The following is a 72,089-nucleotide window of genomic DNA, read 5'->3' as shown; positions in this document are numbered from 1 at the left end:
TTGTTGGGTGGATTTACTGATTGCACAGTTATTAAAGGTGATTGTGAATGGATATTTAATTATTTACAGATATCAAAGTGTATTGTAATGTTGTACTTGATGATGGAACAAGAAAGACGAGTAAGCATTGAGGAATTTGCTAGACTTGATAATGTTTTAATCAAAGCATATCGATAAGGCTCAAATTATGCTTGCATTCTTTTCTTTTATTATATCTTGTAGACTTTGTTCTTCGATGCATATAAATGGTCTGAAGCTTTAATATGTTGAAAGCAAATATCTTCTCAGCGTTGATTTTTGAGTATTTTGACGTTGTGCAAATAAGATAAACAACGATTTCAAGTATCAAAATAGGCATACATACATCTCAGGTATTGGTAATGGTTATGGAGGGATAGTTTGACAAATAGTCACTTCACTTACATTTTATTGCACCAAAATAATTAAATTATTATTTGTAATCATTCAATTTAACCTAAGTATCATAGAAAGACATAAACTACATTGTATTACAAAAAATTGCTAAAATTTTGCCTAAGTATCAAAGAAAGTCAATATTTTCCGCCAAAAGTCAACTTTCTGTAAATATCATATAAAATGTCACTTTATTTCCTCTTAATGATTTTATGTGATACTTAGATAAAATTGAGTAACTTTTGGTTACAAAATAAAGTTTGACGACTTTCATGATACATAGGTAAAGTTCATGGCATCAATCCTCGAAGAGTAGTCCTTTGCCAGGAGCCGATTTTATATATCGAGAACGCGGACAACTACATCCCAATGACTATCATAGGGAGAATCCATAAACTGACTTACAACATCACAGAAAAAGAAATGTCAGGTCTAGTCATTGAAAGATAATTCAACTTACCAACCAGCCGCCTATATCTTTCGGGATCACTAAGTGGCTCCCCATGTCCTGGCAGGAGTTTAGAATGCGGATCCATAGGAGTGTCAATGGATAGACATCCAATCATTCATGTCTCCTCAAGAATGTCTAATGTATACTTGCGTTGCGAAATAATAATACGACACGGATTGGACAACCTCAATAAGTAGAAAATATTTCACTCCGCCGAGATCTATAGTCTGGAAATGTTGGACGAGATGTTGCTTTAAATTAGTGCTACCATCTTGATCATTTCTAGTTATAACGATATCGTCAACATAAACGACAAAATAAATACACGGATTTGGAGCAGAATGTAAACACAGAGTGATCTTCTTCACTGCGAGTCCAAACTCCTAAATTACTATGCTGAATTTACCAAACCAAGGTTTGAGGAGAATGTTTCAAACCATAAAGTGACCGATGCCATCGACATACCAGATTAGACTCCCCCTGAGTAACAGAGCCAGGTGGTTGCTCCATATAAACTTCCTCCTCAAGATAACCATGGAAAGCATTCTTAATGTCTAATCGATAAAAAGGCCAATAGCGGACGTCAACCATGGATAGAAAAAAATGGGCATATGCTATTTTAGCCACAAGAGAGAAAGTATCATTGTAATAAAGCCCCAATATCTGCGTATACCCCTTTGCAGCAAAGCGAGCCTTAAGCCGATCAACTTGGCCGTCCGGATCAACTTTGATTGCATAAACCCAACGACAACTAATAATAGATTTACCTGAAGGAAGAGAAACAAGCTCCCAAGTACCACTCGCATGTAAAGCAGACATCTCGGCAATCATTGCTTGTCGCCATCCTAGATGAGAAAGTGCTTTAGCTGTAGACTTAGGGACAGAGATAGTGGACAATGATGATACAAAAGCATAATGGGATGAAGATAAACGATGATAACTTAAAAGGGTATAATGGGGGTTATTAATATGAGTGGACCGTATACCTTTTTGAAGTGCAATCGGTTGATTAGGAGGAGACAAGTCTACAGTAGGGGCAGGGTCCGGTGCAGGACATGAATCATCTGGGCCTGATGCTGGACGTGGATAACGATGATAAGTCAGGAGTGGCGGCACTATGGGTGGAGATGTATAAGTAACAGTAGATTCCTCAAAAATCGATGTGGGTAAGACTGGTGGCACTGTGGATGGAGATATAGAAGTAACAGTAGATTCCTCAAAAGTCGGTATAGGTAAGGCCTCAGATATGTCAAAATGATGAGAAGAAGATGTAATGTAAGGTCGAGACTCAAAAAACGTGACATCAGCTGACATAACGTACCGACGAAGATCAGGTGAGTAGTAATCTCCCTTTTAAACACAAGAATAACCAAGAAAGACATATTTGAGAGCACGAGGGGCTAATTTATCTTTCCCAGGGATTAAGTTATGAACAAAATATGCGCTCCCAAAGAAACGAGGGGGAAGAGAGTATAGAGGTGACTAAGGAACCACTACTGAATAAGGAATTTGATTCTCAATGGAGCAATGTTTGTCAAGAATATGAGTAAGCATATGATTATGTAGAGACACCTAGAAATGTTAGATGATAAAAGACGGTTAATTTTTTTGCTCAGCAGCTCTATGTCCTATTTGAGGGTGTCGCCCTTACTTTACATATCATTCCCAAGTGAACAAAGATCTTGTTCACTAATACTTAAATTAATGGACTTCCACAAACGATAATTACCAATATAAATAAAAATGCTAATCCAACAATATGATACGGGTTGCTAGAAGCTTACTCTTTTTACACTTTTGGGTCGTATATACCATTTAGAGTATTAGTAACGACAAAAGTGAAGGTAGATAATGAGAAGATAAACTTGAGTAGGTCAAATAAATCTGATTTGATTTGGATATTTTTGGCTAATAATGCTTCATACCTAGTCCTAACTCTATCTAGATCCGCACATCTTGAGGCTATAAAACCTCTTTCACCTTTCTTAATATCCATGTCTGAGATGAAGGAGAAAGGTTGGAATCGGTATTGAAGGAAAAGAGGGAAATAGTAGCCGGTTTAACCGTAATTGTCTTGTTGAAGGGTGTAGCGGCAAGGAATAAACTAAAATTTCTACTTAAAAAAAAAAAGAGTTTCTTGCTACAAAGGAATATAAGAATTTAACTACTGAGGAAATAAAGCTTTCTTCATTTGGGGATGAGATGCGAGAAGAAGGGTGACGCCCTATAGAGCTGAATCCTTTATCGAGCTCAAATTAACTCACAAATCACAAAACCAAAAAATCTTCAGCCTTGTCCCTATCGGTCCTACAAACTTGCTATGTATTTAGATTAACTCATTTTTGAGGATAAAATCATTTTTTTTTTCGGGATTATCGACCCCCTTTTTTATGCCTTTACGAAAATGAGCGTTCACGCTCTTTGGACCGAAAAAATTAAAAAAATTACAAGGCAAGGTTAAATGGGCTTCAGCCTTGTCCCTAAATGAGCCCATCTTTGGTCCCTACAAACTTAATTAGTCCAATATACTATAAGTATGAATTTAGGTGATATGGCTAAGTCTAAACGATTTTTGAGGATAAAATTGAGTTACATTTTGGGCCTCTCGCCCCTTAAGAAATCTGGAAATGGAATAAACAAGGATTAAATTAGTTACGGGCCTCGAAGCTCAAATAGTAAACTTTTTTTAAACCAAAATGTGGGCCTCTCAATGTTAAACAAGGATTAAATTAGTTATTTTGGGCCTTGCCCTTTGGGCCCTTTGGGCCTCAGCATTAAATTGGACTAAAATTGGACCTCAAAAAATGACTTGGACACAAGACATATTTGCAGAACTGATATCGGTAACTGGAAAGTAAACATTCAGAATTTTCAAGTAAATTGGACCCGTTTTTTAAATCTGTGTGCACTTGGATAAATTTTTAGAAAGAGAATATTTTTGGGCCGAAAGCCCGACTTAAGGGACAAAAACAAAGGAAGATCCACTTGGACTAAATTGAGATAAGATGGGTTTGGGTATGAATATAAGTTGACTTATTGAGTTTCAATGAATTAAAATAGGGCTTAAATGAAACTTTCATTATATATAAAAGGGAGATATACTCCATATTTTCCTATATATATAATAAAAACCTATAAGTACTAAATTCATTTATTAGGACTAAAATAGTAGTGACTCTACTCGGGATAAATTCCGAGTGTGTCTTAGTCCGGAAATAAAGTGAGCTGAACACTTATACGAATTTTTTTAACCCAAAACCCCTTTTCTAAAGGAGATTTTTTGCCGAAATTTTGAATTTATGATAAATGAATGACTTTGCGAAAATTAAAATGACTTTGCGAAAATTAAACCTTCTTAAGCAAATAAATACATTAATCACACATTGAAGCTCGTAGGTCAACCGTATTCTACGAATTCTTAATAATAGGGTGCTTAAAACCTTCCCCAGGGGATCACCAGAACCCTTACCTCTAACTCTGGTCCAAAAAGGATTTTTCTCTTGCTTGATAAACATTTTTAATCCCAATTTTCATAGTTTTCCTTAAATAAATTAGCTGGCGACTCTAAAATACTAAAATTCAATTAGAGCACCAACAACCTCTTAGTAGCTTTTATGCGCCCGTGTAAAAGTGAATTGTAACACATCTACAAAAATTACAACTAAAGCAAAAAGGAATGATGATAACAAGAAACACAAGAATAGATACCAACCACATTTTTACCAAATCATAGAAAAGAGAAATGCACTTACCGACATGAAAATCTCCCCCATATGAAACTTAATAGAGCAATGTTTGTCAAGAATACGAGTAAGCATACGATTATGTCGAGACGCCTAGAAATGTTCGATGATAAAAGACGGTTAATTTGTTAGTTCAGCAGGTCTATGTCCAATTTGAGGGTGTTGCCCTTACTTTGCATATCATTCCCAAGTGAACAAAAATTTTGTTCACTAATAATTAAATTCCTAATCTCCTAGTAGCTAGATTTTTTTTTTTTCTGGTAGTGGAGCTTTTACTTCATTCCTTGCATTAATGGACTTCCAAACGACAATTACCAATATAAATAAAAATACTAATCCGTGGAACAACGTGATGCGGGTTGCTAGAAGCTTTCTCTCTTTACACTTTTGGGCCGTATATACACCATTTAGAGTAGTAGTAACGGCAAAAGTGAAGGAACATAATGAGAAGATAAACTTGAGTAGGTCGAACAAATCGATTTGGTTTGGATATTTTTGGCTAATAATGCTTCATACCTACTCCTAACTCTATCTAGATCCGCACGTCTTGAGGCTATAAAACCTCCTTCACCTTTCTCAATGTCCATGTACGAGATGAAGGAGAAAGGTTGGAATCGGTATTGAAGGAAAAGAGGGAAATAATGTAAAGAAGATTTGGAGGGAAGAAAAGGATTGAGTATTTATAAGAGCTGAGAATTATGGAGGGAATGGTTAAAAAAGAAAGAGAGGGAACGTGGTGAAGAATGTGGAAATGAGAAAATACGCGGGAGTATTTGAAAAATTTAGAAGGAAATAGGAGAACATTTTTTTTTTCCTGTTGTGTAAACAACATGAGTAATTAATTATTTTGTCTACGGAAAAGGAGCAAAAATAATTACCTGAAATAGCTCATGTTTGTAAAATTACCCGAAATGACCTAATTTGTACCCCACTTCAAAGGCATGTTGTAAATTTGTACTCTCACTATATTTTAGTGTGTCGGCCTTCTTCTGCATTTCATACCCAGGTGAAGAAAGTTTTTTTTCCTCAATAATTAAATTTCTCAGTTCCTTAGTAGCCAGAAATTCCTTTTTCTCGCAATAGAGCTTCTACTTCCTTCTTTGTCGTTATCGCCTTCCAAATGATAATTAAGAATATATAGAATAATAGTAACCCGTGCAAGATTATTATAGTGGCTCCTATCAACTTACTCTCACCACACTTTTGGTTCGTTGAAAACCCTTTAGAGCACTAGAAATGACAAAAGAGAAGGTAGACAATGTGATGATAAATTTGAGGACGTCGCACAAATTCTGATTTGATTTGATCATTTTTGGCTAATAATTTTTCAAACCTAGTTCTAACCCTATCAAGATCGGCATGTGTTGAAGATATAAACTCTCCTTCTCCTTTCTCAACATCCATGTCTGGCTTTTGAACTGGCTGGTCTTGAATGACAACATCCATGTCTGGTTGTGCAATGTGAATGGAAGAAATAAAATTCTCGAAAAAGTGGCCAGAAAAATGTTTATCTGTTTGAAAACAAATCTGAAAGGCACCATCTTAGGGTTCTCCAAGTTTTCAGGGATTTGGTCGCCGGAGTGTTCTCCCAGCAATTATATCTTCAATAATCAGTTGTCACTTTAGAGAATCTTGAACCCTGAGATGATCAAGACAGTACCCAACTTGTAAAGGTTCAAACTTTACATGTGCAAAAGTTACAACTGAAGCAAAAATGAATAATGATTACAAAACACAAGAATAGATACCAACCACATTTTTACTAAATCATAGAAAAGAGAAATGCACTTACCGGCATGAAATCTCCCCCAGATGAAACTCAATGGAGCAATGTTTGTCAAGAATACGAGTAAGCATACGATTATGTAGAGATGCCTAGAAATGTTCGACGATAAAAGACGGTTAATTTTTTCGATGAGCAGCTCTATGTCCGATTTGACGGTGTCGCCCTTACTTTGCATATCATTCCCAAGTGAACAAAGATCTTGTTACTTAAATTAATGGACTTCCAAACGATAATTACCAATATAAATAAAAATACTAATCCGTGGAACAATATGATACGGGTTGCTAGAAGCTTACTCTCTTTACACTTTTGGGCCGTATATATACCATTTAGAGTAGTAGTAACGACAAAAGTGAAGGTAGATAATGAGAAGATAAACTTGAGTAAGTCGAATAAATCTTATTTGATTTGGATATTTTTGGCAAATAATGCTTCATACCTACTCCTAACTCTATCTAGATCCGTACGTCTTGAGGCTATAAAACCTCTTTCACCTTTCTCAATATCCACGTCTCAGATGAAGGAGAAAGGTTGGAATCGGTATTGAAAGAAAAGAGGGAAATATTAGCCGGTTTAACCGTAATTGTCTTGTTGAAGGGCGTAGCGGCAAGGAATAAAATACAATTTCTACTTAAAGAAAAAGAGTTTCTTGCTACTAAGGAATATAAGAATTTAACTATTGAGGAAATAAAGCTTTCTTCATTTGGGGATGAGATGCAGAAGAAGGGCGATGCCCTAAACTGCGATATAGAGCTACTTGGCTAACGAATCGACAATCCTTTATCGTCGCAAGCTGCTCTACATATCTACAAAATCGTATGCATATTCATATTATTTACAAACTGCATCCCAGTGGTTCTTTTCGTCAACAAACTTAAATGCCATCACTTGTGATATCATCATAAAGTGTGTTATAAATTCTGTGATGATCTTAGAATATTTAGTTCTTTCTTCTTCTTTTGTAATTTCATTTCAAGTTGATTTAAAAAGTTCATTTCTCCAATTGTGAAAGCATGGTGTTGTAAAGTTTCAGCCATTATGGGCGTTTGAAACAAGCAGATATTCTTCTTTCTCTGTGTGTTTTTTTTATCTTTCTAATAATATAAACATCTCCTATATATATGAGTTTTAAGGTAATCTGCTGGTTTAATTGTATTCCATAAACTTTCTTGAAATGATGTAGTATTGCAAGCTTTGTTTATCAAATCTACTTACTCATGTTATCTCATCTTGCTAACTTTCTAAAATAAATCCCAAAATATTTAATCTTTAGCTACTTTCAACAAGATCAAAGGCACAATAAAATAAACATAGACAGTTAGACACCAAAACAAAAGCAATAAAAAATGAGAAAAGGGTGCACGAAATCCATTCTTATATTTTTTTGAAAAAAGTTATCCAAAGGAAAACAACAAACATGACTACAACCTTTAATTAGCAAGCAGGGATCAATGATAAGTATCTAGAAAAATCACAAACAAACACAAAGGTTGATTTTGTTTTAAATATAAATGAGAAAAAATAAAACAAGGAGCAGACTTGTATCAAAAAAATGCAACTTAACCCAAAAGTTGAAGGAAAAAAAAACTTAGCTTAATCAAACTAACAGAGACATATTAAACAGGCTCCATATTATGCCTTGAACACGCCATATATGAAATATATGAAAGAAAAACGGACCTTAACAATCAATCTTCTTCAAATAACAACGAATTCCAGCTACAAACAATTTGGCCGGAGGAACTTGTTAATTGAGTAGGGTTTTTAACTAGCTACATATATATATATATACACACACACATATTTTACGTGAGTCCTTTCGCTAGCTTTATATATATATATATATATATATATATATATATATATATATATACACACACAACTCATATTTTACGTTTTTTTAGTCCTTGGAAATCTAGGACAAAATATTTTCCCATTAAAAATGGGCTGTCTTTGGACAGAAAAAGAAATGGGCTTCAGCCTTGTACCTAAATGGGCTCATCTTTGGTCCCTACAAACTCAGTCCAATATACTATATGTATGTAATTTATTTATTATTTTAAAATGCACATACCAATCAAAATGGACAAAGTTGAAAAGTAGAACTATGTTTTGGTATTTTCATAAGAAATAAAAAAAATCAAATAAAGTAAAAGTCCAAGCTAAAAACCCAAAAATAAATAGATAATTTGGACAAAAATTAGGTGTTTACAGGAATCAAAAGTATTCAATTTTATCTAAATATCACAGGAAGTCATTAAGAGGAAACAAAGTGACATTTTAAAAAATACTTACGCAAAGTTGAAAGTGACATTTTAAAAAATACTTACGCAAAGTTGACTTTTGGCGAAAAATATTAATGAATTTCTTTGATACTTAGGCAAAAATTTAGCGATTTGTTGTAACACAATATAGTTTATGTCTTTCTATGATACTTAGGCAAAATTGAATGATTACAAATGATAATTTAATTATCTTAGTGAAATAAATTATAAATTAAATGACTATTTGTTAAACTATCCCTCTGCATAACAATTACCAATACCTGAGATGTCTATATGCCTATTTTGGTTCTAAATAGGTGGTATTTGTGTTGTGCTCGAACATATGCTTGAAAACAGGGGCAGACTTATAGTCAATTTAGTGGTCCTCCAACACCCGTTAAACCCGACGCAGAATGGGTATAGACTGGGTATAGTTATATAGAAAATATATGAAAATTAGGTATAAAAACTCAAAAAGCACCCTAGAAACCAAATACACAGTTGGGTGCTCTGGTTTCCAGGTGGAACTTTAAAGCTTTGAGTGATTGGGGAACTTGGGTTCGAATCTCCACTTAGGATTTTATTTTCATTAATTTTAATGAGGCACCCACGACCCTTAAATCCTAGGTCCACCAGCTCGAAATCGTTGTTTATATTATTTGCACAACTACAAAATACTCAGAAATCAACGCTGAGAAGATATTTGCATACATCATATTAAAGCTTCAGACCATTTACATGCACTGAAGAACAAAGTTCTACAAGATATAATAAGAGAAAAGGATACAAGCATAATTTGAGGTTATTATGCTCCGATAAAAAACACTATCAAATCTAGCAGGTCATTGGCACTTTTGCCCCTATTTTGTGCTGGTCTTTAATTTTAGCCCTTCAATGCAAACAATGTCCTCGAGAGGCATAAGTTTATATTTTCGTATCTCAATATCGTACAAGTTATGCCCCCGCTCTTAAAGAACTTATGCCCCGCTAAGCATAAGTTCGATTGCTAAGGGCAGCCAACCCGTTTGAAAGGCAAAAGTGCAAAACCTTCCCTAGGGGATTAGTCCGGCAATAAAGTGAGCTGAACACTTATACGGATTTTTTGAACCCAAAACCCCTTTTCTAAAGGGGACTTCTTGCCGAAATTTTGAATTTATGATAAATGAATGACTTTGCGAAAAATTAAACCTTCTTAAGCAAAAAAATACATTAATCACACGTTGAAGCTCGTAGGTCAACCGTATTCTACGGATCCTTAATACTAGGTTGCTTAAAACCTTCCCTAGAGGATCACCAAAACCCTTACCTCGAACTCTGGTCCAAAAAGGATTTTTCTCTTGCTTGATAAACCATTTTAAACCCGATTTTTCTAGTTTTACTTAAATAAATTAGGTGGCGACTCTAAAATACTAAAATCCAATTAGAGCTCCAACAACCTCTCAGTAGCTTTTATGCGCCCGCGTAAAAGTGAACCGTAACACATGTGCAAAAATTACAACTGAAGCAAAAATGAATAATGATAACAAGAAACACAAGAATGGATACCAACCACATTTTTACCAAATCATAGAAAAGAAAAATGCACTTACCGGCTTGAAAATCTCCCCCAGATGAAATTTAATGGAGCAATGTTTGTTAAGAATACAATTAAGCATACGATTATGTAGAGATGCCTAGAAATGTTCGATGATAAAAGACGGTTAATTTGTTCGCTCGGCACGATTAATTTGTTCACTCAGCAGCTCTATGTTCGATTTGAGGGTGTCGCCTTTACTTTGCATATCATTCCCAAGTGAACAAAAATCTTGTTCACTAATAATTAAATTCCTAATCTCCTTAGTAGCTAGAATTTTTTTTTTTCTTGTAGTATAGCTTTTACTTCATTCCTTGCATTAATGGACTTCCAAACGACAATTACCAATATAAATAAAAATACTAATCTGTGGAAAAATATGATACGGGTTGCTAGAAGCTCACTCTCTTTACACTTTTGGGCCGTATATATACCATTTACAGTAGTAGTAACGTTGAAGGTAGATAATGAGAAGATATAGTAGGTCGAATAAATCTGATTTGATTTGGATATTTTTGGCTAATAATGCTTCATACCTACTCCTAACTCTATCTAGATCCGCACGTCTTGAGGCTATAAAACCTCCTTCACCTTTCTCAATATCCATGTCTGAGATGAAGGAGAAAGGTTGGAATCGGTATTGAAGGAAAAGAGGGAAATAATGTAAAGAAGATTTGGAGGGAAGAAAAGGATTGAGTATTTATAAGAGTCGAAAGAGAGGGAACGTAAATGGGAAAATACGCGGGAGTATTTGAAAATTTTAGAAGGAAATAGGAGAACTTTTTTTTTTCCTGTTGTGTAAAGAACATGAGTAATTAATTATTTTTTCTATGGAAGAGGACAAAAAATAATTACTCGAAATGATCTAATTTGTACCCCTCACTTCAAAAGCCTGTTGTAATTTGTACCCTCACTACATTTTAGGGTGTCGGCCTTCCTCTGCATTTCATTCCTGAAGAAAAGTTTTTTTTTTCCTCAATAATTAAATTTCCTTAGTAGCCAAAAATTTTTTTCTCAAGATCCTCCGTTCTTTGCCATTATCGCCTTCCAAATGATAATTAAGAATAAGTAGAATAATACTAACTTGTGAAAGATTATGATAGTGGCTCCTAGCAACTTACTCTGACCACACTTTTGGTTCGTTGAAAACCCTTTAGAGCACTAGAAATGGCAAAAGAGAAGGTAGACAATGTGATGATAAATTTGAGGAGGTCGCACAAATTCTAATTTGATTTGATCATTTTTGGCTAATAATTTTTCAAACCTAGTTCTAACCCTATCGAGATCGGCACATTGTCACGCCCCAAAACCCACCCTAGACGTGAGTCCGACGTTATGAACAACATAAGAACCTAAACAACACAATAATAATACTTGAACCCGTCGGTGTTCAACATTCGCCTCCAACAAATTTATAAAATAAATGTAACGAGAATGTATGAATTAAGGTTATAATTTAAATAATTCACCCAAAACATGATAGTGTGAAACGACAACTCTTCTTCTACCCACATTCGAATGTATACTAAGGAGCTTCTGAGAATAAGGAGTAAATATCTAACCCATCGGGACGCAGCCCGGAAACTAAAATAAATAAATGGAATTAAATAAATAGAGTGTCCCACGAATGAATGCGTGGCTCACCAAATCAGGGGCAAAGAACAAGAAGTCCTTCCTAAACGCCCGGAGTATCAAGAACCCGTTCTTTCTCCGTTACCTAACATACCATCAAAAACAACAATAGGATGCTCGAGTACTTCGTACAGACTCGGAGTGCACAATAAGTAATAAGAAAATAAGAGTACATAATAAATAAAGAAATTAGTCTTCCTTGCTAGAGCGATGTAAGAACATGAGTATTCAAATTATGTATTAATAAGTATCAAAACCCATTTATAAAGCCTTTGTCAAGTTATAACTTCAAATATGCCTTTTAAATCAATTAAGATAGTCATCAACAATTCCATAAGAGAATAAGAATGTCACACATGCCAATTTGTAAGAATCAAGGCATATCAAAGATACACCGAACATATAATTCTCGGTGGCTATCCTTCCTTCCGAATAGCTAGGCATAAATCACACCGGACTATGCAAAGACGCGGTGGCTATCCTTTTCTAGGCATAAATCACACCCCGGTAACGAACCAGCGGTGGCCACTCTTCCTCCCGAATGGCTAGGCAATGACACACTAGAATCCATAGTAGCTACCCTTCCTCCCGAGTAGCTAGGCTAAACACAACAATAAAGTTTATAGCATAGAAGCCTATTCACAATTTGTCTCAAAGTAGTCACACCATCAATTAGCATTAAAGTTCATTATTCCATATCGTAAAGATAAACCATTTCAAAGAACGTCTTGAAAACGTTTACACTTTTTAACCAAGATTTCAATGCCATAGTTCAATATGAAAACATCATTCTAACCCTTAGCCATCATTATTGATCATCTCTTTAAAGGAAAACATTTATAACTTATATATGTACGTAGAGCATGATACAATCTAGGTTTAATGTGGGCTTGTCCCCTCACACACATTAACCATGATTAAAGCAAGAAATAGAGTTTCAATTTGTGAAAAGTTAACCTTTTTATTCAATAAGAGCCTTAAAAGAGACATACAAATCACAACCAAAGAGTTCATAAAAACCGCCCGAAAGAGTATGTTCAAAAGAGATTTAATTCCCGCCTTCCACAATCCAAGAATTATTCTACAATATTTTTAGATAGGAGAGGTTAGAATCTAACTATTTCTACCCATAAACCCTTCTTACCAACGAAAAGCTAGGGCTTTCATGACTGAACGTGTTCTTGAACACTTCATGAATCAATCATGGATTCCAATCTCATAGGACAACCTACACTAGTCCAAACCCTTTCAATAACATCACAAAAGTCAAGGATCATACCTTTTTGAAGGAATATTAACTTCTCCCAACGTCTCTTTCTTTTTCTCTTTCTTGGGTTTCAAGAATCTAGGGTTTGTGAAAGATGAATTAGTGTTAATTTGATGTTAGATTGATGTTGAAATGATGGAAATTGATCAAGAACATTTATATGTTTTGGGGATGTTTTAGGTTGTTTTCCTCTGAAGTCAAAACGAAGTGGGAATGAATATAACAAAGTTAGGCCTTTATAGAATTTGGGAAAAATCGTTGCATAAAATGGCACAGTGCGATGTCGCCTGCAGTGGCGCACACAGTATATCCATTTCGACGGCATCAAAATTTTGAGAGTTTTCCGGAAATTTTTGGCGCCGCGCACGCCTAATTTTCACACCGGCAAACCAAAAATAGGCATAACTCCTAGAACGTTCTAAACCTACCGTTGAAAGGTATTTTAAAGATATACAACTTTAAGGAAGTTTTCCCATATTCCCAACTATTTTGTACGAAAATAGCTTAGAATTAAGTCGAAATTTAGATAAAGAACTCGAAATTCACTATTTGGGTTGATTTCAAAACGACTTCTTATCACCCAAGTTCATCCCGAATGGATTAATATAGCTAAAATGTCAACTTAATATTGGTTCTCATACAGTCACACCTAACTCAAATTTACGGGATGTTACATACGTGTCGAAGATAAAAACTCTCCTTCTCCTTTTCTCAACATCCATGTCTGGCTTTTGAACTTGCTGGTCTTGAATGACAACATCCATGTCTGGTTGTGCAACGTGAATGGAAGAAAAAACAAATCTCGAAAAAGTGGCCAGAAAAATGCTTATCTGTTTGAAAACAAATCTGAAAGGCACCATCTTAGGGTTTTGGGGTCCAAGTTTTCAGGGATTTGGTCGCCGGAGTGTTCTCCCAGTAATTATATCTTCAATAATTAGTTGTCACTTCAGAGAATCTTGAACCCTGAGATGATCAAGACAGCACCCAACTTGTAAAGGTTCAAACTTTACATGTGCAAAAGTTACAACTGAAGCAAAAAAGAATAATGATAACAAGAAACACAAGAATAGATACCAACCACATTTTTACTAAATCGTAGAAAAGAGAAATGCACTTACCGGCATGAAAATCTCCCCCAGATGAAACTCAATGGAGTAAGCATACGATTATGTAGAGACGCCTAGAAATGTTTGACCATAAAAGACAGTTAATTTTTTCGCTCAGCAGCTCTATGTCTGATTTGATGGTGTCGCCCTTACTTTGCATATCATTCCCAAGCAAACAAAGATCTTGTTACTTAAATTAATGGACTTCCAAATGATAATTGCCAATATAAATAAAAATACTAATCCGTGGAACAACATGATGCGGATTGCTATAAGCTTTCTCTCTTTACACTTTTGGGCCGTATATATACCATTTAAAGTAGTAGTAACGACAAAAGTAAGGGTAGATAATGAGAAGATAAACTTGAGTAGGTCCTATAAATCTGATTTGATTTGGATATTTTTGGCAAATAATGCTTCATACCTACTCCTAACTCTATCTAGATCCACACGTCTTGAAGCTATAAAACCTCTTTCACCTTTCTCAATATCCATGTCTGAGATGAAGGAGAAAGGTTGGAATCGGTGTTGAAGGAAAAGAGGGAAATAATGTAAAGAAGATTTTGGAGGGAAGAAAAGGATTGAGTATTTATAAGAGCTGAAAATTATGGAGGGAAAGGTTAAAAAAAAGGAAGAGAGAGAGCGTGGTGAAGAATGTGGAAATGAGAAAATACGCGGGAGTATTTGAAAATTTTAAAAGGAAATAGGAGAACATTTTTAAAAAAAAAATTCCTATTTATTTCACTCTCTCTCGAATTTATTACTTCACTTACTAAATTTATCTACAAGAGTTAATAAAAATTGAGACTTTTTAATTGTACAAACCCGAGGATGATAAAAGGGAATTTCTTGGTTTGAAATCATGTCATTCTTGAACTAATCACCTAGATTCCCATGCTAGGCTAAGTAACCAACCCCAAATGCTAATCTTTCCTCTATTTCACAAATGGGGTACAACTAGATTTCTTGAAATTGGGAATTTATAGGAAAGGAATTTTAGTTATGACTTGTGTGATGAAGTTAGCAATAAAACCCGGATTATTGGTCCATGAAAACCTAGGAAATCTAGTTGGGTATAAATTTCAATTTACCCTTACAAACCTGAAATTTTGTATAAAATTTCTAGAATTTTACTTTTGTTCACTTGGACTCGTTGACCTTCCTAGACCCTCCGTCGCGAGGCACGGTTCGGGAAAGAGAAGATGAAGACAAAGGGATGTCCGTGGCACCTGCTCGGCCTCAAGGTAGGTCACGGCTTACTTGAGTAGACTTCGATTAGTATCTCATAAATGTGTAATAGAAAGCGATGGAGAAAGCATGCCTAGGTCTCTAGACATGAAGTTGGGTTGGATAGTTCTAGGTGGGTACTGTTAGGCATGATGTTGTAATCGTTACCTCGTTAGTGGCTTTATTGGTTGTGAGTGTTGTTGTAGTTATGAATTGATTAATGCCTATCCGTTAGACATGTATTAGTGTTGAGCCCTGTTTACCTTTTGGGTTATTCTTCGGTTAGCGAATCATATGTGGAGTTAGTGATTGTCGGAGAAAGCATGTACACCTTCGGGTATGGAGTTTGGGATGGAATACTTAGGTTGGTATTGTTGTTGACTATGTCTTGTCGCCTTGTTGTGTTCTATTGAGTTGTTTCCTTATTGTGATCTATTGTCTTGTCGCCACGTGATTGATTCTAGAGTTGATGCTTAACGATTGCCTTATGATTGAAGAGCATATTTATCATTGTTGAGGTTGTTGGAAAAGAAATGAAAGATATGATATTGTTATTGTGATTGTGGTATGTGTCCATGTGCGGCACAATTGATCCTTATATTCTTGTTGGCATTGTTATCATGCATACACTCATTTGTATATACATTGGGATCGGGTTGGCGCCGCAACACTTACTTGGATCGGGTTGCACGTACCGCAATACTGACTGGGATCGGATTGCACACAACACTGACTATTGGATCGGGCTTTGCGCCACAACAGGTACATGGACTTAGCGGTCCCCCATGGGTCATGACTGTCGAAGCGAGGAGATATTCCGCCGAAGCATGTGTGTATCACTGCATTGCATATGCATTCATACTCATATCTCATATTCTCTTATTGTTGGATTACACTCAGATATTCTCTTATTGTCGGATTATGCTCGGATATTCTCTTATTGTTGGATTGTGCTCGAATATTCTCTTATTGTGGGATTGTGCTCAGATATTCTCTTATTGTTAGATTGAGTTGGTAGTTGTGATTTAGAGGATACTCTCGCTTGGTCTTCTTCAGGAGTGTAAGTAGGTTAGATGGGGATGGTATTGAGGAAATTGTAGATGGAAACGGAATCCTAGTAGCATAAAGCATGAGGGTGTTTAGTTGTGAACTCTTTTATCATTGTGAGTGAGAGTTGGAAGGCTCAGACGATGTTAGTGGAATTATAGATGATGACTGAACCCTATCTTTCTATTTGGTTCTGTCTTGGTTAGTTTGTTGCGTTTGTTGGTGGTAATCGTGGAGCCCTTCTTCAGAAGCGTATGTTGGAGTAAGCTAGTGATTGTATAGGTTGAGTTGAATTGATTCGATTGGTAGAAACCTGTCACGACCCAAATCGGAGGATCGCGACCGACACCCGATGCCCTGCCTGACCGAGTGTCACCATGCTATTTATTCCTTTTCTATTATCCTTATGTGAGCCCATAAACCATTCATTTCATACTTGCTATCAATTTATCATAAACTCAGTAAAACTCTTCGTGTGAAGAATACACGTGAATATGCAGATCTGCATGACTGCTATAGACACTATCGACATCTCGACACACCATACCCAAAACGCTGTCTGCAAAGTCTCTAACATGGACCAAAAAACCATAACATAAGTCGGGACAGGGCCCCGACGTACCCATAATGCATATGACACATATATGTAAACATACGCACTCCGACTCGGCAATACTCCAAATAGAAATGGAGTTCACCAAAATCCACCGATATCCCGGAACCTCCTCTGAGCCAAGAGTCCTCTACTCATTTGTGTACACACATGTGGCATGAAACACAGTGCCCCCAGGCAAAGGGACGTCAGTACTAATAATGTACCGAGTATGTAAGGCAGAAATGGAACATCTCAATACTCAAATGATAAGAAGAATGTAAGAGTCAACTTGTACCTGTGACTGTCGCTACGGACCATGAATATGCATAATGTACTTTTGAAAACATTTATATATGTATATGTACCTTTACCCATTCGCTCCTTCGAGCTTCGCCCCGTCGGGTATCATTTCATATAGGCCCGCCGGGCATCATAATCATCTGATCAGGTGGTTTGCTTATATAACGCCATAGCCTTTCCCCTTCCCCGTAAAATCATGATACATAAGTGTATAAATATGTATATACATATGAATAATGCATGACAAAACTTATAAGACTCGAAACTCCCTTCGGAGTGACTCTCTAGTCATCATAATCATACGCCCCCTTCAGGACTTGGAATCAATCAAGAAATATATGGAAATGTTAAACCTTGTACATGCCCCTTCGGGACTTAGGAACTTGAGGAACAGTATGCTTGGAAGCTCAATCATAAGAATGTCACAGAGTAAAATTCTCTAACATTCGAAGAGTAGAATCATTATGGAGCAACATTCGTTTACGTTTCGTTCTATCATGGGTCATGCCAAAATGAAAGAAAGGATAACCTTAACATACCTAAGGATAACCTTAACATACCTTTTCTTTTTTTACCAAGTCGATGCCCACACGAACCCTTTGCTCTGACGCTCGCCTTTTTACCCAAACCTAAATTGAAAATATCTCCTTAGTCATATTCTATGAACTCAACATATCAACTTATATAAGCCGTATATTGACGAGGGTTTCGGTTTACAAAAATTCGGATAGCATCTCGTCTGTTTCTACTATGTCTCCAAATCAACAACAACAACCATAACAACAACGACAACAACCAATCCAACAATAATAGCACCAATCTTAATTCCGACAATGATTCATCTAATTCACCATAATTAATTTGATATAACTCCTACCTAGCCAAACAGCACCAACAACAACATATACGATTTCCCGCTATTAATTCCGTATTTCTCATCCCACAATTTAGCTATGTTCTGGACGAACATAAATATATCAAGAATTGGAGAATTATTACCTTATATGCCCAGAACTACTCTTCTTTCATCTTACTTTACTTTGAAGAAATCTCCGATCCGCTCAACAGAAGAAAACGTTACTGCTTGCTTTTCTTAAGAGACCATACCTTAGCTATTATTAGAAAGCCTCTCAAGTCGTGGCTTATGCTATTTTGGTAAAGTATATATGATAAGATAAGAAGGTCAAAATAATGTATATAAAAACATCCAGCTACAATTCTTATAGCAAAATACCAAAAGAGTATGAATTGGAATTCAAGGAATAAGCCCTTTCTTTGTACGTGTCATTATGCACTTTAATGTGCATGACTCATGACTTCCATTTGCATATCTTAGTGCCACCTTTTAATTGACTAATGTCACATTAGCATTAATAATTGTGACCATTTTCTTGCTGCATGGACATGCTGTCCCCTAAAATTAATCCAAGCATTCCTTTAATAATATTTGTCTTCCACTACGATCTAACATTTAACTACTTACCCACATTATTAATTTTTTGATCTCAATTCACTTAAATAGCAATCATTTTTAGTACACTTTATATACTCATTGCCATAATCATGTGACATAGCACTAGTCCATAGCCCCTTTTGGTACACACAAAATATTATTTGCAATCATCGTCGTCACACTTTTTCGTCTTAAATCATTTCGGGACTTCATTCCTTGTATACACCGAGTTCTTGATTTTCATGCTTGAATATGACCAAATCCTCCGGGCTCGGATAAATTTGCTAATGTTGGATGGTCCAATTTTTCTAGTCCAAAAATACTGGGTATTATAGCTTGGACCGTATTTCATTCAAATAAATTTCAAACCTCGACGAAACTTATTTTTCTTCGATTTGTTTAACTTTTGATCCTTATGACACATCTATCATCACTCTAACCACCTATAAGCTTGGGGGATAACCTCGTTTTCAATTACTAATGTCATTTAACTCGCACGCTTTTCAATGCATGAAAACACGGGATGTAACAAAACCTCCCCGTTATAAACTGTTGATTGACTAAATATTTGCCTATCATACTTATCTGTTATTCTCTATTGATGTTATGATTTTTGTACTCGTTGTCGGCCTATGATACTTACCAGTACGAGGGTTGTACTGATGCTACTCTTGCTACACCTTTTTTGGGGTGTAGATTGTTTCAGGTTGAGTTCGTGATTAGTAGCATCCGAGGACATGCCGGGGCTATCTTGAAGACTCTGTTATTCTCATTCTAAACAGGGTCGTCATTCATGTATTTGTCTATTTGTATCCGTATCTTAGAAGCTCTTGTACTAGTCTAGATCAGATTCTTGGGAAATGGTTGTAGACGAACTTTTGTATTTCGCTTGATTATATTGTAATGTAAAAACGATTCTATTGTTGTGATGTTCAAGTTGAGATTTAAATGTGTAATTTTGGGAAAGGGTTCTCCTACTAGGTGGAAATAGGTAGGTGCCCGCACAGACCCCAAATTGGGTTCTCCATAATAGCTCTTATTTATTATGAAAATTTGGAGCTAGTTTTGGGGAATTGATTTTGGGATTATTGTAAATGATTAATTGGTTGTGTTGTTTTGTTGTGTGTTTAAAAAAAAAAAAAAAAACACATTTTGGTTCCGTGCCCAAACAAAACTAATTTCCTCCTATGAATGGACTTGCTCAAAAGAAAATGATTGAAAGGGAACTTCACTCTTGAATGGTGATTTGCCAAAATTTTCAAGAGATTATGACATCATTAGACCCTAAATTAACCAAGATTTGAGTCTAAACCAAGCAAAGCCGCGACCACTCTCATACACAGATACAGTCAAAATTAAATGTCAGGATTATGAAGTTGAAAGGCAACATAACAATGGAAATGAACTCTTCCAACACACAGTTCGATTTGATTTTGTCTGTAACATTTCCACCTTATTAGATGCACAAACATGAAAAAAACATTACACTTGTGCTCGCGTTATTATTCAGCCCTTCCAACTATCCTTTCGTTGCCTGATTTCATGCAAGGCTTCAACAGGAGACTTGCATCCGACTTTATCCTGTGTAGCAAGCAAAAAATCCCTGTTAAAGAAGGTTTTGTGGCACATGCAGACAAGGAGATACGCACTCAATATACTGTCCCATTAAGTGACTCTTCTAACTTTTTTTATAACAGTAATGCAAAGGTCAGCTTGCGTGCATTTCGACTATTCCACCAGACATTTTCTATCTCCCACCTGCTACAGGAACCGTTAACTTTGCCCAACAAAGCTTAGGCAGATGGAAATAAACTGCCTAGCACTTTTTGTCATTGCTGGGATTGAGTCTCCCATGATTTTCATCTCAGTTGACCACTAGATCACACCCTTTGGTCACGACTTTATGCTAATTTTAGCAAGAAGTATTTCTTCTTTCTCTAAAATGCAATAAGAGGTATTTTACAGAACTAACATACCTGAACCTCTGGAAGATCAACCCGCATGAATGGGTTACTCTCAAATTCTTCCTGAATGGTTGATGGAATAGTTGGAAGGCCTACTCTTCTCTGATGCTCAGCCCATGCCAACTTTTGTGCAGTTTGGGCATTGTCAGGTTCGACTGTCAAAGCAAACTGCAAATTTTTTACTGTGTACTGCAAATCATTTAACAAGCATTAGAATTTCCTCAGATAATAGAATTGCTGCTAAAACCCAAAATGAAAGTCATGTTAGAGAAATTGCTAACACCACACGAACAAGTACTTCAATATGAAAGGAGAATAGTAATGCATTCAAAATTGTTTGTGGAAAAGAAGTTAATTTGCGTGCTGGATAAAATCATATATGTATGTGCAGGTCACCTTAGCCTGGAGCTACCTTTAGTTCAAGCATATAAAGGAGAGACCACTATCACACTGAATTTTTACTGATTGGAGAGCAGGCGTTGGAGAATATGGGGGAGGGGGTTTAAGTTCTCTGAGGCTCAAACGGTCTCACTTGTGTGTGTGTTCCGGGGGGGGGAGGGGATATAGATACAAAGATGTAAAGTAAGAGAACAATTCTGACGTAGAGTAGCGACCATGGGCATCATGCATATGCAAATACCTAGTAAGTTTTGGAATCAAAACTACTAAAAGTATCTTTTTATCGGAGGTTCATTACAAATGCAGCAGTGTCTTACAGTTGATGACATCTTTTCGCAACAGAAATCATACAATACTTTTGCAGGGAAAATACATGTGATATACTGTATACACATCTAGAGAGAGCTTTTTACATGTGTGCGAGTACATCCAAGGTGGATATTGTTTAAAATTTTCATTTGTCCTTCCATTCAACAAAAGTGCTCATCGTACTGAAGGCACAGAAAACTGTCATAACTGGTACACCAAAGTCTAAAGACGGGGAAAATTAAAAGAGAAATTCTTTTGATCGGTAAAAACGAGAAATTATTTCTATGTACTATAAAGATAAACTAGAACTTAGGAGCTGAAGTGGCTCTAGTTCTTAAAATATGGACAAAGATAGGGCAATCTAAACACGTCTTGCTCATTTTTTCATTCTGTTATCAAGTGTACTAACTTCCTCAGTGGTCCTAATGAAAGTTGTACAAATGTGGCACATTAGAGAGAGTTAACTGTTGATGCACAGAATCCAAAATCTGATCTAAGAACACTATATGATGACACAGAATAATTCTTTCTTTAAAAGTTATCATAACAGCATGCACACATTACCTCATGACCGCAATATACTCGAGTTGGCTTTGGCAAAGAACCTAGTGTCACACACAGTGATTGATACATTTGTTCTGCAGTGCCTTCAGCAAACTTACCACAACCAGAAATAAACTGCAAGCCAAAGAGATGGAAGTGTTAAAAGAAAACTACTTTGACCATCAACAGGATAATAATAAAAATTTTGAAAAAGACTGTCGGTTCACAATAGCTCCTCCTGCTCGCATTGTCACAATCTTCGGGTTTCAAATACTGGTTTGTTGCTTTGTATTCCACATTTAACATAACTTGCATGGAGTGGTTGGAGTTCCCATAATTTTCTCCCAAAATAAACTTTCTCAAATCCATAAACCTACATTCCAAGATCGAGCAAAGCAAACCGGAAGAAGTAGACAGTAAGCCAGAAAAGGTTCAATCCACCACTACCCTTCCAAATCTTGGGCAAAGTTACAGTGAACCACTTAAGGAGTTTGAATCTAAATATTTCTTGTGTTATATACTGTAATACCTCCAAGTTGAGAGAGATATACCAGAAAAGACAGAAGAAGCAGATGGATTTGGCGTTGTGATTGCAACATGGTGATGCCAAAAGATCTACAGCTGTGCATACAAAGAGGATGGATAAACGAGAGAGTGAAATTTGCAAATGAAGCATTGTAGGGATATATGATAAAGGGGAAGTGTTCTCCTCAGCAGCCTAAATAATCCGTCAGCAGATGGAATTGAGGACTTCATCACATTAATCAACAGGTACTCATTTGATTTTGATTTATTATTTCAAAAACATGGAAAATACCTGAGTGCCTTTTAATTGACTCTGTATATGAAGGGTGTTCAAGAAAACTCTCCTTTGTTTTATGCTCCAGAAAAGTTTTCCGCTTTCATTCATTTCATTTTTTATTCAATAAAAGATAAAATTTCATTAACTCGGCTGCAGTAAGTCGGTGCTGCACTGTGTACAACAAAAGCACATAAACATTCCCATTGAATCCTGGAGGAAGCTAATTAAGTATGAGATTATCAGCATTCTCTATATATTCATTTTACACCACAATGAAGTAACCAAAGGCAGTTGAAGTGTTGAACTGTTCTTTCTCATTGGCCCTGCCCTACTCTCAAAGCATCTCAAGTTCCTTTCTCTCCATAACCCGTCTCATTTTTTTCTTAGAACGGAAAAAGGAAGAATGGAGAACTCGTGTCAATTGAACACTATCCATGTCTTTCCTCAATGATTTTCATCAGGAAGGCACACCCTTCCCGAAATTAACAAACTACTAATAAACAAATAGCAGTAACAGAATGATGAGATCAATATAGCTACAAATGAAGAAAGGTGCACCATGAATGCCCTAAAATCTGGAAACAATGAACAAAAAGTGTGTGCAAGTTGAAGTTGCGTAAGGAAATATAATTCCAGTAAACAAATTCTTAAAGTAGAAAAGCTTCACACAACACTAAGCAAGACACACCCTGTGCAGGAACCAACTACTAATTAAGTTCTACTTGCTCATAAAAGATTTATAAGTAGAAACCTCCACTCACCAATGTATCCCCAGTAAAAACAGCAGGATCCTCCCCTTCTTTGTCAGTAACATAGTAGCTTATATGGCCTTTTGTGTGGCTGAGAGGAAAGGAAAAGCAATTAATTTTGTGAGAAATGACCGTGTAGGAGAACGAAATGAGATACAATTCCCTTTATGAATCTATTATGTTTCAACATATCAGAGATTATAATGGTATGATTCATAAGATCCACTGAGTCTACTTCTATGCAAGAGATATTTCCAAAATGACTACAGCTTTTATTCATTAGTATCAAAAGGCAGGGTCATCAAACAAGAGTATCCAAATAAGGAAAGCAGTTGAGTCCTTGACGAAAAAATCAGTATTAAGAACATTGAATTAAGAGTTAGTAACGGAAGGAAGCAATTAAGCAAACTGTAAACACATACCATGGTGTGTGAAGAGATAAGATGCTGATATCAGCACCAAGGGATACCTTGTCACCATTTTCAACTTTGTCTGTACAACCCCTCACATTATCAACTGATCCACCATAAATTCTTATTCCAGGAACGAGCTGTTTTATTTCATCATTCCCTCCAGCATGATCCCTGAAATGTGTTAGCGTTCATCAAGATCAGATAAACAGAACCCACATATGTACCTAAATAGATGAAGGGTAGTCCGGTGCACTAAGCTCCCGCTATGCGTGGGGTCCGGGGAAGAGCCGGACCACAAGGGTCTATTGTATGCAGCCTTATCTTGCATTTCTACAAGAGGTTGTTTCCACGGCTTGAACCCGTGACCTCCTGATCACATGGCTGCAAGTACTTTACCAGTTACGCCAAGGCTCTGTTATTAAATCTGTATTGCAAAGAATACTTTGAGCGCCGTTAGACTAATTCCCGAAACGAGAAAACGAGAATCTCCGGTTCGCAAAATCGTAGAAAACGAAATTAACGAAACGAAAAATAATATGAACAAGATATGGAAAACCAAATCGAGCCCATCGAGTTCACAAAGTGTGTCCTTAAGGAAATTATTCCCCTCAATGTACCCGAGATTTTGGAATCTTTCCTCTGAAAAGGTTTGCAACTTTTCAGAAAAGTTTGCAACCTTATCAATCAGATCATTTGACCAAATCCAAATACAAATCCGAATCCAAAGCCAAAGCCGAGCCGAGCGACGACGACGGCGCGAGGGGAGACCCTCTTCTTGACCTTTTAGCAACAAGAAGGAGTGTTTCTACTTTAAGTAGGAGAACTTTTCTTTCCACCACCTATGAGGGACAAATGCTTATTTCATAAAGCAAGAGGGAACAACTCATTTTTCCCTACACTTCTTTTCCCTTCATTTCCCATTCAACCTATCAATTAAACCCAACAATCCCCACATGAATGGGGAATGGCTATAAGATAAAGGAATGCACGGACAAGTGTGTGATATACAAGCGAAGATTAATTGCATCTGGATAAGTAGGTTTCCCTTTGAACTTTCCGTAGTGAACTTATATCGGATATACTCGATCAATCGGTAGATGTGATATTTTTGAACCGTCGAACTTTGTTGTATAACTAGACAACATAAGTCACACAATTAACCCTCAACCATCTATGGTTCTCACGGTTGTGTTCGTTTCAACCATGAACACCGCCTGGTTTCGTGAATGCATAGAGAATAGGCCTTTACCATCATTCCCCTTGAAGCGGCTTATACTTCACACTCACATAGGTGATTTCTAAACGTGTAGTCCTATAGACACACTATCTGGTCATGTTCTGCCAGACTTAGATAATCATTAAAAAACTTTAATGCTTTATTAACTCATTAAAAAGCCTTAAGGTTTTATCCTTGTTTCTGAACATTGTCATCATCACGAGAATGGGTTGAGTTATTTGACAATGTTAAACCGTCATTCATAACTTTGTTTGATCTCTTTGAACCTAGTTCTTGGGATCTCCAATCTACTAGGTAGAGTTACCGCCATGATGACTTGTCCTAGGCCTTAACCCTATTCCCTTCGATGATCTTTCAACAGCCTCTCTAGATAAGCCTTTTGTTAGCGGATCCGATACATTATCTCTTGACTTTACGTAGTCAATAGTGATAACACCACTAGAGAGTAGTTGTCTAACGGTATTGTGTCGCCATCGAATATGATGCGATTTACCGTTATACATAACGCTCCCCGCCCTACCTATTGTCACTATCACAATGTATACATGTAGGTGCCAAAGGTTTGGGCCAAAATGGAATATCTTCCAAGAAATTTCGAGAGCCATTCGGTTCTTCACTTGTCTAAAGCTATAAATTCGATTCCATTGTAGAGGGGCGACGTTGTCCCGTTTTGATGATTTTCAAGACATCGCTCCTCCACCACGGTGAAAACATATCCACTCGTGGATTTAACTTCGAGATGATCCGGTGATCCGGTTGCATCACTATATCCCTCAATTACGGGATATTTATTATAATGCAAAGCATAGTTTGGGTGTGTTTCAAATACCCCAAGACTCGTTTCATTGCCATCCAATGAGTTTGATTGGGATTACTCGTGAATCGACTCAAATAGCACATGCTATATCCGGTCGTGTACAATTCATAATATACATCAAACTTCCCAAAACTCCGTGCATAGTCCAATTGTGAGTCACTTTCACCTTCATTCTTTTGAAGTGCAAAACTTACATCAATTGGAGTCTTTGCAACATTGAAATTTAAATACTTGAACTTGTCAAGTACCTTTTCAATATAATGTGACTGTGATAATGCTAGAGCTTGTGGAGTTTTATGGATCCTAATTCCTAAGATCAAATCAGCAACCCCTAAGTCTTTCATGTCAAATTTGCTAGCGAGCATACGCTTCGTAGCATTTACATCGGCAATATCTCTACTCATTATCAACATGTCATCAACATATAAACAAATAATGACTTCATGATTTGGAGTATTTTTAATGTAAACACATTTGTAACACTCATTAATCTTAAATCCATTTGCCAACATTGTTTGGTTAAATTTCGCATGCCATTGTTTGGGTGCTTGTTTAAGTCCATAAAGTGACTTAACAAGTTTGCACACTTTCCTTTCTTTACCAGGAACCACAAAACCCTCAGGTTGTTCCATGTAAATTTCTTCCTCCAATTCTCCATTTAAGAAAGCCACATCCATTTGATGGATTTCAAGACCATATACTGTTCAACTAACACCCGAATAGATGTTATCCTTGTTACCGGTGAATATGTGTCAAAGTAATCAAGGCCTTCATGTTGTCTATAACCCTTGACCACAAGTCTTGCCTTATATTTGTCAATAGTGCCATCAGGCTTTCATTTTCCTTTTAAAAATCCATTTTGATCCTAAAGGTTTATTTCAGAGGAAGATCAACCAATTCCCATGTATGGTTGTTCAAAATTGATTCAACTCACTATTGACTGCCTCTTTCCAAAATGCTGAATCAGAAGAAGACATTGCTGCTTTAAATGTTTGAGGCTCATTTTCAAGCAAGAATGTCACAAAATCTGGTCCAAAGGAAGTAGATATCCTTTGACGTTTGCTACGCCTTGGATCCTCTTCACTTGGTTTACTTTCCTTTGGTTCTTCTCGCGGCCGTTTAGATCTTTCACTTGACGACTCACATTCAGTTTTATACGGATAAATGTTTTCAAAGAATTCAGCATTATCTGATTCAATTACCGTATTAACATGAATTTCGGGATTGTCCGATTTGTGAACCAAAAATCGACATGCTTTGCTGCATAGCCAATAAAAACACAATCCACGGTTTTTTGTCCGATTTTTACCCTTTTGGGCAAAGGAACTTGGACCTTTGCTTAATACCCCCACACTTTGAAATATTTCAAGTTGGGTTTTCTTCCTTTCCATAGTTCATATGGAATAGATTGTGTTTTGCTGTGGGGCACCCTGTTGAGTATTCGATTAGCTGTAAGGATAGCTTCCCCCCACAAGTTCTGCGGTAAACCGGAACTTATTAATAAAGCATTCATCGTTTCCTTTAACGTTCGGTTTTTCCTTTCCGCAATTCCATTTGATTGTGGTGTGTAGGGGGCAGTAGTTTGATGAATAATTCCATATTCTAAACATATCTCTGCAAAAGGAGATTCGTATTCTCCACCCCTATCACTTCTAATCATTTTTATCTTTTTATTCAATTGATTTTCCACTTCGTTCTTGTATTGCTTAAATGCATCAATTGCTTTATCCTTACTATTAAGCAAATACACTTAACAATATCGAGTGCAATCGTCAATAAAAGTTATAAAATACTTTTTCCCACCGCGTGATGGTATTGACTTCATATCACATATATCTGTGTAGATTAAGTCTAAAGGATTTGAACTCCTATCAATAGACTTATATGGATGTTTAACAAACTTAGATTCAACACAGATTTCACATTTTGATTTATTACACTCGAATTTAGGCAATACTTCTAAATTAATCAATTTTCGCAAGGTTTTGTAGTTGACATGTCCTAAATGAACATGCCATAAATCATTTGACTCCAATAAGTAAGACGAAGTCAATTCTTATTAATACTGTCAACAACCATTACATTGAGTTTGAAAAGGCCCTCGGTGAGGTAGCCCTTTCCTATGAACATATCATTCTTACTTATTACAATTTTCTCACTAACCAGCACGCACTTAAACCCGTTTTTGACGAGTAGTCCCATGAAACTAAATTCTTCCTAATTGTTGGAACATGCAGAACGTTGTTGAGAGTCAGCACCTTGCCGGAAGTCATCTTCAGAAGTATCTTCCCATATCCTTCAACATTGGCTGTTGCAGTATTTCCCACTCCTTTGGGTTTCCAACCAAATTGCACTCCGATAGCATTGCACACAGATCATCCATGTCATCATTCTTCTCCACCATATTGGCTTGTCCCTTTCCCTTGTCCTTTTTAGACGACAATGGGGCTTTGTGGCCGCCTTTCCCACGGTTATAGCAATTGCCCTTGAATTTTTTCTTTGTTCTGCTCCTTACTCTTTCCAAAAGGTTTCTTCCTTTTCTTATTCTTTGGAGCAGCTTCTTCAACGATGTTTGCTCCCATAATCGTTGAATTTCCACGCGACTTCTTTTTAGCAACTTTATTATCTTCCTCAATCTTCAAGCGAATCACAAGATCTTCCAGCGACATTTCCTTACGATTGTGTTTCAGATAGTTCTTGAAGTCTCTCCATGAAGGAGGCAACTTCTCAATCACAGCAGCCACTTGAAATGCCTCGTTAATCACCATACCTTCAGCAATAAGGTCATGGATAAAGACTTGGAGTTCTTGAACTTGGGTTCCAATAGTTTTACTGTCTGTCATCTTGTAGTCAAGAAACTTGGCAACCACGAATTTTTTCAAGCATGCATCTTCAGTTTTATACTTCTTTTCGAGTGCAAGCCATAATTCTTTTGAAGTTTTGGCAGAACTGTAGACATTATACATATCATTATTTAGTGCACTAAGGATGTATCCTTTGCACAAAAAATCTACATGCTTCCAAGCCTCAGTAATCATAAAGCGCTGGTTTTCAGGCATTCCTTCTTCAGTAGCAAGAGGATTTTCATTTGTGAACTTCGCATGCCTAGAGTAGTCGACGAGAAGAACATTATTTCTTTGCCATCCTTTGAAGTTGATACCGAAAACTTCCCTGGTTTCTCTGTGCCATCGCGTGTGCGCGGTTGGACGGCTTGACGATGCAACATATGTCGGCAACAAATACGCATGACCGTAGTACAACAAGTAGTACCCGCGGCCGCACCAACAGGTTCCATTAGGAGCATTAACATCACGTTCGTTTCCATTCTTCATCACAATAATTGACAAACTCGTTTAATAAATGGCAAATGAAACGAGTTAGAGAAGATATATAATTTTTTTTTCTTTTTCTAGAATCTGTTTCACGATGAAGTTTTTATGTTCTTCAAATCGCATTACTGTTATGAACTTTAATAATCCAACGAAGTTTTTATGTTTTTCAAGTTGGACTAGAAAAATTCCAACAGAGTAGAAAACCAGAAGGTTTTAGTCTCCAAAACAGAATCTTAAAATATATAAGCAATAATTTCCTTAAGATTGTTATTAAATGTATTGCAAAGAATACTTTGAACCGATCAAGTTAGACTAATTCACGAAACGAAAAACGAGAATGCAATCGCTTCAGAAAACGAAATTAACGAAACCGAAAAATAATATGAAGATATATGGAAAACCAAATCGAGCCCACTGAATTCATAGTGTGTCCTTAAGGAAATTATTCCCCTCAATGTACCCGAGGTTTTGGAATCTTTCTTCCCAGGATAGAACGATTTACTCACCAAAATAGCGATACAGCAAATTCAAGTGACTACGAACCACTCGAAGGTAGTATATCACACGAGAGTTTTTAAGAAGTGCAGAGAAAGAAGAAGATGAATATCAGAAAATTTCGTAAGGAAAAATTCGAGGATCAACGAGAAATATATAACTTTGTTTGGGAAAAGGTTTGCAACTTTTCGTAAAAGTTTGCAACCTTTCGTAAATATTCCGGCCGAAAAAACGGAGGAAATGTTTTAAATTAATCCGGAAAGAAAGAAAACGGATCGGGTCGCGGGTCGGGATCATTAAATAATTAATTAAATAATTAAAATTAAAGGAAATTTGGTCCAAAAAGATTATCAATCAATCAGACCAAATCCGAAGCCGAAGCCGAGCCGAGCGACGACGACGGCGCGAGGGGAGACCCTCTTCTTGACCCTTTAGCAACACGAAGGAGTGCTTCTACTTTTAAGTAGGAGAACTTTTCTTTCCACCACCTATGAGGACAAATGCTTATTTCATAAAGCAAGAGGGAACAACTCATTTTTCCCTCCACTTCTTTTCCCTTCATTTCCCATTCAACCTATCAATTAAACCGAATAGGCTCCCCTTCATATGTACCTAATTAGATGTTTATAGCAAATGCAAATGCAGTCGAGCTGATTGATTTGTATGTCCTAAAAAAGTCTTTCCATGGAGTATTGTTCAACCCACGCTAGCCGTGGAGCAAGCTTGTCAACTATTTCCCCCTCTTGGAATACATGTAAACTAAATAACATCCAAGAGAACAAATGAAATAAAAGGAGAAAACAGTTTAAATGACAAACCATCAGAAAAGAATTCGTTTAATTGGCTATTCAAGTTTTTTCACAACTTTCAAGGATTCAAATTTATTGAAGTACTCAAATTTTAACTTTGATGTGCTGTTATCTCTATCGAACAACCACTTTTTTATTCTATCGAACAACCACTTTTTTATTCTTCTATCAACACCAACAAAATGTATATAAGTCAATGAAGGACTTAATCAAGGGCCTTCATAAGAGCTTTGACCAGGTAACAGCCAAATGTGTACGTACTAAAGGAAGATTTTCTATCACTAATAGTCGAATATGTTTCAACTATGTGCTCTCGATTGCTACCCTCATGAAACACAGAAAATTAGTTACGAGTAATAATTAAAATCTATAAATTCTCACAAAACAACCAAATTCAACAATCAAAAGAAAAATAACAAAAATAGAAGAAACTTAGAAGTGGAATAACAGACCAGTGGTGATGAGTGGTGAGAACAAATTTGAGGTCAACTTGGTTCTCTTGAGCAACTCTAAGCACCTTATGTGGCTCGACGGGGTCCACCACCGCAGCTTCCTTAGTAGTTTCATCAATGATCCTAACAAATTATTCATAGAAATAGTAGCAATTAGCAAAAACCCTAAACAACAACAACATGCTCAGTGTATTCTCACAAGTGGAGTCTGGAGAGGGTAGAGAGGCTTTTTCCGATAGACACTCCGCTCAAAAGAAGTAATCAAAGTAGAGTTGAAAGAAAAATAACAGAATATAAGATGAAACAGAAATATGTGTATTAAATTTCTTAAGTTTGTTATTCATGTATTCAAGGTATAGACTGAAAACAGAAAACATTTAAAACAAAAGTGTAGTTTTGAGCCCACAGAAAACTGTGTTTCCTTAAGGAACTTAATCCCCTCACTATTGCCGAATGTTTGGATTAATTCATCTCAGGATAGCAACAATACTGCCAATCGCAATTTCAGAACTTCAGCGAACTCAACAGACGGCAGTAATTCAGCAAATGAAGCAACAATAATAGTGAGTAAGAAATGAAGAATATGATACTACTCAACAAAGATGAGATGGGTGCAGGAGACTAACCAACTTTCCCACATAAGAGTACCACAACTCTCGGTTAGCTACTACCTTTCTACCCTGCCCTAATCCTCGACCTCTATACCTTCTTATCGTCATTATTATAGCAAAAACAAACCCTAAACCTGATATCAATTAGCTAATTGAAACAGAACATTACAGACATATAGGAATAGTTGTCATCTAAGCATGGAATGTGAACAACTTTCATCTCTGTCGCCGATCAGATAATACCACAATTCAGTTCTGTCAAGTTGGACAAAGAAATAATGTTCAATAACGTGAAAAAAAACTTTACTATGAAATAATGTTCAATAACGTGAAAAAAACTTTACTATGGGTGACGTACAACCAACAAAAGGTGTGTAAGGCTCACCTAACATGAGAGGGCATTGTAGGTACCACCAGTAACTTTTGACACTTCTTTTTCCTCTTTAACAAATTAATTATTTGCTCTTTCACATTTGCTTTTCAAAACATTTTTCTCTTCATTTATTCTGTTACGCGGCGCCTTGGTCGTCCATGACACTGGGGCCATGGGGTGTGACCAAGGGGTCATTGGGCATGGCGGTAAAGCCACCCATGACAATTCGCATGTCTTTCTCTCGTGTAAAATGTGCAAGTCCAGTTGCTAACACTTCTTCTCTTTTGGAAAGTCGAAATGCTAATCTACCTCCTCCACGCAGTTTTACTTGTTCAGTATACCAAAAATATATGCCCACTTTTACTTGTCCAGTGTACAAAATCATGAGATAATTTACCAATTCATACCTATTTTACCCTTATTATAACAACCAACTTATAATTGAGAACTAAATGCCCATTGGTTGTATTATGAATTATATGGCTCAAGTTATAAAATAAAAATTGTAAAAGCAGGCTTTGGAAAAAATATACGATACCCATGTACTAGCTACCTTCAGCTCTTATAATGAAATGGTAATTTAACATATTCTTATTTTTCCTTTTGGGGTAAATAATTGTTATTGTTAGTTCTTTTAAGAAAATAAAAGGTAGTGCTATATTTTGTATACAGCAAGTTCATATAAGAATTTAATAATTTGTTAATGTTGATAGGGCAAAAATAATTTCAAGAGAAGAGTAAGGTTTAATTTTAATAGTGCAAAAAATTATTATATGCGAACGGTGGAGCTACGAAATTATTAACTATTATTATTAAAGCCATTAGTTTTCTCAGACGCTTATATTTTGGGTCTTGCATTGATTAAGATCATCTTTCTTTGAATTATAAGTCTTGCCTAAATGGAGAGTTTTGAGTGGTCTAAATCTTAATTGACTGTTATAGACATTTTTTTTTTAATTAGTTCATGTTATAAAAGATAATAGAATTATTTAATTTTAAAATCTCAAATGATATTCATATTCTATTAATTGAGAATTTTAAAAGAGTGAAAAATCCTAGAAACACAAAAAGTTTCCAACTTCGTCTTTTAATATCTCATGTTCTAAATTAACAAGAGCTTTTTATGTTCCAAATTCCTAGTTGAAAAAATTATTAACCTAAAGTATCCAATAAAATATAATTTCTTTGGTAATTATGATTTTATTTACTAAAGTGCCTGTACAAGTGTTAAAAAAGAAAACAGAACCAAAACCCCCTACAGAACCAAAACCTCCTGGACATATGGTCCCAGGATGGTCAACTGCCTCTCCAATAAAATATCATAGGATGAAATAATTAAATTTTAATCAACATTTCAACTGAATTTATGTGTTTCTTATAGGACAGAGTTGTATCAATCATGTCAATGAAAATGGGATTTGCAAACGTAATTAGGATCGTGAGATACCCCTTTAGGTAAAATCAGATGTTTTACAAATATTGACTAACCAAATAGTTAGGTTGATGATTGTAGTAAGACGCACTATCCCCAAAAGTAAAAAAGAAATAAAAGGAATGAATGAGTAGATACTTATCCGATATTTACATCAAATCATATATTAATTTATCATGATTAAATACTAAATCAATGTGAAACTGCTATTGATTATAGTTTAGTGATATGATTACATGTGAAGATACGTACGTGTACATTGAATTATATAAATACGGGGTGCGAATATATTTATACGGAATGACAGTATAGGTCACAACGATGCATATTGCTTACTGTTGACGATCTTTCTTTTTTTTTTCTTTTTTTCTTAAGAGATCCATTAATAGATGGATGATTTTATTAACTAAACAGAAAAGTAAATAGAGGGGTGAAGGAGAGTTAGGCCAGAAAATTTGTCATCAGTATTGTGATGAAAGGGATAGAACAGAAAAGGAGAAATAATGTGGTAGAAAACCCAATTCCTTATGGGGGCAGATTCCCACTTTCCAATAAGCAATGTTCTTGAAATTAAATTAGTCAGAATAATGAGAAATGTTAAACCAGAGAGCTTGAATGTAACTTTTGTATGTCTCACTAGTAAAACCAGATGCTGTATGATCCATTGTTTCACTGCTGACAGTCGTGTCCTAATATAGAACTGACAGTCATCCTTCACAAAAATTATAAATCAAGAGGTGAATTCATAATTTTAATACCATTGGCTCCTCTTGCAATTTGCCATGCTTAGACTTGCTCTGTGTCACATTGATGCTCTTGATTCATATCTGAAGATCCTTTATGAATATCTCAAGGTTCATTCCAACTATACAACCCCTAAACGACTAATATTATGATAAGGAAAATGAATATTGAATTTAACTCAATCTCAAAGGCTAGCTAATTTACGAGATAAAAATTATTCAACAACATATAATGAAAATAGGACAAAGACGGTGCGCTAAGCTCCCGCTAAGCACGAGGTCCGAAGAAGGACCAGACCACAAGAATCTATTACAACTATACAAACCCCTAAACGACTAATATTTATGATAAGAAAAGTAAATATTGAATCTAACTCAATCTCAAAAGCTAGCTAACTCATGAAATAAAAATTGTTCAAGAACATATACAACAAAAAAAAAAAAAAAGTTGCGCTTAACTCCCACCATGCACGAGGTCAGACCCAACCACGAGGGTCTATAGTTCAAGACCATATAAAAATACCAAATTCTCATCCCACAACTGATATGGGACAAAATAAACACATTGTTTCGACTAAAAGGACATGTAAATTGGAAAATTTAAGACAATGTACATTTGGAACAGATATATCAGTGGATGGAAGATGAACTTGTAATCTTATTCAAATATCTTCCTTAAGACTTTGATCTCTTAGAAATACTCGCCGGATACAGCCATACAGGTAATTGACAGCTAAAAGAATTCAAGAATCAAATGGTCTACATAAACAAATTTCTTCTTGCAACAAGCAACCAAATGAACAATAAAAATCAACTTAAGAGTCCTCTTCGATTACAATTGCCAAGCAGTACCAAGATATACTCCGTTGATCCTTACAATATCTTGAAGGCATTAGCCTAAACTTAGCCAAAAGAACCACTAGATAAAAAATGGGAAGACAAAAAGGAGAATAAGAAAAAAAGGTTCCCACAAACAAAACTGTAAGGGTGATACAATCATCATCTAAGATGATAAAAGGAAAGGTAAAATCCTAAGAATTAACCAGCCTAAAATATCTAGAGATACAATTGATGTGGGACGCTAGTGATTTTCAATGGCTATACAACAAAAACCAAGTTAAACAGCAGCAACCACAAAATTTACCGCCGTGTGAATGTTCTCATGTTTAAATACTAATTACCATATCGATACTTAAAAACTTTCTTCCTAACTAGTAACTCAAACAAAACTGAACCTTGGGGCTTTTTTTTTTATAAGAACTGAAAATGTCAAGAATCAAAAGGCCCTTCAGAGAGAAGCTTCTTCAGTGTCTCGTACGTCATGAACACAATTCCCACGCTGGGAACCACTTTGTAGTACTCGGGCATTATTCCTCTGTACAAGCCACGAAATCCTTCAGTTCGGATTATATGCTTAAAAATACCCATTATGCCCGTATTGTACACATGTGCACGTCCTCCTGCTCCTTCCAACTGCTTTCTTCGCCTCACAAGATCCAAAGGGAAAGTTGCTGCACATTATCAAGAATACAACACAACAGTTCAGAACTGCAATTTCATTCAAGTCTATGTGGTTTCACTTATAACCAAGTTGTTCCCTAAATCCCTCAACAATTCATTTTTTAAGCATTGGCCTCGAACCCCCAATCCAGGCAGAGGCAGGTTGGACAGCTATACTAGAGGTCTTCACTCTAAATGGTCACAAATACCCTTATAGTTCTCAGCCGAGAAAAGGAACATGGGGAAGAATACAAAAATTTTGTTGGGTCGTTTGGTTGCTGCTTAGGAAGTGAATTATTCATGTATTAAAACTAGTATAACTAAAATCATGGAGGCCCTAGTTTTAACTGCTGTGTATAAAATTCTGCACACCAAGTACGGTGTTTGGTAATCAGCTTACAATCCTGCATAACTAATAGTACAGGTCTAAGTTATAAGCGAATCAACATAATTATTTTATGCAGGGTAAAGGATGGAATAACTAAACCCTGCTTAACTAATACCAGCATAATTAATCCCTGCATGCATAACTAATACTTGTATAACCCTAGCCAGCAACCGAACGACCCCTTATTGATACAAATTACTCACCAGTGGAAGATGCAATTCCTGACAGACTTCCACAAGCAAGACTGACTGCAATAGTAGGATCATCGGGCCTGAGAGAAACAGAACATGAAAAAAAAAAAAGAGACGTTAAACAAGAATGGCAAAATGTCTAACAATAGGATAACTATCAAGACGACGTGGTACTATACCTCTGAATCTGCCAGTAAGATCTCAAAGCCTCATAGACAGAAAAGCTTATTGCTATGCTAGGTCCAACACCCTGCGACAAACAAGCAAACACTAATTAGCACTGTAAATTACTTTTTCTTTTCCGGCTGAAGCCAGGAACTGATCAACATAGATAAAAGGTAGAAACAGAAAGGCAGACCAGTAATGTAGCACCAAGCCCTTTGTACAAACCAAAAATGCCTTCATCTCTGCAAATGGTACGAAGAGCATGCCCAATGCCCTGATAGTATATTGTATTCCTCTGCAAAGTTTAAAGAAACCAGCTAAATGAAATGCTGAATACATACTTTGGAAACAAACAAATAGCCATGATCTAGGAAACTTGAAGAGCCAGTTCAACGAAATGTTAAGTCATACTTGCAAAACAAATAAAAAGCCACAATCTAGTCAATTAGAGTAGAAGCTGCCCGGTTTTTATGTTGTCCACACGCATAGAGAATAGTACAACAGACAGGAAGTATGACATCCAACAAGTAAATGGACAATCTATGGGAGTAGGTGACATTTGACAACTACCAGAATGAGCTTAAAACCTAACAGCTAATACCAAAAAACACAACCGATCGACAAAAACTGACCGACTTTCAGACCATCCCAAAAATAGACAGACTAGGTCGGTTTGCTACCAATTTTCTTTTTAATTTTTTTTTTTTTTTTTTTTTAATAAAACCGGCCAAGCTCAATCGATTCTTTTGCGCAAAAAATGGGGAAAATAAAAACCTTCGGGTGGTCCAAAAATCGGTCTGTTTTTCTGGTCAATTTTTGGACTGCTAGTTTTTAAGTCCATTTTGTTAGCTGGACCAAAGGTGCTACACATTAGCAAGTTAAGGGATTAAAGATGCTCCGCGTTATATTTTAAGGACAAAAATAGATCTACTCCCATAGATACGGGACAATTTTGGTTAAAAGCTCCTCCTCCACTAATCAAACAACACAAGAGAAACCAAGATATAATAATTTTAGAGGGATAAAACTAGTATACCCTGCTCTACTGTTCAATTGAGCAATCTGCAACATACTTATACCTGTGCAGCTAATCTTGTTCTGACAAGATCCAACGGGTAGGTGGCAGCAGCTGCTGTAATTCCAGCCAATCCACCACCAACAAAGTGCACAAAAGCATCTGCACCCGCATTTCTTCCTTTAGCATCCAGACCAGGAATTGATTTCAATAGCTGCCAACACAATAATTTTCAGAAATATTGCAACAAGAAAGCTGAATGAAACATTTCCTGCCAGCTTTATATAGGCAAAGTTATTGTCATAAAGTACTCACACTCTTGTAGCGTTCATAAGCGTAGAAATTGACCGAGGAATAAGGAAGCCTGTGAGCAATAGTGACAAGGTTCCCCTTCCAAAAAGCCCTGAATCCTTCTTCATTGACAATTCGCAATGCCTCACGGCATATGCTGGGCTTGCTCAATAATGCAATATCTGAATGCATACCTTGAACCTACGAGTTGAAAACATTCAAACAGTGAGTTGAACAGGATACCAAAGGAAATAATTGTTGGCACATCACTTTAATTTTATTTCTCATAAGTCAAAGCTCTAAGGTTTTATTACTTATGTTTCATTTAATCATAGGGAGTTCACTAAGTCAAATACCAGCGGAGCAAACACACTAGGTGATTTCTTCCTATTTGTCCAAGCCATGGTGGACAGAGTTATATGCTGGTGAAAGGGTAGCACATAAAATTAGTTGAGATGCACGCAAGGTAGCTCATAGAACTAGTTGAGTTCATGGCAATGCTAATTCTCGATTCAAACAAAAATAAGTAACTAAAAGCATGCACTTTAGACCTCATGTAGCACATATTTAAGAAATTCAACAAAAAGAGAAGCATTCAAATAAATATAAATAGTTAAATGCACATGTAAAATTTCTCATCCCTCACTCTTTACTCTTCCCCCCCCCCCCCCCCCCCCCCCTCATCCCTCACTACTTTGTTGCTACTAATACATTTTTCTCTGACTATAAATATCAAACCGTTTAACGAATTCAAAATCTTCATAGGTCCAATCTTTATTTTGGTCCAATCTTTATTTTCTAAGAAATTGACATAAGTTCAACCAAAAAAAGAACACATATTCAGCAAAGACTCGACATTTTCAACCCCGTAATCTCACCAATCACCAATTACTTAACTATAAGATTAAATCAGCTACTAATAGAGTCCTCCCAGAGGCCGAGATATTAATTTTAGTACCCTTAATTGGACTAATAGCTCCTCTTCCTCTTGTTTCCGTCTAAATCTTAACTAAGAATGAATTGGACCCGAATAAACCCAAGAAACAATTTTTATGGTGCCTTTTCAGTTTCCAAAAAAAAAAAAAAACCAAGAAAACAAATTTAGAAAAGACTCAACCTTTTCATCCCCGTATCTCACCAATTACTGAACTATATGATTAAATCAGCTCATAATAAAGTCCTTATAGAGGCCAAGATTTTAACTTTACAACAACCACAACAACAACATATCCAGTGTGATCCCACAAGTGGGGTCTGGGGAGGGTGGGGTGTAGACAGACTTTAACCCTACCTTGTGTAAAGTAGAGAGGCTGTTCCTGTAGACCCTCAGCTCAAGAAAAGCTTTTGACTTTAGTACCTTAATTATGTTAAGGATCAGAAAATCGAGCATTCCTCTTTCAAATCATTCTTTTCCTCTAATAACTCCACTTCCCATGTATCCTAATTCCTTTTTCTGTCTAAATATTAACAAATAATGAAATGGACCCAAGTAAAACATAAATAGATAATATAAAATCCTGACTAACCTGAAAAAGAAAAGTACTCAATACAAATAAAATATTTTTCTCTGACTATCACTATCAAACCATTTGTCAAATTCAAAATCTTCATAGGTCCAATTTTCATGTTCTAAGAAATCGACATAAGTCTAACCACAACAACAACCCAGTGAAATCCCACAACGTGGGGTCTGGGGAGGGTAGAGTGTACGCAGACCTTACTCCTACCAAGGTAGGACGGCTGTTTCTGAAAGACCCTCGGCTCAATAGAAAGCATAAAAAGAGGTCAGATAAGGCCAAGAAATTCAAAGCGATATGGAAATGAAAATAACGAAAGCGACAAAGCCATGATGAAGCCGGTTGCAAAGGTCGTGCTATCACAGATAAAATAAGATAATCAAAGTACAGGAAATAACAGATAGTAGCAGAAATCAAAGCACAAGAACTTACATCGCGATAATGCGACTACTAATATGAAAGGATAAACGATACTATCTACTAGCCTTCTACTATAATCTGAGTCCTCCATACCCTCCTATCTAAGATCGTGTCCTCGCAAGTCGAATCGCGCCATGTCATGTCTAATCACCTCTCCCCAATACTTCTTCGGCCTACTCCTACCTCTTCTGAAATCATACATAGCCAACCTCTCACACCTCCGCACTGGGACATCCGTGTCTCTCCTCTTCACATGCCCAAACCATCTCAGTTTCGCTTCCCGCATTTCTCTTCCACCAAGGCCACTCCCACCTTATCCCGGATAGCCTCATTCCTAATCCTGTCACTCCTGGTGTGCCCACACATCCATCTCAACATTCTCATCTCGGCAACTTTCATCTTTTGAACGTGAGAGATCTTAACTGGCCAACACTCCACCCATACAACATAGTCGGTCTAACCACCACTTTGTACAACTTGCCCTTAAGTTGTGATGGCACTTTCTTATCACATAGCACTCCGGAAGCGAGCCTCCAATACGATGTGTGACATCATCGTCAATCTCGCCGCTGCTTTGTCTAATAGACCCAAGATATTTGAAACTACTTTTCTTCCGGGACGACTCCGGGTACCAAGCATCACTTCCACGCCACCTCCCGAGGTGCTTCACTAAACTTGCACTCAAGTACTCGTCTGTCCTACTCGCCTTGAACCCTTTAGACTCAAGAGTCTGTCTCCAACCCTCTAGTTTAGCGTTAACTCCGCTACAAGTCTCGTCGATCAAGACAATGTCATCCGCGAAAAGCATACACCATGGCACCTCACCTTGAATTTGTCGCGTCAATCCATCCATCACCAAGGCAAATAAGAACGGACTAAGAGCTGATCATTGCAACCCCATCACAACCGGAAAGTGCTCGAGTCTCCTCCTACTATCCTTCCCCCGGTCTTGGCTCCCTCATACATGTACTCGATCACCCTAATGTACGCCATACACCTTTAACCTCCAAACATCTCCATAGATCTCCTCGAACTTTGTCGTAAGCCTTTTCTAGGTCGATGAATACCATGTGTAAATCCCTCGACTACAGAAGTCATCCATCTTGTAAGGAGACTGGTGGAGCAGTATAGGGAGAGGTAAGTCTAACCCAAAAAGAAAATATTTTTAGAAAAGACCAATCTTTACAATCCCCATATCTCACAATTACTTAACAACAGCAGCAGCTACTAATAAAACCCTTACCAAGCCCAAGTTTTAAACTTTAGTACCCTTAATTATGTCAACAGTTAGAAAATCGAGTATTCCTCTTCCAAATCATTCTTGTCCTCTAAGAAAATGGAGTATCCCTCTTCCAAATGGACCCGAATAAAACGAATAGGATATACAGGACTCATAAAGCAGTAGTTGATAATATAATATCATAACAAAAACAAAAATCAAACTTAAGGGTGTGTTTGTTATGGAGGATTTTTCACTTTTCCCATGTTTGGTTGGTCAAAACAACAACATACCCAGTGTAATCCCACAAGTGGAGTAGGATGTAAGCAGACCTTACCATTGGAAAAAATTTCAAATGGAAACATTTTCCTTCATCCCAAATACATCCTTAAGAGAAAAATCAAGAACTAGGGGGCAGATAAGAGGGAAAACCTGAATCTTAACTAAGAATTAGTGCAACCAAACAAGGGAAAATATAGTAGGAAAACATTTTCTAAGATATTTAGTGCAACCAAACAAGCGAAAATAGGAAAACATTTTCCTTCATACCAAACACACCCTAAATCTTAACTAACAACGAAAAGGACCCAAATAAAAGAAAAAGGATATAGAGTACCCATAAAGCAGTAGTTGATAATATAATATCATAACAAAAAATAAAAAGGAAACTTAAGGGTGCATTTGGTATGGAGGATTTTTCAATTTTTCCCAATGTTTGGTTGGTCAAAACAACAACAACGTTTGGGGAGGGTAGGACATACGCAGACCTTACCAATAGAAATTTTTTCAAATGGAAATATTTTCCTTCATACCAAACACACCCTTAAGAGAAAAAAAAAATCAACTAGAGGGTCAAAAAGAAGGAAAGCCTAAAAAGGATAATTTATTTTTTGCTTACCAGACACTAGAAAATAAGTATGAAATCCACTTGTTTTTTAAGAATATATTTTCTAGGAAACCATTTTCCCTGAAAAATTTATTCCTTCATACCAAACACACACTAAATCTTAACTAAGAATGAAATGGACCCGAATAAAACAAATAGGATATAGAGGACTATACAGCAGTGATTGATAATATAATAATATTTAACAAAAACAAATATCAAACTTAAGGATGTGTTTGGTATAGAGGATTTTCCAATTTTCACATGATTAGTTGGTCAAAACAACAACAACAACAACATACCCAGTGTAATCCCACAAGTGGGGTAGGATGTATGCAGACCTTACCAATGGAAATTTTTTCAAATGGTAACATTTTCCTTCATACCAAACACACCCTAAATCTTAACTAAGAATGAAATGGGATCCAATAGGATATAGAGGTCTCATACAGTGCTAATGGACAATATAAAACCATAACCAAAACAAAAATGAAACTTAGAAGAACAAGAAAAGCAAAAGAAAAACCTGAAAAAGAATAGTGAGGCGGGCTAAGGGAGCGGTACAAGTTTTGCTAAAAGCACCAGCAATGCCACCAGCAAGTAGCTGTGGTACAGTACCAATCTGAGGTTGTTGTTCAGGTTGTGGCTGTCGTGGTTGTGCATGATAATGATGATGTTGTTGAAGTGGTTGTGGCTGTTTCTGAGGTTGTTGTAAAAACTTTTGTCCTGATACACCTACTCTTGCTTCCATTCTTGATCCAATAATTATAAAGATTGTATTTTTAGCTTTTACAAGTAAGGAATTGTAACGACTTGAAACATCTGATTTTGGTTAAGGTTTTGAAAAAAAAAAATTGTATGAAGAGGAAATTGTTTTTAAGCCCTAGGGAAAACCCTAAGGAAGAAGGCTGGTTTGAAAGTGGTGCTCCTTGTTTTATGAGGACAATGTTCCTCTGTTGTTGTAATGACTTTCCATTTCTTTTAGGAGAATATTCTTTTCTTGATCTCTCTATGCTTGCTTGAGTTTACTGAGTTTGCTTTGGCTTGGGCTTTTCTTTCTGTTGAACTTCAAATACGGTGACTTAAACTAGGCCCAATAAATTCGGGCTACAAAAGACCCACTGACAAAAACGGGCCATTAGCACAAATATCCTATTTTGGGCTGGTCTTTAATTTTTGTCCCTTCTATATCATTTTTTAGTTTTTACCCTCCAACACTCCAAGTTAATAACAAGCGGACAAAATTACTCCTTCCACCCCACATAGCTTAGGTTTCTTCCTCAAGTTCATTCTTCTCTCCTCCTTCAGATTTCAAACCCAAGAGCTCCAAGTATCAACAATGATGGATTTCGAATTTCGCCATCAACTTCTCTATAACGGTTTGAAGCTTCCATTAGCATTATCCAAACAATTTTTTCTTTAGTAACTACCCAACCAATTAGGTAACTTCACTTACCGATCTGAAAAACAAGAAGAAATGGAGAAAATCGAAAAAATGATATCATTAAAGCTATAGAAGTGATCGATCCAATTCGAAAGTCAACCAAGCTGAATGAAATTGAAGAAACGCCAAGACCCAAAAACAAGCAACAAAGCAGATCCCCAAGAAATTGACACTAAAAAAGATAAAGACACCAAAGAGAAGAGATGCAAAAATTATGCCAAAAAGAAACTCTCAGCTTGTGCTCAAGTAAAGACACCTGAAAGTAGAGTTGAGAAAAGGAAAAAAAAAAAAAAAAAAAAAAAACACTCCCATATTATTATTATCTCTCATCACTAGGCCTTAAGGCCTAACTTGACTAATTTTGGAATCTAAAGTTATGCCTTAAGGCCTAACTTGACTAACTTAGGAATATAAAGTTAGGCCTTAAGTGAAAATACATAGTGTTCCTTTTTGACAATTTTTACCAATGAGCTAAGACTAGTGGGACTTTATCTTATAATTAAGATAGTCTGGTGAACTAGAGTTACAGTTCACAACTTTATCTAATATTACTAGTTTCATGAGGCCCGTGTCAAACTCTTAAACATTTTAACTTTCATTGTTAATGAAATTATTTACGTCAATTCAGATATAGAGCCAACATTTGAAATTTATAGAGCCTGAATTCTTATTTTTTTTAAGTTATTCAGTACTAAACTAATAATTTATCTTATAAATACAAAGTTGTGAACCAAAGCTATTGGGTTCGATCGAAACCGTTGTCAGCACTTTAGCTTCGCTCTACTTCAAACTCATCTTGCGCTTATCTTGAACTCATTTCAGATTTTAATAATGTATTTTATTTTCACCTGTATTAACCAAATTCGTGTTTTCATCTTCTAGAACCATCTAACACAACAACAAAAAATTCCAATAACTTCAAATCTATACTACAATATCTATAACCTTCGTTTAGAATCTCTAAACAAATTAACCTAATGATCCTACAAGAATATTCGTAAATAATACTCCCTCCGTTCCAAAAAGATTGTCATGTTTCGGATTACGAGAGGCATACTAACTAATGTTTGGTGTGAATTTGTACTTAGAATCTTTAATTTTTTAAAAAATAAAAATTACATATTTAGAAACCACATAAAAAGTACTATAAGTAATTGTTAACAATTCTAAATATTTAGAAAATATTTGAAAAAAATATGGTCAAAAGAAGATATCATTTGACTCTTGTAATCCGAAACATGACAAACTTTTTTAGGCGGAGGGAGTAATTAAAGTACATTAATAAAGTAAAAGATTTTAAAAGTATATTTAAAAATAATTTTAGGACAGATCTTTATAAGCACATATGAGGCTACTAAAGAAGCAAAATATTTGAGGCTTAAGGATAAAAGATATTGTAATATCTAATAAACGTTTCAGTTGTAAAGGAAAATTTGGCTCCAAAGTTGCCCAAATTTTAGCAGAATGTATAAAGACAAATATATTCTCTTTGTCTAAAGGCTATTTAACTAATTTCAAAGCTAAATTGAGTTAGATTAATTTAAGATTTTAAAATTAAAATTTGTATATTCAAAAAATATACAGAAAATACTATAAATTGCAATTTTCCTATCAATATAGTGAAAAGATTCTTAACATATTTGTTAAAATTTATGTAATTTGACCCTCAAGATGAAACGTGACAATTATTTTGAGATACAACAACAATAACAACATACCAAGTGAAATCCCACAAGTGAGGTTATTTTGAGATAAAGGAGTAAAAATAATTTAATGAGGAGCAAAAAATAAATTCATAAAAAGTTACTATAACATTAACCAATTACAAAGACCCAAGTGAAATGTCATAATTTTTTTATTTTTTTTTTGTAAAAGTAAGAATATGCAATAAGGAAAAAGACACAAAAATCACATTAAAAGCTTCATTGGATCAAAATTCAATGTGAGGACTACAAAACTTTTTGATTCCACTTATATATAGTAGTAAAGTAATGTAAAATGTGACAATTTTCGTAAGAGGCCTAAAGTGTGGAGTTTTCGCAATCGTCATCCAGTATTATTTCCTGGCTTTTAGCATCTTGATAAAAATAGTTTTTTGATTTTATTAATGTGTAAAGTTAAATTATTTTAATGTGATAAAAAAATAACTTGTTGACTTTATTATTATTAATAAACAAGGTTCGGTGACCACATGATGAAATACATCTATTTCGTACACAGTTATGTGAAGAACGTTAGGTGCTAAAACTACTATAAGTATTTTTAAAGGCAAACTGGGTAGAGTCATTTCATTATTTGGAGTTTGTTCTTGGAGGCTATGAATAGAAGAGAACTCTTCCACCATTGATAGAATAAAAAGGAGGATGAAGTTGTAGAGGAAGAGAAGAAAAGAAGTTGAAGAAGAAAGCTACGCTATTTGGGATGGAAGGGTATTTACGTCATAAAAGTTTCATTAAATAAAGGCAAGGGCAGAAGTTAAATATTTTTAAACAAAGGATAAAAATTTAAGACCACCCCTGTTAAAGGACACTCAGCGCAAAAACTTGGACAAAAACTGGATAAATACGGACCCATTGTAAGTTGCTACTTTGAGAAATTTTCACAAACCGCTATTGTTTGCATGCTTCTTTCAATCCGTAGCTACAGATTTTGCTAATCACGGCTCGTAGCTACTAATTCTTTGTCATAGAGTGTATTGCGTTTTTATTCAATTCGCTATATTTATTTGTAGCTTCTTTTACATTGTTCAATTCGGCTATATTAAAAAAATACAGGGATATTCCATTGTATTTAATTCACTATATTCATTTGTAGCTACATTTACAATGCATTCAATTCACTGTATTCAAACAACAAAAATTCAAAAATACAAGGATTTGCCAAAAAAAAAAAAATCCTCTGAAATACATGAATACATACGATGATACAAAAAATGCATTGTATTTACACTCAAAAAATGAAGAATACACTCAAACCGGCCAGTTATGAGAAATGCAAGAAATAAAATACACTCATATTTGAGGAATTTCGACCGGATGGCCATGGATTCCGGCCAGATAGCAGCAAAGATGACGAAAGGATTTGCCACAGGCAGAGACGTCAACTCCGTCGTTGGACGACGGCATAGTGGCGGTGGAATGGAAAGCTTCTACGAAAGAAAATCAGATGGAGTTCTGAATAGAGATTGGGGTCATACAAAACCTGAAGAAAGTGAGAGGAATCGATTTAGGGAGAAATTGATTTGTCACCTCGTAGTTGAAACCCTAGGATGCTCCGAAATATATAATAGCTAGGATAGGTAATTAAATACATAATATATTACAGTAGGTAATTAATTTAAAGTATAGCTACAGTAAGTAAGTACCTCGTAGATGTTACCTATGTCATGTAAAATTTCCTTCTTTTACCACCGGTAATCAAATACTAGCTACTTAGGTGAGCATAAATCACCAAAAATCGAATTACCAAACCAAACCGAAATTTACCTTACCCAAATTAGATTTACCGGATAGAACTTAGTATCGACTTTTAATTATTGAAATCGAACTTTGAAAATATTAAACCGAATACCGAACGCCCACGCTAATGAATTGTTTACCATATATCTGGGTAACATTAACGAGTGATTTGGATGTCTTGGTTGACCTACGACGCTAAATTCACAATGTTAGGGCTTGAGAGTGGAAATCTAACATCTATATATGATTTCTCTAAAAACTAACATGTCAAATGGTGGACAATTTATGAACATATCTTGTCAAAAGTATCTTTTCTGTAATTACCAAATAACTATATCGAACTCGGAAAATTCAATATTTGATATCTACTTTCAATTACCGATTATCAAAATACCGAAATTGAACTTTTAAAATACCAAACTGAACACCAAACGCCAGCCACCATCTCAGAAGATATTGACATTTTGTCAATCTTTGAAAACAAAAGTTATTTTATCAAAAAATATACATAACTAAACCTCAAAAAGTCACAACAAACTCATGAAATAGATTAAAAAAAAATAAACTACAAAAATTGTACTTCCAAATGTAAGTTCTCGTTAATTTTTTTTTCTATTTTTCATAAGATCCGACATTTTACGAAGTTCTTTGAAAATAGTTCATCCATACCTTCGTAATTTTTTTTTTCTATTTTTCATAAAATAACTCAATCCGATTTTTTTTTTTTTTTTCCGAAAAATAATAATTATTTTTATATTTTTTTGAAAAAATTATCCGTATTATTTTTGTGAAAAAAAAAAATTCGGCTGAAAAAATTATTTGTTTGGTAAATATATAATTTTAACAACTGAAGTTTGGTAAATATATGATGAAAATAAAAAATGCTCACTTTTATGAAACTCAAAGAATCAAAACTGCTTAAATGATACTTAAGGGACTATTTTGAACATACAACACAAAGATAAGAGACCATTTTTGTCGTTTTATCTCCCTATACTATGTAGGGTGTCTCCTGTATACCTTCAACTGAATTGCTCGTCTCTTTATCATTGTTGTTCATGCCATATCTGGATCCACTCTAATCTCTCTTTCCTTTTTCATCTCTCTATATATATATATTCAGATACCATCTGCAGGTAGGGGTTCCTATGGCTCTTTGGGTCTAGTTTCTGGTGAGTTCAATATCTTTATTTTCTTTTCTTTTTAAGTTCTTGATTTAGGGATTTTCTGTACCTATTTCTCGTGACAATTTACATTCTTGGCCATGTTTGCTTAAATCCCAGTAGCAATTATTTGTTTTCCTTTTTCTTTTTGCCTTGGAGCTTTTGAATCAGATATCTTTTCCAAATATTGTACTAGTATATTTTTATTTTTAAATAATTATTATTCATTTAGGACAAAAAATCATTATGCCAAGGGTCTATTGGAAACAGCCTCGTAGGGTAAGGTCTGCATACACTCTACCGTCCCCAGACCCCACAACTTGTTTGGATGGTTGTTACCTATTGTACTGTATTGTGTTGTTAGTTTAAATACAATGTTTGTTTTGATTGTTACTTAATTTTTTATTTTTTTTTATCGTATCGTTAAATTCATCGTTAGGTAACGACGAAAAGTCCCATTTTATGTAATGACCCATTTGGTGTGTGATCGCATTGTTACCTTTATCTTTTTTCTCATCTTGTCTTTGCTTATTATCTAATGTAATTATATATTATCTTTTACTGGACCTTTTTATGATAGCTCTACACCGTACCCTACTTTTTTTTGTAGGTTTATCCTTCAAATTGCTGATCTGACATTATGTTACGAGGGGAAACGATACGATTTATCCAAACATTGTATTCATCAAACAATACAGTACAATACGATACAATACTATTCATTATGAAGCAATATGTGACAACCATCCAAACAACCCCGCTACTTTAAAGAATTTCTCTTTTTCGGAGAGATAGAGAGAGAGAGAGAGGGGTGGGGTGATGCTTCCATTAAAGCTAGTACGTTCGTTGGTTTCAGGAGATGCCATTGCCAATCCCACCCGCCTTGTTAGCTTACCCTTTCATCAGAGTGATCACACTGACCATGAGAGCAAGTTTGATGAAAACATAGCCCTAAGCAGCATGTCTAGCACAGAAAAGATCGCTTTGATGCTCTTCGTTCCGACCAGGGAATTGGTGAAAGATTCATATAGACTGGCCACATTAGCTAGAGATATTGGAATGGATCTTTTCCCAAACCCATCTCTTTCGCACATCATCTTCTCATGGCCAAACACACACACAAACTCCAATTCTTCATCTCCATCTGTGTCTTTGTCTTGGTCATCGGCTTCCCTCTTATCAAACGATGCTGCTCCGCTTCCCTTTCCATCTCTTGCCACTGCGTCTCTGTCCAACTTGCGCCTCTTCGCTAATCTCTCAAAGGGCTTTTTCAAGTTGGTTTTCTTGAAATCTAATCACAACCCATTTCACGATATCAGTAGCTATTCGAGCAACAATAATTGGGATGTCACAACCCTTTCGTTGGTTTCGAAGAACACTGGGATTAGAATTGATTCTATGGATCGGTTTTCCAAGTCTTTGCTTGGAGTAGGTTGGACACTATTTAAGTCTAAGACGAGCAGTGATTCTAGGGATAAGCATTCAGTTGTATATCTGTATAAGAAGCTAGATTTAAATAGAGTTCATTTTAGATGGCCATATGAAAACGAAACTGGGATTTGTTCAAGTCCGAGTCCAAGTCCGAGTCCAAGTCCGGGTGAATCTTGTAGGGTTAGAGAATTGAGGCTGCCCCAATTGGACTTCAAAAATGCACCTTTGAGGATTTTGCAGTACATTCTTCTGATGACTGATGACGTCTTCTATCTTACATAGTTTTTCTCAGGTGAGTTTTTCAATCTGATAGTTAATTACAGTAATTACTTTTTCCCTGGTAGGCTTTCCTTTCCCGTTAAACCTAGGTTCAATTTTGGTTGTTCTCTCTTGCATTTTATACGCATCTCTTTTGAACATTTAATAGGATCACGAATTATGATTTGCTAGTTTAGAACACTTTATTTGCTTCCCCTTCCCCTGATCAATCTCACTACTATTGTGCTAGTAATATCGTATTCCTCAATTTTTCTACTGCTGTTGTTCCTTTTTACTTTGGTTATCTTTACTATTTTGTTGTCAATACTTCTCTCTTCTTCATTTTTTTTTTCAACATAGTTTTTTCTCTTGTATATTTCAAACCTGTTTTGAAACGCTTTTCTTGAGCTGAGGATCTTATTGAAAACAACCTCTCTTCCTCACCCAAGGTAGGGTTAAGGTCTACATACACCCTATCCTCCCTAGACCCCATTTATGGGATCACACTGGGTATGTTGTAATAATTATTCATTTAAGACCTTTTATTTGTCTATTGCAAGTTTAACTAGAAATTGTGAATGCAATCTAGAGAATTAGATTCTTTTACGATTTGTTCGTGGCTCTTAGCTTTTAAATCAGATTATTCTTTTAAGAGGTATGCTGTTCTTTTTTTATCATATTTTGGGAGTATGATTTTATTTTGATTTGTAGTGAGTTTTACTTGAAAATGTTTATGTGGGTTTTCTATGAAGGATTAATTGAGATTTGTAATGTCTAACTTCTTACTAGGATGGGAGCTGCTAGAGTTGGTGAAAAGAAAAAGTGAAGTGTGTCTCTTGCACATTTTGATGATCGAAGAAGAATCCGTACTTAGAACAATAGAGCTTGTGTCTATTTATAATGCATTTCTGTTTCTAGAAAGAAGATCTGTGATTAGATGTTTTCTATGATTATATTTGAAGATAGGTTTGACTCATCCTGGTTAAGAAGACAAAAAACATACCTTTGTTAACTAACGATTATGAGTGTTATCATGTCAACAGTAAATATTTGATCATCTTTGTCTATGTGTTGAGTGCGAGTGCGGGAGATAATTACGCGGAGAATCAACATCATTTTCTAATGGCATAATACATAGATAGACACCTTAACTTGGCTCAACTGGCAACTAAACACCACAACTTCGAAAATGCACATCTAGACACCTTAACTTGGTTTAAGTTGGCCCCGTAAACAACCAAACTTTGAGAATGCACAATTGGAGAATGCAAACCCAGAAAAGTATGTTTATGGGGCCAAGTTAAGGTGTCTAGAGTTGGGATTTAGTTGCCAGTTTAGGCCAAGTTAAGGTGTCTATCTCTAAAGAGAACTTTAAATGCAATCCAGCAAATTGCAGATATTGCTGAAGAGTTTTCAATGTTCAAATGCTTTTTCATGTGGGAGGTGAAAATGTTGTAGAATGGCTAGAAGAATAAATCTGGGACACAAAGGCAGCTTGTAAGGTGGCCTGTTTCTCATGGTTAGCAGCCCACCAATCTTGTTCAACGCATAAAGATTCGATTAAAGTTATTTTGTACGTAGTTCATTTCCATCTAATCAATCGCAAGTTCCCTCCATCTGATCTCTTCATTAGTTTCTGAAATCTTACGTTCAGGTTATATCTGATCTATACATAATGAAGTTTGTAGTTTTTTGCGTGAATTTCCATGTAGAAATGTGAATATTTGGTTGATGCTTGTTTTGTATTCCCTTTTGTAATGGAAAGGTTTTTTTTCCTGAATAGGAAGGACTTAGAATTTTTTCTTTCTTTTAATTTGTTAAGGTAAGCTTAATCTGTCTCTTTTACTATATTAATTACTGATTGGTTTAATTTTTAGATTATGCTTAATTTTATCCTTTTTTTTGTCTTTATTTTTTATATTTTTATGGAGTTGATGGCTAATTGTGTTGTATAACAACAATAACAACAACAACATGCCCAGTGTAATCTCACAGGTGGGGTCTAGGGTGGGTAGAGTGTATGCAGACCTTAGCCCTACCTCATAGAGAGAGAGAGAGAGAGGGGGGGGGGGGGGGGGGGCTGTTTCCGATAGACTTGATGGCTAATTGTGTTGTATCTGATCTGAATTTCAGAAGTTGATCTTTTTCCCCCATTTTTTTTTTTTTTTGCTTGAATTGGCATGTAGAAAATTGAGTGTTATGTTCTGAAACTGGCAGGCTGATTCCTGCCTTTGTTTTCCCTGTAATGAGAAAGGGGATTCTCCGAATAACAGGGACTTTAACATTATGCTCTCCTTTTTTGCTGGTTCAATCCAGATCCGCCTAGTTATAATGTTAGTTGGTTTAATTTCAATAGTTTTCTTGGTTTTATTTATTTTTGTTTTGTGGAGTTCTTCCAAAGAGATACTATGGAGTCCTTCCCCCTTCCCCCGGGATCTCTTTCATTTGATTTTCTAGGTTAAATTTCTTTTTGTTAAAACTAGTTTTGTGCGTTTCAGGTTGTTACTGTATTACCGGATTGATGATATAGAAATCTGATCCAGATGGATAATTTACCAGCTGAATTACTTTTGGATATTTTGGGAAGGATTACAAGCACTGCTGATAGAAACTCTGTATCCCTAACTTGCAAGCGCTTCCACAAATTGGATAATGTGCTAAGAATATCTATGCGCGTAGGCTGTGGTTTACATCCTGTCTGCGATGCATTAACTGCTCTATGCAACAGATTCTCTAACTTGGAGAAACTGGAAATTATTTACTCTGGTTGGATGTCTAAGTTAGGGAAACAATTGGACGATAACGGCCTTCTCATCCTTTCAAGTCGCTGCCCTCTTCTGAAGGACCTCACATTAAGTTATTGTACTTTCATAACAGATGCTGGTCTCAGTTACTTGGCTTCTTGTTTGAAACTTACATCCTTGAAGTTGAACTTTGCTCCGAGAATTACCGGTTGTGGCATCTTGTCTCTTGTTGCGGGCTGCAAATCCCTCAGTGTTCTTCACCTGATTAGATGTCTGAATGTTGGTAGTATGGAGTGGCTAGAATATCTCGGAAAACATGAAATGCTTGAAGATCTCTGCATCAAGAATTGTAGGGTGATTGGAGAAGGTGATTTGATTAAGCTTGGACCTACTTGGAGAAAATTGAAGAGACTGCAATTTGAGGTTGATGCCAACTACAGATACATGAAGCTTTATGACCGTTTGTCAGTTGACCGGTGGCAAAAGCAATGGGTCCCATCTGAGAACATGCTTGAACTTAGCTTAGTGAACTGTGTTATCAGCCCCGGGAGAGGGCTTGCATGCGTAATAGGGAAGTGCAAGAATTTGGAAAAGATTCACTTAGACATGTGTGTTGGGGTAAGGGACTGTGACATAGTATGTTTGGCCCAAAAATCAAGCAACCTTCGATCAATCTCTCTCCGGGTCCCATCAGACTTCTCCCTTCCTCTGTTACAGAACAATCCGTTGCGGTTAACAGATGAAAGTCTAAAGGCGGTGGCTCAGAATTGCTCCCTGCTTGATACGGTTAGGTTGTCTTTCTCTGACGGGGAATTCCCCTCGTTTTCTTCCTTTACATTAAATGGAATACTTATGTTAATACAAATGTGTCCAATAAGAGAACTTTCTCTTGACCATGTGTATTCTTTTAATGATGTTGGAATGCAAGCTCTTTGTTCAGCACAATATCTCCAAATCTTGGAACTTGTAAGGTGCCAAGAAATCACGGATGAGGGCTTGCAGCTTGCTGGTCAAATTCCTCAATTGTGTATATTACGGTTGAGGAAGTGTTTGGGAGTGACTGATGATGGGTTAAAGCCTCTTGTTGGGTCTTACAAGTTAGAGTTGTTGGTTGTGGAGGATTGTCCACAGATATCAGAAAGGGGTGTTCAAGAAGCTGCAAAGTCGGTCACCTTCAAGCAAGATTTGTCATGGATGTACTAAGCTTTTCCATTTATAGATATTTTACCAGATGTTGTAAAGGTTAGGTTGTGCTGTCAATTCGACTTGTTGTACAGTCACTCATTTCTTTTTGTTTCATAACAATTCTGTAATCTGTATCACAAAGTTCCCTTTTTTCCGCATGTTGCATAATAAATGTTAATCCGAGTGTCTCTTCCATTCTCTATGAAGCCTCTTGTCACTACTTTCTACTATTATTTGTATATCTTTGTGGATTAAAGGTGCCCTACTTGAATTCTCTCTACAACATGTTTAAAATGAAATTGATACATCAATGACGGAAGTTGCTGTGAGATTATTATCAGACTGTTTCCAAACTAGTTGAGCACTGCTGATACAATTCATTACGAGGCTAGGAGACCCACGAATTAGGCCAATCATAGATATCATAATAGTCATCTGTCTGTTGTGCTGAAAAATTGAACATTTTCCTTCTGGAATTCTCATCATCTGACTTTGCACAATCTGAGAATTCAACATCATGCCTAGAATTATTTATGAGTATCATCCTCTTCCTCTTCATCAGGGGGGTCTCCAGGGTCTTTAATACCAGTCTCTATTTCCTCTGATTGAAGGGAATCAAATGCATGACCAAGATTAATGGTGACAGAACCCCCTTTCAGATTGTCCCCAGCTTGGACATATCCTCCTACAAGAGCCTCTCTTTGAAACTGTTTTTTCAAATTTAGGTCCTTCTTGTTCACCTTGTCTTTGTTGATAATCTGCAGGTTACTAGGAGAGATGGTAGAAGAATTCTTTTCCACTAGGGCCTCTTTCTCTTTTATTGTCTCATTTTCTGCTATGTCATTAATGATTGGAGGGACGGAGATGTTATCTTTGGTAACTGTAAAGACTTGTTTGATGGTTTTGATGAGTTTTATGCTTCTGATTTACCATCCTTTTGAGGGATATCAGTAGTCGTAAAAGTAGAAGTGTAATTCTTAGTCTTCTCCCTTCCTTTTGAGAAGTGAAGTTGCAGGGGAAGCATTTTTTCATGTTGTCTCTTTCCTTGGGCATCTCATTAGGTCCTACAATTTTCTCTTTTCCTTCCCTTTGTTTTTCTCAATATGAGTGCAATCATGGATGGAGTGCCCTTGGTGTTCACATTGTAGACAACACCTAGGCATGCCCTCATATTACACAACTTGATCATAACCTCCCATTGGACTACCCTCTTCATCTGATAATCCAACCCAAACTGAGGATGGTAATGGTCTCCTTAAACCTACTTCCATCTTTACTTTGGCTAAAGTAGGTCTAGTCCTATTAGTAGTAGCTTGATCACTATGTAACCAAGAGGTCACGGGTTCGAGCCGTGGAAACAACCTCTTGCGAACAATAGACCCTTGTAATCTGGCCCTTCCCTGGACTTCGCTCATAGCGGGAGCTTAGTGCACTGGGCTGCACTTGCATTTTATTAGCTTGATCAATATGTAGTGGGTGTATCTACTATGCTCAACACCTGTTCCAGATAGCTCAGGTCATGATTTTTCCACCAGAAATAAGGTAGTAGTGCTCATATTGGAACTGGCGGAGTTTCATCATCCGGCCTAAAATCCTAAGTTCATTTGAAAATTCTCATCAGGACACCTCCAATAATCATCATTCTCAAAATAGATATTGGTACAATTAACCTCAATTAACTTTACAGGTGAAATCGATAAATGCATGACGGTAGTCAAAAGGTCCTATTTTAACTGTCAGCTCATTTTATAAAATTCTAAACGCCATTCAGCCGGGGCAAGCACAAAAGTGGCCTTGGAAGATGATCTGGAAGACTATAGTCCCAACAAAAGTTGCTTTCTTTGGGTGGCTAGTGTCTCATGGTGCTTGTCTAACGCAAGAAAATTTGAAGAGAAGGGGTTGGAAAATGTGCAGCAGATGCTACTTGTGTGAGAAAGCTTGTGAATCTGTGGACCATTTTTTTGTGCATTGTGAATTTACATGGCAGGTGTGGACCATGTTCATAGCTAACTTTGGTATTCATTGGACAAGTCCTATGACGTTCAGGAACGTGTTAAAGTGTTGGGAAAATGCATGTCCGGATGCATCCCTAAAGAAGATTTGGAAAGCTATTCCGCTTAGCATAGTTTGGAATGTATGGAAAGAAAGAAATTTACAGCCAGCAATGCCATCAGGAAGCGTGGTTACCGGTGAGAAAAGAAACTACTGTTTACGAGCCGTTTTATCAAGAAAGAATTTTTTGTTAATGGCATTAGCATTGCTTCTAATTCTTTTAATAACACAGGGACAGCAAGATGTGTGTCTTTTTTTAATTTAGACCCATTAATTTTTAAGTAATAATTTAGCTTATTATAGACTGTAGTTCTTTTTATACAATTTTCTACTTTTCAATTTGGTCCTCAAAAGACATGTAGTCATTGAGGAGAAAAAATTGCACTTTTGCCTTTCAAACAGGCTGGTTGCCCTTAGCAATCGAACTTATGCTTAGCGGGGCATAAGTTCTTTAAGGTTGGGGCATAACTTGTGCGATATTACTATGCGAAAATACAAACTTATGCCTCTCGAGAAAATTGTTTGCATTGAAGGGCTAAAATTAAAGACCATCACAAAATATGGGCAAAAGTGCCAACGACCTGCTAGATCTGATAGTGTTTTTTATCCGAGCATAATAACCTCAAATTATGCTTGTATCCTTTTCTCTTATTATATCTTGTATAAATGGTCTGAAGCTTTAATATGATGTATCCAAATATCTTCTCGAGCGTTGATTTCTGAGTATTTTGCAGTTGTGCAAATAATATAAACAACGATTTCGAGCCGGTGGTGGACCTAGGATTGAATGGTCGTGAGTGCCTCATTAAAATTAATGAAAATAAAATCCTAAGTGGAGGTTCGAACCCAAGTTCCCCAATCACCCAAAGCTTTAAAGTTCTACCTGGAAACCAGAGCCCCCAACTGTGTATTTGGTTTCTATGGTGCTTTTTGAGTTTGTATACCTAATTTTCTATATTACTATATCCATCCTGCGTCGGATTTAACGGGTGTTGGAGCACCACTAAATTGACTATAAGTCCGCCCCTGTTTTCGAGCATATGTTCGAGCACAACACAAATACCACCTCTTTAGAACCAAAAGGCATATAGACATCTCAGGTATTGGTAATTGTTATGCAGAGGGATAGTTTAACAAATAGTCACTTAATTTATAATTTATTGCACTAAAATAATTAAATTATTATTTGTAATCATTCAATTTTTCCTAAGTATCATAGAAAGACATAAACTATATTGTGTTACAACAAATCGCTAAATTTTTGCCTAAGTATCAAAGAAAGTCATTAATATATTTTGCCAAAAGTCAACTTTGCATAAGTATTTTTTAAATGTCACTTTGTTTTCTCTTAATGACTTCCTGTGATATTTAGATAAAATTGAATGACTTTTGGTTCCTGTAAACACCTAATTTTTGACCAAATTATCTATTTATTTTTGGGTTTTTAGCTTGGACTTTTACTTTATTTGAATTTTTTTATTTCTTATGAAAATACCAAAACATAGTTCTACTTTTCAACTTTGTCCATTTTAATTGGTATGTGCATTTTAAAAAAATAAATAAATACATACATATAGTATATTGGACTAAGTTTGTAGGGACTAAAGATGGGCTCATTTAGGGACAAGGTTGAAGCCCATTTATTTTTCGGTCCAAAGAGCAGCCCATTTTCGTCAAGGCTGAAAATATTTTTGGGCCTCTCTTCTCGGGCCTAAGCATAAAAAAATACGGAAAATTTTTTGAGCTTTTTTCGTTAAACGTAACTACCTCTAAAACTTATTAACGAATTATAACTACCTTATTTTTTTATTTAATTTTTGTAGCTTTATTTTTCCAAAATTACATTTTAATAAAAAAATCGTCCAAGAACTTTTGAAATACATGTAGTTATGCCTCTCTATTTTCCCTCATACTACACATTTTAAGATTTATCATCTTCTCCAAACCCTAAAAAAAATTCTCTCTCCTCTCTCTTCCCCTCAAAATTACATTTTAATAATCCTCTCTCTCTCTCTCTTTCTCTATCTTCGGCCTCTCTCTCTCTCTTCCCCTCACGTAACCCTCCTCCCTCTCTTTCTCTATCTCTCTCTACACCACCCACGCATCGTCATCTACACCACCACCACCACCACCACCACCACTATTACTACCATCTCCATCTCCAAACTCGAAAAAAACCTTAAGGTTCTAGTTCTTCAAATCTAAACTCCATATGCTTCAACTAGGATTCCATTACTCAGATCTATTATGAAGGTTTTTGGTGGAGGGCAATATCATGTAAGAGAGAAACTAGATGTGGTGGTGGTTCGGTATGGTTTTTGGAGTGGAGGAGGACAGTGGTGGATCGAAGAAAGGCTGCGAAGGAAGGAGGAGGTTTTTTCCAGTTTGTTGTGGTGGTTCGGTAGGGTTTTTGGAGTGGAGCAGGATGGTGGATCGGAAGAAAGGTGGCGGAGGAAGGAGGAGGGTTTTTCCAGTTGTTGTAGTGATTCGGTAGGGTTTGTGGTTGTGGTTGTGGTTGTGGTGGTTGTATTTTTTTTTTTTTTTTTTGGTTATAGTGTATTTTTTTGTATTCGCTTATATTTCGAAGGAGAAAATGTATATTCGTCATTTTTTTAGTGTATTTCAATGTACTTCAGTATATGTCTGTATATTTCAGTGTACTGTTTTAGTATATTTCTCTCTATTTCAATGTATTTCTAATTTACGAAACAGTTTCTGATACATTTTCATTGTATTCCATTATATATACGCATACTACAATTTTATATTTCTTAAACAATCAACCATATTTCATTGTATTCCAGTGTATATTTTTCTGTATTTGGAAGTATTTCTAAAAGTTTGGAATGGAGTAATTTGGAGAGAGAAACGTGGGTTGTTATGAAACTTCAAATTATGCGTGATACATGGTTGATTTAATTTGACTTACCATTTAAAATGAAAGAAGAGAATATGTTTCATAAATACAGCCTATTTTTACTCTGCCAAATTTTGTATTTTTGTGTATTTCAAAAACGCGAAATACAACCGAATACAACAAAAACCATCAAAAAACCTTTGAATGGATTGATTTTGATAGAGAGACGTTAGCTGTAATGGAAGCTCATGAGGTTGCGTGAATCATGGAACCATTAATACAAATTACCATATAATTTGAAAAAGATTTTTATTGCCATAAATAGCCTTTTTTTTAGTAAAACAACATTGATTTCGCAGATTTCACTGTATTTCAAAAACGCGAGATACAACTGAAATATAGCAAAAAGCAGCTGCAAATTGTAAATCTTCAACTTGTAGCTATAACTTGTTAGAAGCTATTAAAAGATAGTTATTTATGTAAGTTTTACTAAAAAAAAGGGGTCACCCATGAGTTAATCTGAGCCGTTCCTTGTCTCTAGATCCAAGGACTCATGTAAAATATGTGTATATATATATAATAGTCAGATGCCCCCTCAACGTTTGGCCGGTTTAATTATGACGCACCCAACCTTTGCGGGCGTCCTATTACCCCCTGGCCTTATTTTTTCTGTATTTTTATACCCTTTTTTGGCCATTTTTACACGACCCCCACTTTTTTAGTGTTAGGTGAGATACACGCGCCCAGGTCTTCTTCTTCGTCATATTTTTTTTTTTTCAGTTTGCTCAATTCTTTCTTTCCAACTGATTCAAATCTATTGTCTCTTCAATTTTTCTTCTTTACATCACCAAACCCTAACTGAAATTGAAACAAAGTGAAAATCGAATCACTTACTAAATAAAATTTCAACTGTTAGAATAAAAAATTCAGTCACTTAATTTCAACGCCCCCACCGCAACAACACCTCCACCACCCAGTCACCCACTTAATTTTTGTTCAATTGCACTTTAAAATTTTAAAAATTTCATGATTCTTGAACCCAAATAGGTTGATTTCTTGAAAATATATGTATGATTGATGATAAAATTGAATGTGGGTGTGTTAATGGAGGAAGAAAATGGGTTTTAATTGAGGAAGATAAAGGAAAGAAAAAGAAAAAAAATTCATGATTCTTGAACCCAAATAGGTTGATTTTTTGAAAATATATGTATGTTTGATGATGAAATGGAATGTGGGTGTGTTAATGGAGGAAGAAAATGAGTTTTAATTGAGGAAGATAAAGGAAAGAAAAAAAGAAAAAAAAATCATGATTCTTGAACCCAAATAGGTTGATTTTTTGAAAATATATGTATGTTTGATGATGAAATGGAATGTGGGTGTGTTAATGGAGGAAGAAAATGAGTTTTAATAGAGGAAGATAAAGGGAAGAAGATAAAACTGAAAAGATATCTTCCGTTAATTGAGGAAGATAACGGAGGTGGCGGCGAATATGGTCTTTCCGGTGAGATGTGGTTGTGAAATTTTTTAGTGATGAAGAAGATAAAATTATTGGATGATTTTAATGGTTAATTAGAGTTTAATTAGTGTAAATATAATTAATAAAAGAAAAATCAAATGAATAATAAGGAAAAGACTAAAATTTAAAAAAATTCTGACATGGCGTCAAATGAATAATAAGGAAAAGACTAAAATTTAAAAAAATTATGACATGGCGCTGACGTGGCCATGTTAAAAAATGCCCTCACACGCTGCTGCTTCGTGTTGACACGCCCATGTAAGAAATAGCGGAAAAAGGGTACAAAAATACAGAAAAAATAAGGCTAGGGGGGTAATAGGACTCTCGCAAAGGTTGGGTGCGTCATAATTAAACCGGCCAAACGTTGAGGGTGCATCTGACTATTTTCTCTCTCTCTCTCTCTATATATATAGCTAGTTATAAACCCTAATCACTTAACAAGTTCCTCCGGCCAAATTGTTTGTAGCTGGAATTCGTTGTCATTTGAAGAAGATTGATTGTTAAGGTCCGTTTTTCTTTGATATATTTCATTTATGGTGTGTTCAAAGGATAATATGGAGCCTGTTTAATCTGTCTCTGTTAGTTTGATTAAGCTATGTTTTTTTTTTTTCCTTCAACTTTTGGGTTAAGCTGCATTTTTTTTATACAATTTTGCTCCTTGTTTTATTTTTTCTCGTTTATATTTAAAACAAAATCGACCTTTGTATTTGTTTGTGATTTGTCTAGATATTTATCATTGATCCCTGCTTGTTAATTAAAGGTTATAGTCATGTTTGTTCTTTTCCTTTTGGATAACTTTTTTTAAAAAAAAAATATAAGAATGGATTTCGTGCACCCTTTTCTCATTTTTTGTTGCTTTTGTTTTGGTGTCTATGTTTATTTTATTGTGCCTTTGATCTTGTTGAAAGTAGCTAAAGATTAAATATTTTGGGATTTATGTTAGAAAGTTAGCAAGATGAGATAACATGAGTAAGTAGATTTGATAAACAGAGTTTGCAACACTATATCATTTCAAGAAAGTTTATGGAATATAATTAAACCAACAGATTACCTTAAAACTCATATATATAAGAGATGTTTATATTATTAGAAAGATAAAAAAACACAAAGAGAAGATTAAACCTTTAATGGATATGAGGGTTTCCTTCCAAATGACACAATATATTTTTTTATTAAAATCATAAGAATGAAATTAACATAAACCGAAAACCTTATTATTTTCATCAAAAAAAGGCTTTTAAAAGCTCATTAGTGCCGCCCGCTTTTTAACGTTGATGGAAACCTTATATCTCATCAAATACCATGAAGGCTAAAGATTAAATATTTTGGGATTTATGTTAGAAAGTTAGCAAGATGAGATAACATGAGTAAGCACATTTACATGCATCTTTTTGATGTGGGTGGAAGTTTAAGCAGATTTCTAGTTTGGTCAACGACAAACTTGAAATGTCAACCATGAGTATATTTCTCAAAAGCCATTTAAGTTTAATGAATCCAGATAGCATACTAAGCTCTGGTGTATTTCATGACTTGCCACTCAAGTCCGTGAGCTTCTTTTATGTTTCCCGAATCGCAGTGCGAGTTTGAAAACAGATATTACACTTAATTTTTTTATGTCATTTTAAGCTTACAAAACTTACGTCGTTTAGTTCCTTTCATGTAGGCTAGACATGGATGTTGAGAAAGGGATTATATCGTCGACAAGTGATGATGTTGATAGGCTCAGAACTAGGTTTGAAAAAAGAATGATAAAATCAAAGAAGATTTGTATGATATTCTCAAATTGGTCGTCACATTTTCTACCTTTACTGTTACACTTTTCAGTGCTTTACATGGTTTTCGAAGGTGTAGTAAGGATGATTTGCTAGCAACCGCATACATATGCTTCCATGCTTCCATGCGTTGACCATAAACTAAAATTTCTACTTAAAGAAAAAAGAGTTTCTTGCGGAATTTAACTATTGAGGAAATAATTGTCTTGTTGAAACGCAAGGAATAAACTAAAAATTTCTACTTAAAGAAAAAGAGTTTCTTGCTACTAAGGTGTGTTGTAATATAAGAATCTTAACTATTGAGGAAATAAATGGACCAAATTCTTCATTTGGGGATGAGATGCTCTTCCTCAGAAGAAGGGGACGCCATTAAATCTAAGCTACCATGTATAAACAAATAGAAGAATTTCAAAAGAGAAATACTTGGAGAACAAATCAACAATCCTTTATCGTCGCTTCCCAATTTTCATGCTCTACATATCTACAAAATCGTATGCGCATTCATATTATTTTACAAACCTTTGCATGAAAGACTAGGGATGATACTCAGTGGTTCTTTTCGTCAACAAACTTAAATGCCATCACTTATGATATCATCATAGAGTGTGTTATAAATTCTGCGATGATCTTAGAATATTTAGTTCTTTCTTCTTTTTTTGTAATTTCATTTGAAGTTGATTTAAAAAGTTCATTTCTCCAATTGTGAAAGCATGGTGTTGTAAAGTTTTAGCCATTATGGGCTTTTGAAACAAGCAGATATTTTTCTTTCTCTTTGTGTTTTTTTATCTTTCTAATAATATAAACATCTCTTATATATATGGGTTTTATGGTAATCTGTTGGTTCAATTATATTCCATAAACTTTCTTGAAATGATTGAGTGTTGCAAGCTTTGTTTATCAAATCTACTTACTCATGTTATCTCATCTTGCTAACTTTCTAACATAAATCCCAAAATATTTAATCTTTAGCTACTTTCAACAAGATCAAAGGCATAGTAAAATAAACATAGACACCAAAACAAAAGCAACAAAAAATGAGAAAGCGTGCACGAAATCCATTCTTATATATTTTTTAAAAAGTTATCCAAAAGGAAAAGAACAAACATGACTACAACCTTTAATTAACAAGCAGAGATCAATGATAAGTATATAGACAAATCACAAACAAACACAAAGGTCGATTTTGTTTTAAATATAAACGAGAAAAAATAAAACAAGGAGCAGACTTGTATCAAAAAAATGCAGCTTAACCCAAAAGTTGAAGAAAAAATTAAATAAAATTTAGCTTAATCAAACTAACAGAGACAGATTAAACAGGCTCCATATTATGCTTTGAACACACCATAAATGAAATATATAAAAGAAAAACGGACCTTAACAATCAATCTTCTTCAAATAACAACGAATTCCAGCTACAAACAATTTGGCCGGAGCAACTTGTTAAGTGATATATATAGAGAGAGAGAGAGAAAAATAGTCGGATGCACCCTCAACGTTTGGCCGGTTTAATATATATATATATATATATATATATATATATACACACATACACACACACATATTTTACGCGAGTCCTTGGATCTAGAGACAAGAAACGGCTCCAATTAACTCATGGGCGGCCCCCTTTTTTTATATCTTGGGCCTAAATTGGGCCCAAAATATTTTCATCCCAAAATATTTCAGCCTTGACGAAAATGGGCTGCTCTTTGGACCGAAAAATAAATGGGCTTCAGCCTTGTCCCTAAATGCGTCCATCTTTGATTCCTACAAACTTAGTCCAATATACTATATGTATGTCTTTAGGTGATATGGCTAAGTCTAAACGATTTTTGAGGATAAAATTGAGTTACATTTTGGGCCTCTCGTCCCTTGAGAAATCTGGAAATGGAATAAACAAGGATTAAATTAGTTTTGGGCTTCAAGCTCAATAGTAGACTGTTTTAAACCAAAATATGTAACTGTTTTGCCCTTTGGGCCTCAACATTAAATTGGATTGAAATTGGACCTCAAAAAACAACTTGGACACAAGACATATTTGCGGAACTGATATCGGTAACTGGAAAGTAAACATTCAGAATTTTCAAGTAAATTGGACCAGTTTTTAAATCTGTGTGGACTTGGATAAATTTTTAGAAAGAGAAACTATTGTTGGGTTGATAGCCCGACTTAAGGGACAAAAACAAAGGGAGATATAAGATGACTTTGGGTATGAATATAAGTTGACTTATTAAGCTTCAATGAATTAAAATGGGCTTAAATGAAACATTCATTTACATAAATATATACGTAATTAAGCTTCAATGAATTAAAATGGGCTTAAATGAAACTTTCATTTATATATATATATATATATATATATATATATATATATATATATAAAAGGGAGATATACTCCATATTTTCCTATATATATAATAAAAACCTATAAGTACTCAATTCATTTTATTAGGACTAAAATAGTAGCGACTCTACTCGGAGAAATCCCGAGTGTGTCTTAAATCGCAACAAAATGAGCTTAACACTTATACGGATTTTTTGAACCCAAAACCCTTTTCTAAAGGGGACTTTTTACTTAAATTTTGAATTTATGATAGATGAATGACTTTGCAAAAATTAAACCTTCTTAAGCAAATAAATACATTAATCACACATTGAAGGTCGTAAGTCAACTGTATTCTACGAATCCTGAATACTAGGGTACTTAAAACCTTATCTAGGGGATCACCAGAACCCTTATCTCGGACTCTGGTCCAAAAAGGATTTTTCTCTTGCTTGATAAACCCTTTTAAACCCGATTTTCCTAATTTTCCTTAAATAAATTAGGTGGCGACTCCAAAATACTAAAATCCAATTAGAGCACCAACAATCTCTTAGTAGCTTTTATGCGCCCGCGTAAAGTGAAACGATGGAACACATGTGCAAAAATTACAGACTGAAGCAAAAGGGAATGATGATAACAAGACAGATAAGAATAAATACCAACCACATTTTTACCAAATCATAGAAAAGAGAAATGCAATTACCGGCATGAAAATCTCCACCAGATGAAACTCAATGGAGCAATGTTTGTCGAGAATACAAGTAAGCATACGATTATGTTGAGACACCTAGAAATGTTCGATGATAAAAGACGGTTAATTTGTTCGCTCAGCAGCTCTATGTCCGATTTGAGGGTGTCGCCCTTACTTTGCATATCATTCCCAAGTGAACAAAAATCTTGTTCACTGATAATTAAATTCCTAATCTCCTTAGTAGCTAGAATTTTTTTGTTTCTTGTAGTAGAGCTTTTACTTCATTCCTTGCATTAATGTACCTCCAAATGACAATTACCAATATAAATAAAAATACTAATCCGTGGAACAATATGATACGGTTTGCTAGAAGCTTACTCTCTTTACACTTTTGGGCCGCATATATACCATTTAGAGTAGTAGTAACGGCAAAAGTGAAGGTAGATAATGAGAAGATAAACTTGAGTACGTCGAATAAATCTAATTTGATTTGGATATTTTTGGCTAATAATGCTTCATACCTATTCTAAATCCGCACGTCTTGAGGCTATAAAACCTCCTTCACCTTTCTCAATATCCATGTCTGAGATGAAGGAGAAAGGTTGGAACCGGTATTGAAGGAAAAGAGGGAAATAATGTAAAGAAGATTTTGGAGGGAAGAAAAGGATTGAATATTTTGGATGTTGAGAAAAAGAGATGGAGGGTTTATATCTTCAACACGTGCCGATCTCGATAGAGTTAGAACTAGGTTTGAAAAATTATTAGCCAAAAATGGTTAAATCAAATTAGAATTTGTGCGACCTCCTCAAATTTATCATCACATTGTCTACCTTCTCTTTTGCCATTTCTAGTGCTCTAAAGAGTTTTTCAACGAACCAAAAGTGTGGTGAGAGTAAGTTGCTAGGAGCCACTATCATAATTTTGCACGGATTAGTATTATTCTATATTTTCTTAATTAACATTTGGAAGGCGATAACGACAAAGAAGGAATTAGAAGCTCTACTGCAAGAAAAAGGAATTTCTGGCTAATAAGGAACTTAGAAATTTAATTATTGAGGAAAAAAAACTTTCTTCACCTGAGAATGAAATGCAGAGGAAGGCCGACACCCTAAAATGTTGTGAGGGCACAAATTTAGAACAGGCCTTTGAAGTGAGGGGTACAAATTAGGTAATTTTGGGTAATTTTACAAACATGAGCTATTTCGGGTACTTATTTTTTGTCCTTTTCCATACACGAAATAATTAATTACTCATGTTCTTTACACAACAGGAAAAAAAATGTTCTCCTATTTCCTTCTAAATTTTTCAAATACTCTCGCATATTTTCTCATTTCCACATTCTTCACCACGTTCCCTTTTTTTTTTCTTTTAACCTTTCCCTCCATAATTCTCAGCTCTTATAAATACTCAATCCTTTTCTTCCCTCCATTATTTCCCTCTTTTCCTTCAATACCGATTCCAACTTTTCTCCTTCATCTCAGACATGGACATTGAGAAAGGTGAAGGAGGTTTTATAGCCTCAAGACGTGCGGATCTAGATAGAGTTAGGAGTAGGTATGAAGCATTATTAGCCAAAAATATCCAAATCAAATCAGATTTATTCGACGTACTCAAGTTTATCTTCTCATTATCTGCCTTCCCTTTTGCCGTTACTACTACTCTAAATGGTATATATGCGGCCCAAAAGTGTAAAGAGAGTAAGCTTCTAGCCAGCCGTATCATATTGTTCCAAGGATTAGTATTTTTATTTATATTTGTAATTGTCATTTGGAAGTCCATTAATGCAAGGAATGAAGTAAAAGCTCTACTACAAGAAACAAAAAAATTCTAGCTACTAAGGAGATTAGGAATTTAATTATTAGTGAACAAGATTTTTGTTCACTTGGGAATGATATGCAAAGTAAGGGCGACACCCTCAAATCGGACATAGAGCTGCTGAGCGAACAAATTAACCGTCTTTTATCGTCGAACATTTCTAGGCGTCTCGATAATCGTATGCTTACTCATATTCTCGACAAACATTGCTCCATTAAGTTTCATCTGGGGGAGATTTTCATGCTGATAATTGCATTTCTCTTTTCTATGATTTGGTAAAAATGTGGTTGGTATCTATTCTTGTGTTTCTTGTTATCGTCATTCCTTTTTGCTTCAGTTGTAATTTTTGTACATGTGTTACGGTTCACTTTTACGCGGGCGTATAAAAGCTACTAAGAGGTTGTCGGTGCTCTAATTGAATTTTAGTATTTTGGAGTCGCCACCTAATTTATTTAAGGAAAACTAGGAAAATCGAGTTTAAAAGGGTTTATCAAGCAAGAGAAAAATCCTTTTTGGACCAGAGTCCGAGATAAGGGTTCTGGTGATCCCCTAGGTAAGGTTTTAAGCACCTTAGTATTCAGGATTCGTAGAATACGGTTGACCTACGACCTTCAATGTGTGATTAATGTGTTTATTTGCTTAAGAAGGTTTAATTTTCGCAAAGTCATTCATTTATCATAAATTCAAAATTTAGGTAAAAAGTCCCCTTTAGAAAAGAGTTTTGGGTTCAAAAAATCCGTATAAGTGTTAAGCTCACCTTATTGCTTTGGACTAAGACACACTCGGGATTTCCCCCGAGTAAAGTCACTACTATTTTAGTCCTAATAAAATGAATTGAGTACTTATAGGTTTTTATTAAATATATAGGAAAATATGGAGATATATATATATATATATATATATATATATATATATATATATAGCCCATTTTACTTCATTGAAGCTCAATAGGTCAACTTATCTTCATACCCAAAGCCATCTTATCTCAATTTAGTCCATGTGGATCTCCCTTTGTTTTTGTCCCTTAAGTTGGGTGTATATATATATATATATGTAAATGAAAGTTTCATTTAAACCCATTTTAATTCATTGAAGCTCAATAAGTCAACTTATATTCATACCCAAAGCCATCTTATCTCAATTTAGTCCAAGTGGATCTCCCTTTGTTTTTGTCCCTTAAGTCGGGCTTTCGACCCAACAATATTTTCTCTTTCTAAAAATTTATCCAAGTCCACACAGATTTAAAAACGGGTCCAATTTACTTCAAAATACTGAATGTTTACTTTCCAGTTACCGATATTAGTTCCGCAAATGTGTCTTGTGTCCAAGTCATTTTTTGAGGTCCAATTTAATGCTGAGGCCCAAAGGGCAAAATAGTTACACATTTTGGTTTAAAATAATCTACTATTGAGCTTGAGGCCCAAAACTAATTTAATCCTTGTTTATTCCATTTCCAGATTTCTCAAGGGGTGAGAGGCCCAAAATGTAGCTCAATTTTATCCCAAAAATAGTTTAGACTTAGCCTTATCACCTAAATACATACATATAGTATATTGGACTAAGTTTGTAGGAACCAAAGATGAGCTCATTTAGGGACAAGGCTAAATCCCATTTATTTTTCGGTGCAAAGACCAGCCCATTTTCGTTAAGGCTGAAAATATTTTAGGCCCAAGGCATAAAAAAAGGGGGTCGCCCATGAGTTAATCTAAGCCGTTTCTTGTCTCTAGATCCAAGGACTCACGTAAAATATATATATAGTTATAAACCCTAATCGCTTAATAAGTTGCTCCGGCCAAATTGTTTGTAGCTGGAATTCGTTGTTATTTGAAGAAGATTGATTGCTAAGGTTCGGTTTTCTTTCATATATTTAATTTATGGTTTGTTCAAGGCATAATATGGAGCCTGTTTAATCTGTCTCTGTTAGTTTTGATTAAGTTAAGTTTTTTTTTTCTTCTACTTTTGGGTTAAGCTGCATTTTTTTTATACAAGTCTGCTCCTTGTTTTATTTTTTCTCGTTTATATTTAAAACAAAATCGACCTTTGTGTTTGTTTGTGATTTGTCTAGATACTTATCATTGATCCCTGCTTGTTAATTAAAGGTTGTAGTCATGTTTGTTCTTTTCCTTTTGGATAACCTTTTTTTTAAAAAAAAAATATAAGAATAGATTTCGTGCGCCCTTTTCTCATTTTTTGTTGCTTTTGTTTTGATGTCTATGTTTATTTTACTGTGCCTTTAATCTTGTTGAAAGTAGCTAAAGATTAAATATTTTGGGATTGATGTTAGCAAGTTAGCAAGATGAGATAACATGAGTAAGTAGATTTGATAAACAAAGCTTGCAACACTATATCAATTCAAGAAAGTTTATGGTATACAATTAAACCAGCAGATTACCTTAAAACTCCTATATATAAGAGATGTTTATATTATTAGAAAGATAAAAAGACACAAAGAGAAAGAAGAATTTCTGCTTGTTTCAAACGCCCATAATGGCTGAAACTTTACAACACCATGCTTTCACAAATTGGAGAAATGAACTTTTAAAATCAACTTGAAATGAAATTACAAAAAAGAAGAAAAAACTAAATATTCTAAGATCATCACAAAATTTATAACACACTCTATGATGATATCACAAGTGATGGCATTTAAGTTTGTTGACGAAAAGAACCACTGGAATGCAGTTTGTAAATAATATGAATATGCATACGATTTTGTAGATATGTAGAGCAGCTTGCGACGATAAAGGATTGTTGATTTGTTCGCCAAGTAGCTCTATATCGCAGTTTAGGGCGTCCCCTTCTTCTGCATCTCATCCCCAAATGAAGAAAGCTTTATTTCCTCAATAGTTAAATTCTTATATTCCTTAGTAGCAAGAAACTCTTTTTCTTTAAGTAGAAATTTAAGTTTATTCCTTGCGTTTCAATGAGACAATTACAGTTAAACCGGCTACTATGGTCGCATGGAAGCATATGTATGCGGTTACTAGCAAATTATCCTTACAACACCTTCGAAAACCATGTAAAGCACTGGAAAGTGCAACCGTAAAGGTAGAAAATGTGATGACCAATTTGAGAATATCATACAAATTTTCTTTCATTTTATCATTCTTGTCTATCAACTTTTCAAACCTAGTTCTGAGCCTATCAACATTGTCACTTGTTGACGATATAATCCCTTTCTCAATATCCATGTCTAGCCAACATTAAAGGAACTAGACGAAGTAAGTTTCGTAAGCTTAAAATGACATAAAAAATTAAGTGTAATATCTGTTTTCAAACTCGCACTGCGATTCGGGAAACATAAAAAGAAGCTGACGGACTTGAGTCGCAAGCCATGAAATACACCAGAGCTTAGCAGGCTATTTGGATTCATTATACTTAAATGAAACTTTCATTTACATAAATATATATATATATATATATATATATATATATATATATATATATATATATATATATATATATATATATATATATATATATATATATATATATATAATATAAAAACCTATAAGTACTACATTTATTTTATTAGGACTAAAATAGTTGCGACTCTACCCGGGAGAAATCGCGAGTGTGTCTTAGTCCGGCAATAAAGTGAGCTTAACACTTATACGGATTTTTTGAACCCAAAACCCCTTTTCTAAAGGGGACTTTTTGCCGAAATTTTGAATTTATGATAAATGAATGACTTTGCGAAAATTAAACCTTCTTAAGCAAATAAATACATTAATCACACATTGAAGGTCGTAGGTCAACTGTATTCTACGAATCCTGAATACTAGGGTGCTTAAAACCTTACCTAGGGGATCACCAGAACCCTTATCTCGGACTCTGGTCCAAAAAGGATTTTTGTCTTGCTTGATAAACCCTTTTAAACCCGATTTTCCTAATTTTCCTTAAATAAATTAGGTGGAGAATCCAAAATACTAAAATCCAATTAGAGCACCAACAATCTCTTAGTAGCTTTTATGCGCCCGCGTAAAAGTGAAACAGTAACACATGTGCAAAAATTACAACTGAAGCAAAAAGGAATGATGATAACAAGACAGATAAGAATAAATACCAACCACATTTTTACCAAATCATAGAAAAGATAAATGCAATTACCGGCATGAAAATCTCCACCAGATGAAACTCAATGGAGCAATGTTTGTCGAGAATACAAGTAAGCATACGATTATGTTGAGACATCTAGAAATGTTCGATGATAAAAGACGGTTAATTTGTTCGCTCAGCAGCTCTATGTCCGATTTGAGGGTGTCGCCCTTACTTTGTTTATCATTCCCAAGTGAACAAAAATCTTGTTCACTGATAATTAAATTCCTAATCTCCTTAGTAGCTAGAATTTTTTTGTTTCTTGTAGTAGAGCTTTTACTTCATTCCTTGCATTAATGTACCTCCAAATGACAATTACCAATGTAAATAAAAATACTAATCCGTGGAACAATATGGTACGGTTTGCTAGAAGCTTACTCTCTTTACACTTTTGGGCCGCATATATACCATTTAGAGTAGTAGTAACGGCAAAAGTGAAGGTAGATAATGAGAAGATAAACTTGAGTACGTCGAATAAATCTGATTTGATTTGGATATTTTTACCTACTCCTAACTCAATCTAGATCCGCACGTCTTGAGGCTATAAAACCTCCTTCACCTTTCTCAATATCCATGTCTGAGATGAAGGAGAAAGGTTGGAACCGGTATTGAAGGAAAAGAGGGAAATAATGTAAAGAAGATTTTGGAGGGAAGAAAAGGATTGAGCATTTATAAGAGCTGAGAATTATGGAGGGAAAGGTTAAATTAGAAAGAGAGGGAATGTGGTGAAGAATGTGGAAATGAGAAAATACGCGGGAGTATTTGAAAATTTTTGAAGGAAATAGGAGAACATTTTGTTTTTATTTTTTTTCCTGTTGTGTAAAGAACATGAGTAATTAATTATTTTGTCTACGGAAAAGGACAAAAAATAATTACCCGAAATAGCTCATGTTTGTAAAATTACCCGAAATGACCTAATTTGTACCCCTCACTTCAAAGGCCTGTTGCAAATTTGTGCCCTCACTACATTTTAGGGTGTCGGCCTTCCTCTGCATTTCATTCCCAGGTGAAGAAAGTTTTTTTTTTCCTCAATAATTAAATTTCTAAGTTCCTTAGTAGCCAGAAATTCCTTTTTCTTGCAGTAGAGCTTCTACTTCCTTCTTTGCCGTTATCGCCTGCCAAATGATAATTAAGAATATATAGAATAATACTAACCCGTGCAAGATTATGATAGTGGCTCCTAGCAACTTACTCTCACCACACTTTTGGCTCATTGAAAAACCCTTTAGAGCACTAGAAATGGCAAAAGAGAAGGTAGACAATATGATGATAAATTTGAGGAGGTCGCACAAATTCTGATTTGATTTGATCATTTTTGGCTAATAATTTTTCAAACGTAGTTCTAACCCTATCGA

General features: G+C 35.4%; 4 protein-coding genes across 8 annotated transcripts; 2 read left to right on the top strand and 2 right to left on the bottom strand.

Annotated features, from left to right (window-relative positions):
- Positions 1-20,247: 20,247 nt before the first annotated feature.
- LOC132057091 (hydroxyacylglutathione hydrolase cytoplasmic-like) lies at positions 20,248-32,122 on the bottom strand. The gene is made up of 7 exons (XM_059449533.1): positions 31,964-32,122; positions 31,180-31,302; positions 24,047-24,208; positions 23,637-23,715; positions 22,095-22,208; positions 20,835-21,011; positions 20,248-20,439 (listed from the first exon to the last, which is right to left on the bottom strand). Exons 1-7 carry the CDS (start codon positions 32,008-32,010, stop codon positions 20,365-20,367), a joined length of 777 nt encoding a protein of 258 aa, XP_059305516.1. The 5' UTR covers positions 32,011-32,122; the 3' UTR covers positions 20,248-20,364.
- A 3,026-nt stretch (positions 32,123-35,148) lies between these two features.
- Positions 35,149-43,186, bottom strand: LOC132057090 (uncharacterized). Its single transcript, XM_059449532.1, has 7 exons — positions 42,457-43,186; positions 37,913-38,089; positions 37,662-37,811; positions 36,776-36,877; positions 36,597-36,667; positions 36,430-36,497; positions 35,149-35,849 (listed from the first exon to the last, which is right to left on the bottom strand). The coding sequence occupies exons 1-7, from the start codon at positions 42,679-42,681 to the stop codon at positions 35,608-35,610; spliced, it is 1,035 nt and encodes a 344-aa protein (XP_059305515.1). The 5' UTR covers positions 42,682-43,186; the 3' UTR covers positions 35,149-35,607.
- A 4,678-nt stretch (positions 43,187-47,864) lies between these two features.
- LOC132057089 (uncharacterized) lies at positions 47,865-50,536 on the top strand. 2 transcript variants are annotated; one of them, XR_009415074.1, is made up of 3 exons: positions 47,865-48,004; positions 48,606-49,766; positions 50,474-50,536. XR_009415074.1 is itself a non-coding variant. In XM_059449531.1 (3 exons), exon 2 carries the CDS (start codon positions 48,815-48,817, stop codon positions 49,706-49,708), a length of 894 nt encoding a protein of 297 aa, XP_059305514.1. In that variant the 5' UTR covers positions 47,865-48,004; positions 48,606-48,814; the 3' UTR covers positions 49,709-49,718; positions 50,474-50,536. The 2 variants fall into 2 exon arrangements, 1 of the variants encoding a protein (XP_059305514.1); XM_059449531.1 differs by having other exon boundaries at positions 48,606-49,718.
- LOC132057087 (F-box/LRR-repeat protein 14) lies at positions 47,867-53,813 on the top strand. Of its 4 annotated transcripts, none has more exons than XM_059449530.1 (3): positions 47,867-48,004; positions 52,183-52,243; positions 52,508-53,813. In XM_059449530.1, exons 2-3 carry the CDS (start codon positions 52,228-52,230, stop codon positions 53,629-53,631), a joined length of 1,140 nt encoding a protein of 379 aa, XP_059305513.1. In that variant the 5' UTR covers positions 47,867-48,004; positions 52,183-52,227; the 3' UTR covers positions 53,632-53,813. The 4 variants fall into 4 exon arrangements, with proteins under 4 accessions (XP_059305513.1, XP_059305511.1, XP_059305512.1 ...); XM_059449528.1 differs by lacking the exon at positions 47,867-48,004 and adding an exon at positions 51,067-51,203; XM_059449529.1 differs by lacking the exon at positions 47,867-48,004 and adding an exon at positions 51,122-51,257.
- The last annotated feature ends 18,276 nt before the right edge of the window (positions 53,814-72,089 follow it).

Source organism: Lycium ferocissimum, chromosome 5, assembly GCF_029784015.1.
Source record: "Lycium ferocissimum isolate CSIRO_LF1 chromosome 5, AGI_CSIRO_Lferr_CH_V1, whole genome shotgun sequence".
Taxonomy (NCBI): domain Eukaryota; kingdom Viridiplantae; phylum Streptophyta; class Magnoliopsida; order Solanales; family Solanaceae; genus Lycium; species Lycium ferocissimum.
The sequence above is the reverse complement of the archived record's forward strand: the minus strand, read 5'-3'. Positions and strand labels throughout refer to the sequence as shown.

Coding starts and splice junctions, on each gene's coding strand:
- LOC132057091 (XM_059449533.1), bottom strand. CDS start 32,010: ATGAAAGTTGTTCACATTCCATGCTTAGATGACAACTATTCCTATAT. Junction 24,209..31,179: donor CTCACCACTCATCACCACTG/GTCTGTTATTCC, acceptor AACACATTTCAG/GGATCATGCTGGAGGGAATG. Junction 22,209..23,636: donor TTTTTACTGGGGATACATTG/GTGAGTGGAGGT, acceptor TTTGGCTTGCAG/TTTATTTCTGGTTGTGGTAA.
- LOC132057090 (XM_059449532.1), bottom strand. CDS start 42,681: ATGGAAGCAAGAGTAGGTGTATCAGGACAAAAGTTTTTACAACAACCT. Junction 36,498..36,596: donor TCTTACTGGCAGATTCAGAG/GTATAGTACCAC, acceptor TGTTTCTCTCAG/GCCCGATGATCCTACTATTG. Junction 35,850..36,429: donor AGGAATTGCATCTTCCACTG/GTGAGTAATTTG, acceptor GATAATGTGCAG/CAACTTTCCCTTTGGATCTT.
- LOC132057089 (XM_059449531.1), top strand. CDS start 48,815: ATGCTTCCATTAAAGCTAGTACGTTCGTTGGTTTCAGGAGATGCCATT.
- LOC132057087 (XM_059449527.1), top strand. CDS start 52,228: ATGGATAATTTACCAGCTGAATTACTTTTGGATATTTTGGGAAGGATT.